General features: G+C 45.8%; 3 protein-coding genes and 2 long non-coding RNA genes across 9 annotated transcripts; all 5 read left to right on the forward strand.

Moving 5' to 3' along the window:
* Positions 1-8,599: 8,599 nt before the first annotated feature.
* LOC112899224 (DNA-binding protein SMUBP-2-like) lies at positions 8,600-18,177 on the forward strand. 4 transcript variants are annotated; one of them, XM_025967606.1, is made up of 8 exons: positions 8,602-8,756; positions 8,857-9,308; positions 9,457-10,469; positions 11,523-11,806; positions 13,200-14,243; positions 15,163-15,331; positions 17,442-17,599; positions 17,702-18,177. In XM_025967606.1, exons 3-8 carry the CDS (start codon positions 9,851-9,853, stop codon positions 17,948-17,950), a joined length of 2,523 nt encoding a protein of 840 aa, XP_025823391.1. In that variant the 5' UTR covers positions 8,602-8,756; positions 8,857-9,308; positions 9,457-9,850; the 3' UTR covers positions 17,951-18,177. The 4 variants fall into 4 exon arrangements, with proteins under 4 accessions (XP_025823389.1, XP_025823390.1, XP_025823388.1 ...); XM_025967603.1 differs by having other exon boundaries at positions 8,601-8,756; positions 8,857-10,469; XM_025967604.1 differs by lacking the exon at positions 17,702-18,177 and having other exon boundaries at positions 8,600-8,756; positions 8,857-10,469; positions 17,413-17,599.
* Positions 18,178-21,109: 2,932 nt separating this feature from the next.
* On the forward strand, positions 21,110-21,813 carry LOC112900399 (pathogenesis-related protein 1A-like). The gene is made up of 2 exons (XM_025969233.1): positions 21,110-21,706; positions 21,739-21,813. The coding sequence occupies exon 1, from the start codon at positions 21,165-21,167 to the stop codon at positions 21,684-21,686; it is 522 nt and encodes a 173-aa protein (XP_025825018.1). The 5' UTR covers positions 21,110-21,164; the 3' UTR covers positions 21,687-21,706; positions 21,739-21,813.
* A 5,792-nt stretch (positions 21,814-27,605) lies between these two features.
* LOC112901656 lies at positions 27,606-28,949 on the forward strand. Of its 2 annotated transcripts, XM_025970615.1 has the most exons (5): positions 27,606-28,147; positions 28,226-28,313; positions 28,413-28,586; positions 28,679-28,732; positions 28,817-28,949. In XM_025970615.1, the coding sequence occupies exons 2-5, from the start codon at positions 28,247-28,249 to the stop codon at positions 28,915-28,917; spliced, it is 396 nt and encodes a 131-aa protein (XP_025826400.1). In that variant the 5' UTR covers positions 27,606-28,147; positions 28,226-28,246; the 3' UTR covers positions 28,918-28,949. The 2 variants fall into 2 exon arrangements, with proteins under 2 accessions (XP_025826400.1, XP_025826399.1); XM_025970614.1 differs by having other exon boundaries at positions 27,606-28,313.
* A 3,477-nt stretch (positions 28,950-32,426) lies between these two features.
* Positions 32,427-33,967, forward strand: LOC112901533. The gene is made up of 5 exons (XR_003230316.1): positions 32,427-32,570; positions 32,675-32,787; positions 32,890-33,042; positions 33,123-33,203; positions 33,427-33,967. It is a non-coding gene; the product is annotated as an uncharacterized LOC112901533 (long non-coding RNA).
* Positions 33,968-34,336: 369 nt separating this feature from the next.
* Positions 34,337-34,838, forward strand: LOC112901534. The gene is made up of 3 exons (XR_003230317.1): positions 34,337-34,432; positions 34,516-34,584; positions 34,675-34,838. It is a non-coding gene; the product is annotated as an uncharacterized LOC112901534 (long non-coding RNA).
* Positions 34,839-71,313: the final 36,475 nt, after the last annotated feature.

Here is a 71,313-nt window from a genome sequence, read left to right on the forward strand (position 1 = left end):
CCAGACTATAGTAAAAATTTCATCCTTAAATATGTATAGATACTTCTGAAATTAAATTGTCAAGCTTTTACTAACTTATAACAAAAGTAACCAATTACTCTAGCTAGAGAGCTGATCTAGGCCTCAAAAATTTATACAGAGCTACTTACATTACCTACAACACATGCTCCAAAAACTAACAGCAACAAGGCTATGGATCACAAGATTTAATTAATGCATCCTTTTACTAGTATTTAAAATACAGAACAAACTTTGCACTTTCATGGTATGGTTATAAAATAAAAGTTGTAGAGCTCCTCATAAGGTTTCTAACCCAACTAATTTCGTATTTTTCTGATTTTTCTACGAATTCTTACGCAATTTAGAACTTCACTGGTTGGAAATAGCGAAAAGGAGTGAAACTTTGCATAAAGGACCCTAAAGGGATTTAAGGGTTTGCAATGTAGCCCTTGGCCGGAGTCAGAGCGGGGAGCACAGGTTTGACCATCGATTCCGGCGAGGTTGGTCGCCGGCGGCGGGGAAAGAAGAGGGGAATAGCACGAGTGGAACGAGGGCAACCTTCGGGCGGTGACGGATGGGGTCGAGGAGGTCGGTGTAGGCCTGCCCACGGTGAGGCCGAGGCGGCGGCAAAGGAAGGACGGCGCGGCGGCGCTCCGGTGACCGAGCAAGGAAAAGAGTTGGCCGGACAGTTGCGCGAGGGTGCGGTGGAGCTAACGGTGAGGTGGTTGCAAGCGGAGCAGCTGCAGAGAAGCGGGACGACGGTGAGCTTGTGCTCGCCGGCGTTCGGGCGGCGACGGCTACGGCGTTCCGGTGGCTAGGGGCGAGGAGCTGGCGATTGGATGGTTAGAATAGGTCGAGGAGCTCCCAGTGGTGCTGATGCGCTCGCAACATAGGAGTTGGGCGCTCGGTTTGGAGCTCGCCACGGCGGCAGCTCGGTGGCGGCCGCACGGCGACGGCGTGCGCGTGGCAAGCGCGGAAGAGGCCAGGGGAAAAGGGGAGCTGAGGTGGGAGAGGTAGAGGGCGACGCGTGGGAGAGAAATGCAACAAGAGGTGGCGCTCGGGAAGCCGTGCCGACGGTGGGGCGGCGGCGACAGACGCAGAGCAGAGGAGGAAGCGGCGTGGTCAGAGGTAGACGAAGCAGAGAGGTGTCAGGGGATCTATTCGCAATTCTCAAAAAGTTCAGGGACCCCACTGTAATCTAAAATTTTCCTACTGCTACAAAGGTCAAATGGAAAAATGCTCAACATGAAAGTTGTAGAGTTTTTCAAACTCTACAACTTTGCTTTAAGGCTTGGGTTTGAAATCTTAAAGGGTACGGTTTTATTTTGAGAATTTGAACACAATTCAAAATTTAACCTTTATGTGTTAATTAAAACAAAATGCCCTAATGTTTGGGGTCCTTTTTGTAATTCTTTCTGCAGTAATCATGACTAGCTCTTCTTACACTTTAGTCCTTAGGTAAAACTAAGTTTTACTTTTATCTTTTTACCATTTCACATGTAAGTCCTTATATGTTTGTATTAATTACATAAAGGTCCTTAATTTCATATAAAGCCTATTTCCCTTTGTGTTTATTTAACCTTTGCTCTTTTCTTTTCTATAACCTTCTGAAATTTGACATTTAAGAACATTTTCACACATTTGCACATGAGAATTTACAAACTTATAATTTACAAATATACCCTTATGCTTTGTACAACTTGTATACATTATTCTACTTACATATAATATACCCAAACTTAGTATCTAGTTGTCTAACTACCTGGATATCACACGTGATTGATGAAGTCAACAGTGATGATGAAGTCGATGAAGATGGTGTCAATGATGATGTGGAAGTCGATGAGGATGGTCCCACCGGGCGTGCCAGAATGTGTTGTCGGCCAAAACCCGCCGGCGGGCAGTGACTGGCAACACGAGGAGTCGGGAGGCTTCCGGGACGGCTGGTGGGCCCCGGTCCCTCGGTCAACGGCCCAGCGATCCGGCGCGCACCCTGGCTTGAAGTCGCTAGGCGTGCCACCTGATCCTACACCTGATCAGGAAGGTGTGACGTGTCAAACTCCTGCGTGCACAGACATATGTAAAGATTAGTCCGAGCCGTGATCGGCTCATCACCTCCTCCCCGGTATCGGCTATAGAGAGCCGATTGCATCAATACCGGATCGGATCTTTGGAACAGGCAACATACGGATATATATATTTAAATAAATCTTGCTTCATAAATATCAATCTAATCCAACCCATGATAACTAAGCCCTCACTGCACGATCAGAACATCCTACACGTGATTGAGCCTAACAGATACACAAAAGCATCGGAACAAACAACCTAAACAGAGATCATAGAAACAACCGAAAAGCCGATTCCTAGAACAACCTCTATTCAAGCTACAAGCCGATACAAAAACATACTGCCGGAACATTCAACTCGTTTGCAAGGCCTAATCATGCATATATCGAACTAAGCCTCTAAATAAACAGAAACTAGCCATAACAGATTGGATCTACTGATAAAGACAAAACAAGATACAACCATCGCATCCGTGATCGAACACGATGATTAAGCGCATGAGAGCAACAAATAAAGCATGATTAAGATGCAAAAAAGGATAACATTACTCTATGTGTTGTAACACCCTAATGTAATTTTCCCTAATTTTAATGAAATTATTTGGGCTCAAATAAAATTTCCAGAGTTTTCCCTAATTTATCTCGCATTTAAAGTAATTTTATAATGCAAGTAATTAAAATTTATTATAAGTCAACTTGCTTGTGCATTCATGCTGGTGCATGGTTTTATTTGTGTGAATTCAAATTTATTTGAATTCAAATGGAATGGTTTGAATGGTTTGAGTGTGGAAAGGAAAAAGGAAAAGAACAGGGAAAAGAAGCAGCCCAACCCTCTTTCAGCCCGGCCCACTTCCCTCCCTTCCTTTTCCCCCTCGGGCCCTTTTCCCCCTCTCTTCCGCATGGGCTGCGCGCCGGCCCACTTCCCTTTCCCCAGCCCGAGAGCCCGCTCCTCTCTTTTCTCTCTCTGCCAGGCCGGCCCCGCGCGTCACCTCCTTCTTCCCCTTTCTCCCTCTCTCCCCGGCGCGCAACGGTTCCCCCCGAAACCGCCGGCGAGCTGCTCTCCCCGGGCCCGCACGCCAGGGTAGCCTCGCCGCCCTACAAAGGGAATCTCCTGAGCCCAGAGTCCTAACCCTAGCCCTGCGTCGCCCCGAGGACCCTCAGCTCCGCCGCGTCTCCCTCTCTGCCTCACCGTCGGGCCACTGCTCCGGAGCGCCACCGACCCCGACAACCCCCGCGCTCGCCTCACCTCACCACTGGGAGACTTCCCGAGCCCAGCACTCGAGCCCCGAACCTCTGCATCACCGGGATTTCGCGAAGAAACCGCCGCCGGTGAGCTGTGCCGCCACCCCAATTTCCTCGGTGCCGACCGGTCTTGGGCTACCCTTAACCACTGGTTACCTCCGCAGAGACGTCCCCGACCGATCCGCGCGTCCAAGGGACCTCGAGCCCCTCTGCTGCAGCTTGCCCGCGAGCGCCGTCGTTCTCCCGCCGCCGGCCGTCGTCGACGGGTATCCTACACGGCAGCTTCGGCCACCACAAGCCCCTGGTAAGCATCACGTTCCCTCCCCGATGCTTAAGCGTCCGTTGTCGTGGCTTTTGGTTGGCCGTAGCATCCGGAACGCGTGCACGCCGGCGATGTCTGCCGCCCCGAGCCACCCTCACCGTCGTTCTACCTTAGCTGTGCCTAAATCCGCCACCACAACTGCCCAGATGGATTACACATGCCGCCAGCATCCTCTAGGGCTTGATCTCGTCCAAAACCGAGCCCGGGGCACCAAGTTAGGCCTGCCCCGGCAAAGCGCCGCCACGGGAAGAAGCTCCGTCGACCTCCTCCGCCGTACTGTGCGTCCTTTCATCCCTGGCCGTGAGATCCGGGACGGGTGGATGAGATTAGATCGCGCACGCTTAGATCTGAACCGCGAGATCGAGATCCAAGGGATCTAAATCGCGCGTACCGGTTCGGGGTAGGGATGAATCGGAGCTGTCAGATCTGGAATAGGTGGTCTAGATTAGATCCATCTAAGTATAGGTCCGGATCGTTCGATTTAGATCGGATGGCCGTGGTTAGCGCGTACCCCTTCGCTGCTAGGATCTAATATGAGCCGTAGATGCTAGATCCGGCAGCCCAGATTAAAACGTACCGCTTCAGCCAGCCTTTTTGTTAAAGAGCCTCTGCGTTTTCCAAGAATAAACCCGCAGTCCACCCGTAGTTCAAAAGTAATTATGGTTAAGTCCTGTTTTATGCTTTTAGACCCCTGAGCTTCCGGGATTTAGTGCCCGCCGTCCAGCCTAAGGTTTTTAATGAGTTAGCCCCTGAGTCTATGCTTTAATTACGTTTAGGTCCCCAGTTTTCGCACAAAACCCCCTGGAGGTCCTGTTTTCTTACAGAAAAGCCCCTGGATCTTGTTTCAAGCGTAGTTTTTGCGTTTTAGCTCCGTTTTAGGTGTTCTTTATATCCACGCTATCGTGGTAACGCGTAGAATAGTTCTAGGCCAGTTTTGTGTGCTGTTCTATTGTATTGGTGTACTGTTTTCTTATAGTTTGCTTTTGTTATGCATGTGTATATGTGTGGACTATGCTTGATGATCGTGAGTAGATGCGGAGCCTTTGGACGAGCACCAGGAGCAGCCATCTTCCGAGCAGTTCGAGCAGCAGCCAGGAGAGTACGAGGAAGGCAAGTATAACATGAACCTCCTATCACTTTTTAATACAATTTCATACTGCATTTTAATTCTGTATGCCTATAAGGATTTCCTAGCCACCTTTATATCCTTTATATATATCCTTTGGGTTGCATTCTTGGTTAGTTGTGCTAGGTTGCTGCGCTATAACATATCTGGGTCCTTTTAATTAATTTGATTAATGGTCTTATGCAACTTAATTCTGGAGCCGACCCTCTGTGCTGTGTGCTTGAGTGGTTTGTGCGTCCTTAAAAGATGTTTTTGTTAGAAACATGGTTTAGGGGGCCAGCACGGTGCTTAGTGCTTGGTTGGCCACTCTCCATAAGGACCGGTTCATAGAGCGACACCCTGGGACAACCGCGCAACCACAAGACTGGAATGGGACGGTCTTGACTTGCTAATTAGGTCGTGTTGGTTCGGGAGTAACTTACCTGCGTGGGCAAGAGGGGTGGTAGGCTTCAATGGTCCCTGCTCCTCCGGCTTGGTCTGTGCTGTGTGCTTGTACCCCCGGAGGTGGGCCCCATCGTTGCTGATCCAGAATCCTTAGCGGTTACACCTTACCAACGTGCCCTTTGTAACGGTCTCGTAGTGTGCTTGCTAGCCATCTCACTAAGGAAGTGTGATGAACAACTAGCGTAGCTCACGACTTGTGGGTAAAGTTGTGCAACCTCTCGAGAGTGTAAAACTGATATATCAGCTGTGCTCACAGTCATGAGCGGCCCAGATCCTCCGTCTGATTAGTGGGGTTATCAACCTTTGATTAGGGAGATTCCCCGGGTGGTTTTGGTTTGGATGGTTCTCAGTAGTTCTTAATTAATATTGATTAATTCTTATGCAATTTGGGTTTATGGTAATTCATCCACTTGTAGTAATTAGCTTTAATAAAATTTTGCCAAGATTAAAAGCTAATGCAGTTGAGTCAGCTAACCTTAGAGCCTCATACTCGTGTTATACTTGTTGAGTACGAGCTTGTACTCACACTTGCCTCTCTACTCTTCTGTTCTATTTCGGATATCTTCGACTGCTGCTCAGTACCCGGCAACGTGAAGGACTACGTCAGCGGCTTCGACGACTTCTAGGCGTTTGTCTCCCAGTCGACGTCTCTGTGGCGCCCAGCTCTTCATGTATCCCTTTTACGCTTCCGCAACTCTTGAACCGATTCTTGATTCGGTTGTAATAAAATAATTCATTTATGATTCATATACGATTATATTAATGTTATTCGTGATATGTGTTGTGATATCTTGATGATTCTGTTGTATATATGCGTGACTTGATCCTGGCGCATATATGATTGCTCGATTTATGTCCTTTATAAATCGGGTGTGACATGCGTGCTACGATAACCAATGCTACTCGCCATCTACAAGGCTTCAGAATGAGCAACATATGAACAAACGAGCAAGGGTGATGCTACCCCGATCACGCAGAGCGTGATCGGGGCCACATGGCACTTACCCGATGAAAACCCTAAAACAGGGGAGGCGATGCGCAGAGAGTTGTTGACGAATGATTCTGTCTTTCTTGTTTATTCATGGTACATATTTATAGTCCGTAGATTTATCCTCTTTAACTAACCCTAATCAAACACGACATGAATCTTAACTGCCTATATCTAAATTACACGGCCTTTCTGGCCCCGATCACCTGCACAGGGTCCGATTCGCAAGCTTATCGTGACTATCTTCTAGGCCCATCTTGCTCCATGGCCCACTTCTAGCCCGGTCAGATTATGGCGATAACATGAATATAAGTAAAGTAAAGTTTAAGGACTGGAATGTAAAATTGCTAAATTAAAATGATTAAAATAAATGGGAAATGATAACTTGGCAGCGGGGTGAGACAACCTCTGTTTCGGCCCACCGCTGCTTTCAACCCGACGAGCGGGGGGGGGGGTTGGCATGCGGCCGGTCCGAGTTCGGCCGCCGTGTCAGCCTGCCGCAGCCCGTGTAGCAGAGCGGGTAGGCGCGCACCTAGCCAGCCTAGCTCAACCTCAGCATGTCCGCTCGGCATAAAAGGCCGATGGGTGAGCAGTTACGGTTAGAAGACCCTAACCACTTCACCCCCCTACTCGCCCAGCCGTAGCTGCCACTATACCACCGCCACTACTCCGCCCAGATCCGGTCATGGCGTGGCCGGATCTCCCCCCTCCGCCCCCTCTCCTGTTGTTCCCGGCTACCTAGGCCTCCCCCTCACGGGAGCAGGGGCGAGGCCCGGGTACGCTTGAGGGGTTCCCAGCAGGGACATACCTAGTTCGGGTCACACTGCGCAAGACGGGGCAGTGGTTGGCCGCCGCCGTAGCATTGGGGCGCGTTAGAGAATGGACCTGAGGTGGGGCGGTGGAGCGAGCTCAGAGAAGATAAAGGGGGGTTGCTGCGCTGGAGGTTGTTGAAGAGCAGCGGGCTCCACGGCGCGCTTCCATGGTGCCCCGGAGCTCAAAGCCCGGTGGCTCCACCGTCTTCGCGTCCTTCGGCCGGACTTTGCGTGTTCGGGGGTGTAGTCGGTGAGTACGATGGTGAGGAGGAGCGGATCCGCGAGTATGTCGGTGACGAAGGAGACCGAATGCAGCGAGGCGAGACCGAAGGCATGTGGTGCTGCCCCTGAAGGCCCACCCTCGTTGTGGATGTTGTTCGTCCAACCGAGGGTGGGGTAGTACGACGTGACCATTGGCTGCGCCGGTGGTCCGTCGCGCTCCACCCGCACCATTATCGTCCAACCATGAGACAAGCAGTGGTGCAGGGAGCTCACCAAGATGCAGCCGAGCGCGGTGCACGTGTCCAGCGACACTGGTGGTCCCTGGCGAGCAACAAGGTCGTCGACAGCGGCATCCTCCAAGCCTTCCTCAAACGCGCATGGTGAGTGAAGAAGGGCGAGGACGGCAGCCGGCGGGATCTACTATCCTGTACCAACGAAGACGGCGTGCCGGAGCCTGGCAAGTTGCCTGGTGGCTGAGGAAGCACGAAGACAGCGAGCCTGCTGCTGGCATGGAAGGTGCAGAACAGATCTGATGATCTCGAGGAAGGACGGTGAGATCGGCATCTTATCGAGCTCACTGGCGTTCTCCCCTTCTGCTTCTTTTCAGTTGGCTAGAGCTGTGCTGATAACGTGTTGTAATTGGAATGTAAAAGGAGAGCAAGAACAGTAAAAGGGGTGAATCTTTATTGAAGCTCAAGTAGGTATTTATAGATTACAGCAGTAGATCGTGATTAAGGGCATGCATAGGCAGGAGGTTTTCTCTGCCGCGCGACGTGCGCGGTTCATGTGCGACGTGCGTGGTGACCCCATCCTGGTGGCCGTGCGAGTGCGGGACTTTTCCCGCGTCAGAGTTTGGATGAGGCCATCCAAAATATTCATAACAGAGGGTACACAGTGCGTGTTCAGTGTTGGACACATCTTCATATCAACGGACATGTCCTGCTATTCGCTAGCAGCGAGCGGGGTTGTTTCTCCGCACACTAGCTGCTTAATGAAAATGCATGCATCCGCACTCAATCTACGTTGCTGCACCTGGAATGGCTTTCCTGGCCTGTCAGGTATTTGAAATTTCAGAAGTTTTCCTTTAAGGGAACAGGAGGGGTGGTGAGCCTCTACTGGTTATATATTAAAAGACAAAAAAAGGGTACTGTTTGTACACAAAGTTTTCAGGAAACAAAGACAGAAACAAAGAATTTCAAAAGTTGATATATCTGCAGCTATTGTCAAATGAATAGGTCAACATCACTATTGGGGATAAGTTAACATGTGGTAAGTAGTGTTGTTTGACACGTGGGCAATAAGACACCATATGAGGTCAGAGCATCTAGGAACTTCAACATCACACTTCTGCTGCCAGATTGGGCACAAGAGGAAGTTGTGGAACCTGGAAGTGACAAGTAGGCCATTGAGGTGTCCAGGTTGTGGATGTAGAAGCATATGTATGGTCTTGGTGCAACTTAGCATCATCGTCTCCACCGCTTCACAAGCCAATCCACTTGGATAGCCATGAAAGCTGCAGAATATCATTGAGGTTAGGTTCCACATCTGACCTAGCAGATACTTGTTTTGTTTCTGTGCTTGTTTAAATTTGCATGGTAATATATCACTATCTCTGGTTCTTGCCATACAAGAGCTTGGTGAGCTGTGGAGAAACTTAGCATGGGCATCAAGTTGCTGCTGTATACCACTAAGGTTCTGAAAAGCGTGCTTGACTTATGATGATTATGCCGAAGAAGGCGTTGGTTACCTGCTATTGCTGTGGTACTATGAGACATGAGTTTGGATTTGCAAAATGTGATTCCTGAATTAACATGTATAAGAAGATAAGCAGGGTATTGTAACATGTGGCTCTGGTCGCTCCGTTTGAGTGGAGGAGAAAAAGTGAGAAAACATCATGGGCAAGGAAAGTCTCTCGTCAAATTGAACTATGAGGAACTTCAGAAATCGATGAAGCAATATTTGCAATTTTGCATGTGTCTAGAGGTGGTATGCACCAGAGCAGAGTGAAGATATGGAATTATTGGCATCTATCGATACAGATATAACGTAGGAGTATCTTGACCACGAAAAATACAAAATATCAGTGAGCAATCCTGATTCCAAACCTTGCGTATTCTGTACTTGTAGCTCTAGATGTTATTACTTGCATTCTTAGTTTGTTCCCTTGGGCACCTCTCTTGCTTCCATTTCTAGCTTGGTCTGAGCATGTCTCCTCATCTTCGACCCTTTAGGTCCTTGTTTTCTTCATATGCTACTGTGCGACCTCAAAGGAGAGAACCGAAGCTGCTTCCATTGCCTGATTTCTCCTCCTGCACTAGTACTGCTCATATCTTTTCTTATCAGCAAAGTCATCGGCGACTAGTTCCATCTGCAGTCCGCTGCGAACAAACACTATTAGCAGCTGATTGCCGTTCGTCTTCCCATCATGGTTGTGATGATAATGGTATCAGAAAAAAGGAGAGGAGGAGAAGGTGGAGGAAGAGGAAGCAAACATCCAAAGAAGAAGGTACGTGTGTGCCATCAGAGGAGGAACTGTCGCTTAGGAAGGTAAAGCTCTACCAGATTGGTGACCCCCTTGGGCGAAAAGAGTTGGGCCTACATGTGGTGCAATGGATAAAGCAGGGCATGCACTTAATGGCCTCCAAATTTGCTTTCTCAGAGATGCAAGATGATGGGGCAGCATTATTGTCATTGGATGGGGAATTATCAGATGGGCATATGGGTTTTGTGATGCAGGCACAGCCATACCTTTCTGCAACTCCCATGCCCAAGGGACAGGAGTCTCTTTGCTTGAAAGCCTCAACACACTACCCCACACTCTTTGACAACTTTCAGAGAGAACTTCGTGATGTTCTGTTGCAACAGCAGAATGAGGGCCTTATCACTGACTGGCGCTCCACACAATCTTGGATGCTTCTGAAAGAACTGGCTAAATCAGCTGAGCATCGCGCAGCTGCACGCAGATCTGGGAATCCTGTTATGCACGTTACCCTTGGCATAAGCTTGGACAAGACAAGGCTGATGCAGACGAAGATAGATGAGTTTGTTAAGAAGATGACAGACCTTCTACAACTTGAACGAGATGCAGAACTGGAATTCACTCAGGCAGAGTTGAATACCACTTCAATGATGCTTGCAAAGTCAGAAAAGCCGGCCCGGCCAGTTGAGTACTTGGTAACTCATGGTCAAGCCCAAGAGCAGTGTGACACTCTTTGCAATTTGAAAGTTATCAGCAGTTCAACTGGTATGTTTTTCTTTATTAACTTTAATTATGATATTACTAGTTTACTTGCACTATGGCACTAATTATGTGCGGTTTGAAGTGATTGCTGTTTGACCGAAAGGGTAATATCTGTTTTCTAATGTTTAATGAGAGTGCAAGTTTTTTGAGTTCTATATGTATTGAACCACACGAACAATTAATTTAGAGATTGTTTTCCTTTCTTCTTTCTTTTTCATTCTTGGAAAGACGGCATTTTCTCTGTTTTTTGTTGATGTGTATTTAACCCATTATTGACTAGCCTTGCATCGGGGGATAATGTTCTGAAAAAGGGTAGGCGCTATCGGGGTCACCAATGGGCAGGGTAGGCTGTTTTATACGGGCTAAGCAATGATTAAATGCTTTGAGGACACCTATATTTGTGTTATGGGGCTGTCTTTTAAACCATCTTTTGGGAGCTACAAGTTTGCACTGACATGCATACACAGGTAATTAAGGTACCATTCATTCTTCTGGCTTGTGTTTTTACAACATCAGCAACAAGCAAGTTGGGGTAGGCTAGAGATGAAGGCCAACATGAGCCACCAAGAAAAAAACAGAAAAGGAAGAAACTTATATGCAATTACAAAAGACATAAATAAGAGTTATACTATTTGGGGATCTATAGTTCTATTCACGGTTCAAGCACATCGATAGCTGGTTTCCATGCGCTTCTATCCCAGGAAAATTCTTTCGTATATTCCACACTTTCACGTCCCTTGTTAATGCCTCTTCCCATGTCAGGTTTTGCCAACTCTTCTTGTTACCTTATTGTTGCACCTTAGAATTCTGCTATGTACCGGTGTCTCTAGTGGTCTTTCTTGGATCTTTCCTAACCATCTCAACTGGTCTTGGACTAGCTTTTCTTCAATTGATGATACCCCTAGCCTATCACATATAATGTTATTCTGAAGTTGGTCCTTTTTAGCTTGTTGTTTTAGATGACGTAAATATGGGCGTGCTCATTATTAGTCCAATTATACATGGTTAATAGTCCTACTGGATATTTGACCTTGCTTCATATTTTCTTTGGTGCAGGGTTATCAGGATTACATTTGGTCTTATTTAGAGTCGAGGAAAGCCACAAACTTCCTCCAACTAGGCTCTCTCCAGGAGACATGGTTTGTGTAAGAACATGCAATAGCCGGGGTGAGGTTGCCACTTCTTGCATGCAAGGCTTTATCCATGCTCTCGGTGAGGATAACTGCAGCATTACAGTGGCATTGAATTCACGCCATGGTGATCCTACATTCTCCAAGCTTTTCGGGAGAAGCGTGCGGATTGATCGCATACAAGCATTGGCAGATTCAGTCACATATGAGGTAAGGCAATTTTAGACATGCTTATGAGCTGCCTTTGTTGAGCTGCCTTTGTTGGGTAACATGTTCCTTGGAACAGTTAATTAACATATAATATTTGTCCGTTTCACCACGAGTTTATATGACTGAGGTATCAAATTAATCATTTATTTTCAAGTCAGCCTTCCCCATATTGAGTTATATGAATATTTATTGGATAATAAATATCAACGTGGGTGTACTTCCTCACCTACCATCTAGGTTCGAGTCCTCTATGACTTAATATGGGTGCCTATTCAAAGCCACTTCCTCCTAGGTTGGTCAAGTTGTTTATAATATTGTTGAAACTAAGTAATGCTTGCCTTTTGGACAAATTTCATGATGTTAATGTAGGATCGAAAACTCAATGCAGGAACGATTCTTCTGGAATTAATATACCTTAGTATTGCTGCAGTTTTACTGGTAGTAGCAAATTAGTGCGCCCTTTGGTGTTCAGCATGAGCAGTATCTCTGCGTGAGCTGCTCCTGTGGGCGCTTTGTATGGAAAACCAGCCTTATCTCTGGGAGTATGTTGGTCGCTGCCTTCTATTTTGTGGCGAGTCCGTGATAGTCTCTAGTACAGGATGCGCCTGTGGGGTCAGTCTACAGTAGGGTCCTCCATTGTCCAGCCCTTGGTACCTTCATTCTTCTCCTTAATAAAATGTGCGCAGTTCTCCTGCGTGTTAGAGAAAAATATACATTAATGATGTTAAACATATTTCAATTCAGGTAGAAATGGCATTATGGTGAAAATTTCTAAACCTTTCATACTTTAACATGTCAAAAATGGTATTTTTATAGAAAAAATTATAAATTATAACCATGTATAATGTTCCTGTTTCAGTGTCATGTATATTGCTAAAATAAAGGTGACAATTGTCTCTGTCTTGTGTTTTTCCAGTCTTCATTGTTTTTTTTGTAGTTTCTAGTATTCTCATTGATCCAACATAGAGCTTGTTCCATCTGTCATTTGGCTATTTCTGTGTCACTATTGTCTTGGATAGTTTTATGGTATTATCTATATGATGCTCTGCGAGTACCCATCTTTTCAAAATGAGTGTAAGATTGTGCAAGGACGTACAACATAATGCTCAAGGCTTTCTAGAATTGTCTTTCGACATATCTAACTGTGCTTTGTGGTAATCTCTTTATATTGCTGTACCTGGAATATTACTTAATTCAGGAAATTTGTCTCTGTGGTAAATTATACGAAGAAACCTATTTGTCATATGATCTTAATTCTGAAACATTGTTACCTTTTGTTTGCATCAGAATAGTATGAAATGGACGAATTTGTTGCCATAGTGCTATGTGAAATTTAGTTAATGCCTTATTAAATGCTTGAGATGCTTGGCTAATTTATTTAAATGCTCTGCAGCGCAATTGTGAAGCATTGATGCTTCTTCAGAAGAGAGGTTTACAGAAAAGAAACGCATCTATTGGGGTAGTAGCCTCTCTGTTCGGAGACAAGGAAGATGCGATGAAGTTGGAGCAAAATAATCTGATTGATTGGGGTGGATCAGAAGTACATGATGAAGCTTTGTTGAAGAGGCACAACTACAACTTTGATACCTCTCAGTCAAAGGCTCTTGCACTGGCCTTGAACAAGAAGAGGCCAGTCCTAGTCATCCAAGGGCCTCCAGGGACAGGCAAGACTTGTTTGCTTAGCTATCTTATTACATGTGTCGTCCGCCAGGGTGAACGTGTTCTTGTGACAGCTCCAAGCAATGCAGCGATTGATAACATAGTGGAGAAGTTATCAAGTACTGAACTGAACATCCTACGAGTTGGAAACCCTTCCAGGATGTCTCCATCTGTGGCTTCAAGGTCCTTGGGAGAGATTGTTACAAGGAGGCTTGAGAAGTTCACTGAAGAGTTTGAGAGGAAAAAATCTGACTTGAGAAATGACTTAAAGCACTGCATACAGGATGATTCTTTAGCTTCAGGTATTCGCCAACTATTGAAAAAACTTGGGAAGGAGTATAAGAAGATGGAGAAGGAAACAACCATGGAGGTTCTGTCAAATGCTGAGGTGGTCCTATCAACTAATATAGGGGCAGCCGACCCACTTATCAGGGGAATGGGTTCCTTTGACCTTGTAATTATAGATGAAGCTGCGCAAGCAATTGAGCCCTCATGCTGGATCCCAATATTACAGGGAAAGCGATGCATACTTGCTGGTGATCACCGTCAGCTTGCACCTGTAGTATTATCAAGAGAGGCTATGGAAGGTGGGCTTGGAATGTCTTTATTAGAAAGGGCTTCATCGCTGCATGATGAACTACTCACTACAATGTTAACAGTGCAATACAGAATGCATGATTCAATAGCTAGATGGGCATCAAATGAGATGTATGATGGGTTGCTCAAATCCTCCCCATCTGTTGCTTCTGGACTTCTTGTTGATTATCCATTTATCAAGGTACCCTGGTCCTATAAATTATGCTATAAATCTAAAATAATTTAGTTGTGTACCTTTCAGCTGATAGAGACCTGAAATCAGCATCTTTCTCCTATGAAGGCTATAAATGTTACTGTATATTTTATAAACAACAACCGCCACACACACACACACACATTACATGTCAGTGCTACTTGCCACCTCAATAAGAAATAGTGCAGCTTGTTTTCTGAGTTTCTTACTTTCTTTTGAATGTCGCCTTTGAAAATAGGTGATGTAGAATTGTATAATATCTCTTTTCACATAAACATAGTTGCAGGATTAAGTGTTGTTTGCAATCCTGCATGGTAAGTTCTCAATATATTTTACTACCTCCATTCCTTAATGTTTGATGTTGGTTAATTCAAAATTGAACTGCAGTTTTATTTTGAAAAACGATTGTCTACTAACTATTTTATTGGGATTTTTTAAAGTTAATAAATTCACATCCTGTCAAAAGTAGACTGTCTTATTAAGCAGATCAAAGAAAGGTCCATTGTGCTAGTAGTGTGCTGAATGTTGCTCATTTCATGCCAATTTTATTGAGGTTCACACTACTAGATTGCCTCATCAAAATTCTCTCACAGATTTTGATTTATTGCATATACCATTTGGGTTTCTAGTCTTTACATCGAAACAATGAAACACATTTCTTGCCAGAAAAAAAAAGATAAATAATGAACTCTGTTTTGAGACCTCTGTTGGTTTTGAATTTGGGTGGCCCGAGATATGGAGCCTTCCTAGTTGCTACTTGGTTTTCATTGGAAATGTTAATATCAGTTACTTACTGTTTTATTGAAGCATTGATGGCTCTATGTATAGTTTTCCAGATACAGTCCCTTAAATTCTTGAACAAAATTTACGTTCCATGTGTTGATAAGTTATTTTCTCCTTGTCTCAGGCAAATTGGATGACTCAGTGTGCCTTGCTTTTACTTGATACTCGAATGCCATATGGAAGTCTAAATATTGACTGTGAGGAGAGTTTAGACCCAGCCGGTACAGGTTCATTTTATAATAATGGCGAGGCAGAAATAGTTGCACAACATGTTCTCAGTCTTGTACGCTGCGGTAGGTGCCTGCTTTACTTATTTGGATAAGACTGCTATGTTTTTATTTGCTCAACTTGTCTGCATCCTTTTCTTTCGTCTTTCTTTTTTACATGCACTGCACCGCCAAAAGTTTAGGTAACTTCTTTGAACTGGTTGAACCTCAAATGACGCAAAAAACATAGTATTAGATGAGCCTGTTGGGTTTAATCTTGTTTTTAAGCAAGTCTTAGCATATATATATATATAGAAAGTAATAATTTTAGTATAGGCAAGTATTAGTAACATCCATGAGTCATGCACACGTACATGTGTTTGAGTCCTATACAGAACCGGTCGTTTGTGTGGACTTGTGATGTATGCACGTAGGAAACATAGCTAGTTTTTGGTTGGTCAGGTGCCATATAAGAGAGCGTATAGGAGGAGGTCTATGACTATGAGCTTGCAGAAAGTGGCAGCTAATCATATTTTGGACTGCTCATGAGCTATTCGATTGGCTCATTAGGCTTGATATATATGATAATATCCAATTTATTTTTTTAGTAATAAGTATGTACCCACGTGCTATTCTACCTACACCCAACTAATTAACGAACAATTTTTCAGTAATGACTACTGCGCGTGATTACTGACACCATTTTACCGAACATGATTCAGTAATACGGTAGTTCGGTTCAGTAATTTCGGGTCAGTATGTTCAGTAATTTAACTGATAGATATAGAATAAATTGCTACACATAGAGTATTAATGTTGAACAATGCTTGGCTCGTGAGCCAAACAAGCCGGCTCGAGCTGTTCAAATAAACCGAGCCAAACTCGCTTTTCAGCTCGTTAACCTTAACGAGCCGAGCCGAGCTAGCCCCCCTAATATCAATGTACCAAGGTGCACTACATATCAAGGATGCTCGTATCCAAACCCTCATAGAAGAGTTAGATGGATTGCGGATGAAGAGCATAGATTCAGTTGATGACTTCACGATTTAAGTGAACTCGATCATCAGCACGATTCATAGGTTGGGTGACAAGATAGAGGACTCATATGTTGGAAGGAAAATCCTCAGAGCCACTACAAACAAGTTCTTACAAATTGTCGTATCAATTGAGAAATTCAGAGACTTAGCGATAATGACTATTGAAGAAGTTTTTGGGAGACTCCGGGCATATGAGGAAAGGCTGCGTTGCATGACGGCGAGCATTTGTTGCTGACCAAGGTGAAGTGGAAGGCTATAGAAAAGAAGGATGAATAGCATTTGTTGCTCACCGGAACACAATATTAATGGAGGGCTAGAGAGCAAAATGAAGCTACTGATGGTTCCTCTAGCAATGGAAGAGGCGGCAAGAACCTGAAATTCGACAAGGCTAAAGTGAGATGCTACAAGTGCAACTATTATGGCCACTTTCAGTGGGAATGTGACGAGTCAAGGACTAGAAGGTGCTGTTTGTGGCTGCAGATCATGACAACCCAGGGCTGCTTTCAAGGCAAAAAGATTAAGGGGGTGAATAATGTTGGGTTTAATCTAATTTTAAGAAAGTTTTAGCGTATATAGAACCATGATGTGCATGAGTCATGCACACGTACATGTGTTTGAGTCCTATACAGGAGTACAGGACCGGTCATGCATGTACATGTGTAGAGTTGTGATGCATGCACATAGGAAGCATAGCTAGTTTTTGGTTGGTCAGGTGCCATACACGAGAGCGTATAGGAGGAGGTCTACGAGCTTGTGGAAAGTGGCAGCCGACCATATTTGAGTTGGAGCCTTTGTTGTATGTTTATTTGGTAAGTACACGTGTACGAGCACGGTATCCAGATACGAGTCGGTAGCTCATAGGTCTGGCTGGTCATGTACTTAGGACTATATAAGCAAGAGCATGGAATAGAATTTTGTATCGTGATTAATAGAGAAGAAGAAGAAAAGGCTAAGCTAATGTGGCCTTGAAAATCTTTGTGTTCCTGTGTTTCTCATGTTCGTGTGTGCTGATCGTGGTGAAAAGCCAACAAAGCCTCCTTCCCTCCCTTTTTTGATTCTCTTTACATGAGCGGTGTGGACTTCTTTCATCTTCGGAAACATTATACTCTATTGTTTTTTTCAATGTTGAAGTTAATGACAGATTAAATTAATTTATCAAGGGGTGCTTCCAACTTCGATTGCTGTTCAGTCCCCTTACATTGCACAAGTACAAATGTTACGGGACAGATTGGAAGAATATCCATTAGCTTCTGGAGTTGAGGTTTCAACCATAGACAGCTTCCAGGGTAGGGAAGCAGATGCAGTTGTCATATCCATGGTAAGATTTGTTTCTGGTTTCTTTCAGTTTTTTAAAGTGACAAGCAGAAAATGGATCACATCTTAAAAGACTGAAAAATGTTTTTTCCCTCATTCTTGTTAGGTTCGGTCAAACTCCATGGGAGCAGTAGGATTCCTTGGTGACAGCAGGCGCATGAATGTCGCCATTACAAGGGCAAGGTCACATGTTGCAGTTGTATGCGATAGTTCTACCATTCGTAACAATGCTTTCCTGGCTAGGCTCCTTCGCCATATTCAGCAGCACGGGCAGGTCAGACATGTGGAACCTGGTTCCCTGGACGGGGACTCTGATCTTGGCTTTAATCCACCGGCATTACCGTCTCTAGGTTAGTGATGACTTAGCTTGCCACGAAATCTGGCGTACTAAATGTTGAGTTACATGGAGACGAATTCTGTAACACGCAAAGGCCAAGTGGGTTTTCTGTCATTGTTTAAGTGTTTTGTGCTGACTATTCAGTTGTAAAGCTGTACAGCAAACTGGAACTTCGCATCTGATAGTGGGTCTTTAAATTTCAGACGTCCATGTGGAAAAATTGATCATGTACCTCTCTTCTTTCACCCTGCAAGACATGAACTGGGTGTCGTTGTGGATGAAAGACAAAAAATATATTCTATTTTGCCTTTTATTTTGAATTTCCACATATCTGTACTGGATCAGCAATGATCAGTGCCTATGGGACTATGGTTGATCCATGGAGCACAGTTGCGTTGTTGCAAACCTGGGCCTATTTGGCTCACCATGCTAGTTTGATCTAGAAAAAGAGCTCACCGTCGGTTGTCACCAGAGGCAGAAAGCTAGGATTAGACAACTACTTAGGCAGAGTAAGTATTTTAGAACAGGCTGAGTTGTCAGTGTATCTCATAGGCTTGGCGACATAATAACTTTGCATTATGCTAACCGTACAACCGTATAATTTTAGAACAGGCTGAGTTGCATACTTGCATTCTTGGGAACTACTGGCACTCTGCAACCTCACAGTAACAATGGCCACCTTCAGCTGTGAGCATAATATTGCAACCAACATGAACTTGTAGAAACTACCATGTTTTGATCATTTCTAGCACAGAATTTGACAGATATGAATGCTGAAAGTTGACGTCTCACAGGATCCTGGTGGTAACAAAATTACTCATCCCCGCGAGTTGAACAAGTGTGACACATACTGATATTCTGCTGTAACATCCATAGCACATTGATAGGAACATTTTTATGGCAAAACACCTCCTTATTTTTCCAAGTATTCCAAAACTGAAGTACTATAGCAAGAAACTGCAAGTTCTAAACAAAGATGCCCCAGCAGTTTCCACAATTTTGTGGGATGATGGAGATGGAAACCAGATTCTATTCATATAATCGCCCCTCTTTCAGAAAAGGTGATTTTCCTATGGATACGGCTAATTTAGGGCCGGCTATAAATTAGACCGACTGCACGGCCATCCCGTTTTGAGTGCATGCAATGGGTATGTGCATGCACATGAGGGGCAAGGAGTAAGCGCATGCATGCACATAATTTTAAAATTAAAAGATTGTAGTTTCAAAATCGAGCATTGAAATTAAAATCCGATCACACGGTTGTATTTGTTTTAATAAAAGCTTCAAAACAAGATCCCACGTCACTATGTTTCAATAATATATTTTTATTGAGAGAAAATATTTTTTAGTGTATTCTAATTTGCTTATGATATTTGCAAAATTGTTTATGGCTTTAGAAAATGTTGCTTCACATGCCTGAGTTCAGTTTAGTAGATATTGGTGTTCATGTTGTGAAGATAGATTGTTTGGTGTTATTAGTGGATAAGGGTAAACAATTTCGTTGGGTAGGTGAATGTGCAGCCTACGTAACCAAATGATGACCTACGCAACCAAACGAGGTGGACAAAATAGGGCGAAGGCAGGCACGGAAGCAGGAACTCCCCACAGGAGGTAGACCACCACCACCAAGGGGGTGCGGAGTTTGGCAACAATTCGATCAGCAACTAGTAGAGCTTCCAAGACGACGCCTCAGAGGCGGGAGCGTCGTCATCTGACCAACGTGGTCAAAGTTTTCACCTGGAGAGCACACCTGAAGGATGGAAGTGGGGGAAAATGACACTTTCAAGAAGGCAAACGGGCCATCATTGGCCCACGAGCAGGCCCTAGGCTTTCGCCTTCGCCCCACTTCCACCCAAGAGCACAAGAATCCACAGGGCCTTCGCCTTCGCCCCACTTCCACCCTAGAGCACAAGAATCCACAGGGCATGACCGCCATGACCGTCGGGAGCATATTCTGATGCCACCATCCCACCAAGCGGCGGAAAGGGGAGAGGGACCACTGGAGGAGGCGCGGCCTGCACATCTAGATGCGCAGAACCGGCCGCCAGGGAGGCGGTGGCACACCCAAGCCACACCCCGAACCCATCAGCAAGGGTGTGGCAGGATGCCCCTGGCCCCAGGGGGGTTAGTTCCAGCCGAGGGGGGCGGGGGGCGGAACCAAGCACCGCAAGAAGCTGGGGCGCAAGGACCACGGTAGCGGCGGCGGCCGAGCTCCACGAGCAGCCACCCAGGGCCGAGGAGGAGCAGCGCCCGCCGAGGACGGCCGGGGTGCGAGGGCCACAACGGCGGCGGTGGCCGAGCACCGCGAGCACGTACTCCGACGCGAGGAGGAACGGCGCACCGCCTCCCACTGGAGCACGCCGAGACGGCCTGGGCGCGAGGGCCGCAACAGCGGCGACGGCTGAGCTCCTCGAGCAGCCGCCCCAGCACGAGGAGTAGCGATGCAGCGCCCCCCACCAGCGCTCGCTGAGGGCGGCCGGGGCACGAGGACCACAGCAGCGGCGGCGGACGAGCACCGTGAGCAACGGCCGGTGCGGCCGGAGCGGCACAACACCGCACGGTGGCGCCCGACGAGGATGGCCTGCGATAGCCAGATCCAGCCCGAGGGGCACCTGATCCGGCGGTGAGCGACAGATGATGGTTAGGATTGGAAGCCGGAGAAGGGAGGCGGTGAGAAGAGAGAGGGGAGAGGAGGGGGAGCGACGAGATGAGCCGGCTTCAGCTCAGCCGTGGGCCCAGCGGCGGCCACTGTAGTCAGACTGGAGGGGGGAGTTGGCGGCAGTGATGGTCGCCCCCTGAGTCGCCTTGGAGAGCAAACGGGGGGGGGGGGGGGGGGGGGGGGTGTTCTAAACACAGATAGAACTTCCTTTAATTTAGCAGCTCTAATTTTATCACAGGTAACCTATGTCCCACTTTCTGGTCTTGCGCTCTGCAGCTGAAGAATTGTACTTCATTATTTCAATGAACCTAAAAGAAAAACAAAGATCCGCTTCATTTTAATTTGTATAACTGCAATATGTTTAGTAATCTATAAGTAGAAACCGCAAAAGCATATTTATGATAAAATGAAGTGTCCACATAACTCCCTACCACAGTACGGTTACAAAAAACTTATCAAGTACGTTACTGCTCAAGAGTACCGTACATTAAGATGCCAAAAGTTCTCTCTCACTCTATATAAGGTCTGCAGAAACAAGCAAGAAAACGGAGCACGATCACAGACTCGACAACCATGTCTTTCTTAACCTACATCACCATCCTCTCACTGCTGGCTCTGGCAGACACGCTGCCCTCGGACGCCGCCTCCACTGCCGTGGCGCCACCTCCACTCCGCGCCCCTCGCGGCCCGGCCACCGTCGCGCAGTTCCTGTCCGCGATCAACGCCGCGCGCGCCGACGCCGGGGTGCTGCCACTGTCGTGGAACACGACCGTGGCGCAGCGCGCCAAGCTGCAATTGAGCTGGCTCCGTGCCTCGGCTGGGTGCGACCTGAGCAAGAAGGACGGGTACCCGACACGATTGCATGAGGCCATGACCTTCTTCCGCGGCCCCAACAGCCGCCCGACGCCCGCGGACGCGGTGGCGACGTGGGTGTCCGAGCGGCAGTGGTACGACCGGGGTACCGACGCGTGCGCGCCCGGCCAGGAGTGCGGTAGCTACAAGCTGGTGGTGGCCCTGGAGTGGCGGCAGCTCGGGTGCGCCCTGGTGGCGTGCCCGTCCGGCGGCGCGGTGGCGGCGTGCGCGTACCTACCGTAGGGGGGCACCGGGCCAAGGGCCCAAATCACGGGACCTACTGTATTGAATTGATCGATACGGTTCGGTGACTTGTTGGAGCAATAAAAATGTCGGGCTTCGTTTTCCTTCTGAATTTTCTCACTATATATATATATATATATACTAATAAAAACAGTGAACCATCCTGTTCAGAATGCAGACTGAAATCCGTTACAGCGTGCAGTGGCATTGCCATTACTTCGATGTTGTTCAATGTTATGTGACCAGACGAACTTCTTCCAGACGTTATTGTAACGAACCACTATCTAACTCCAGGTCACTCATGTTGACAAAAAAATATCGACTGTAAGGAATTTTTGACTATCCGGTTAGGACAATCCTTAATTATTTTTAACTCGAAAATATATAAAATATGAGGCTAGCTCTTTTAAATCCGATCCTGAAAATTTATAAGCTAAACTTTTAAACCATTTACCAACTCTAGGTTGGAATTGGGATCCTATATTTTTATAGAGATGGGTCCTGTATTAGGAGTAGCACTCAACAAATGGTGGTAAAGGCAGCTGGTGAGTGGCGTCAGCGGTAGGGGACCGACGGTGGGGGAATGTTATTACAGATTGTTTAGTGAAGGATGTTGAGAGACGAAATTTCAAATTAAATTTAGAGAAGATAATAGTGAAGGATGTTGAGAGATGAACTTTCAAATTGAATTTAGAGGCAATAATAATATAATGACTCCATTGAGGATATATATTTTGGAGTGGAGTTGTTATTCTTATTCAGTACACATTTACTGTCCATAGTGTGACAAACCGTCTTTCACTCATCGCCATTAAACCAAAATAAGTTTTAGGAAAAAAATAATAATATGGCAACTTCACCTGAGGACATATATTTCACCTTTACTACTACTAGTAACAATGCTTGCGAATATAAAAAATCAATAACCTTGGATTCCAAGAAACATGAAACGAAATGAAAACATAAATGTTTCCATAGAAAAATTAAATGGAGTCATGGAAACAAACTTAGGGTACTACTAAAAATTAATATGCATTAAAGATTGTAAGTTGTAGCTGGCAACCTAATAAGGGAGAATTTGAGTAACGAGTACAAATCACAAAGTAAAATAACATACAAACAGGTTACAAGTTATATCTTCAAATATAACCATTAACTGCTCCTACTGTTTTAAATAGGACTTGAAATATGCCTCTATGATGGTGTCAGGTTTAACAAGCAGCTTGAGAGAGACATGTTCCTTCGCATCGTTCCTCTCTTCATCCTTTGGATTCAGTTATAGGTACCTACCTGCAAATGCAAATGAGTCAGGACAGAGCACTAAGGGACTATGAGATGGATATCTACAAATGAGTTATAGGTACCTACCATCAAATGAAATGAAATGAGTTTCAGGTACCTACCTGCAAATGAGTTTTAGGTACCTACTTGCAAATGATCTGTACATGGGGTGGATGGAGGGGATCTAAGCAGAGAACAAAACCAAAGTGGCCCTTAACATTAATAATCCTTTCTCTAGGAAGAACAAATCGAAGCATCACTATCATCGGGATAAATCAGAAAGTTGCATACCACAGTCAACCTCTAGGTGGATAAAAGACAGCTATGGTCTACATGTACATCTTGTTGCTTATCACAAGACATGAAAGCATGTAGCCATAAAACATGGTGAATACACTATAATCACAAAATTTATCCATCACGAGTAACCCTTCTTGATGATAGTTTTCTACTTAACCCTCCCTCCATCAGAACCTTATAAAAGGCATCATAATAAAAGATGGTATGTTTGTCTGAATTAATAATGTTCAGCATTTCATACCTGCAATTCACTAATAGTTAGAGAATGTGGAGTCCGACTATGATTGCCGGTCTTTTTTCCAATTATGCATGGCAATAAAGCCAAACCAAACAACAACACTATATAAAATTAAAAGTGGCAATATTCTAGTATTTGAAAATCTAATCATATCACAAAAGCATATCTACATATCCAGATGGGTAAATTAACAGAAGAAATGATCGATGTCTTCATATATGTCTTTACATATCCAGATGGGTAAATCTAATCATATCACAAAAGCATATCTACATATCCATAATGTGTAAACTACATGGTATAAGTTGCCTACCTCTGTTACCAGAAGAGCCTTCACTAACTCAGATGCTGCTGCGAATGGAATGAACATATTCAAATACGGTGAGTTAGTTGGAGGAAAACAGTATACAAGCACTGCAAGGGCCAATATGTTGCTTAGATTGATTGACACCAAATCTGGGTATACCTTTGGTTGGAGAGCCATTCAGAAAAGTACCTTTTCCATGAATCGCAAAGCATGAGTCCTTGTGGCTCCCTCCATGCCGCCAGGGTACTTAGAAATACTTGAAATTAGTCTTTGCGATAATTGATGCATCATTATGATCTTTGGGCTTAATTCAAACCTTTTAGAGAAAAATAACACCACAATTAGTTTGATTTCAATAAAATTAATAATAGCATAAAATGAAGCTTCAATGTAGCAACTCTGTACTTTAAGAGAAATATTGTAGTTCACGTGATTCTTTTCAGCCAAGTAAGGCAAAGGCTCAGGTTCCTGCAATGCAAAAGAAAATTAGTTCTCCCAGGATTGAAGTACTACAAAATGCTGATAAGAAATATAACTAATTGGATTGGTGCTAGCTTAACCTTATTCTTAGGGTTAATCTTAAATACACTACTTCCTCACCTTCTTAGGAGCCTCACAAGTGAAAGGCTATAAAGCATCCAAGTGACATTCCATGGTGATATTATGGTGCCTAGAGAAATTGTAAACGTAAGACCACAATAAAGTTTCAGACCGAACCCAAAACCAAAAATGGAAGCACATTTCTTAAGAGAGATATGTGCAGGACTCCCAGTTTTTTGCAAGGCATGGCTTAAATTCCCCCCCCCCCTCAAAAAAATTCCTAGATTTCAAGGGTTTCAGATGCCTTATTGAAGCTTTTCAGGAAAGGTCCAAGAGGTATAGTCTCCCAAGCCTGGATATCTCTAGCTGGTATATTACATGCGGTTTAGTATAATCACATCATGTAACATTAGCTATAACAAATGAAAATAGAGAAGAATGCAATACCACTCCAATCATTCATCAAAGCTAGGCTAAAAATATGGTCTTCAACATTATTAATATTGATAGGTTTTCCCAATTCATTCCCTGGACCAACAATGGCAGCCTGAAAGCAACAAGTATTGTGATATAATATAGGGAATTAAGGAAAATTATTACCGATTACGCACAGTTTATCTACACACAGTGTTCTCTAATAATTCTATACCAAAATAACTGAAACTCTCAAAGTGGCTTGACAGCTTAGGAAGGTACATTGATTACGGCCACAGTAACAAGTAAATATAAGATTTATAAGAAGCTAACCATCTCAAGTTCAAAATCAAGCTTCCGAGATGGACCAAAATAAGGACTGGAGTTTCCTGTTGGATGTCCTTATCCTCTAAAAACAGAGAAATAATCAATCGAAAGAGCAAAAGATGGCACACAAAATAGAAATTTGAAACTGAAAACAGCATATAGAACTCTTTTAGCAAGTATATGGTAATGCATACCTGGGTCGAATGCATCTGTTCCAGACACCTGGGAGCGGCGGCGCTTGCAGCCCCCCTCCCCCGGTGGAAGACCCCGAAGGGCAGGTTCTAGATGGGGAAGTGTGTTCCTTGTCAACTCACCAGGGTCAATGAAGAATGCGGCGGCCCCGATGCGCGCGTCCATCTACGCGATCCCATCCCCGATCCACCTCGAGCCGAGCCTGATGCACGCCTCCATCTCCATGCTCCCGTTGCTATCCCGCTTCGAGCCCAGCTTGGCGTGCGCGTCCCCGGCCGCGGAGCTCCCATCCCCGACATGCGCCAAGCTCAACTTCCTCACCACGGCGTCGACCCCCGCGAAGGTGCTGGCTGAGAAGGAGAACCTCCTCCCCGCGGAGGCAGGGATGCAGGGCGGAGGAGGAGAGAGCATGGGAAGGGCATCACGATGCGGACCATTGGATGGTAGGGCGGCACAATGTGGGTGGGGAAGGGAGGAGCGATGGGGACGGGCTGAATTAGCGGGATCAAAAGTTTCGTGCGGGCGTGCAGAGGTGTGATCGCGTAGGGTGGGTGCAGCGGGCGGGTAAGCCACCGCCCGTGGTGCCAAAAAGTTTTCAATTTTGATGGAATTATTTTAGAACTGCTGATTTTCATCGGTCTGCACCCGAGCGTAGTGCAGACTCTCTCCGTTCTTGGTTATTTTAGTAAATCTAGATATATAGTTTTTCTATATATCTAAACATAATATATGTATATCTAGCTGTATAGTAAAATCTATAAATCTAGAAAAATCAAAATAAACTATAATTTAAAAAGGGGGCAATACATGGCAAGCATAATCAATAAAATCACCTCAACCAAAATCGCTGCTGCTCCTGCACTTCACGGCACTGACCGCACACACGAGCAAAAACAATGAAACACTAGCGATCCAGAGTGAATAGTGGCACGTAAACCTCGCTCACGCCAAAAGAAAAAAAATCACATGGATCCCGGTAAAAAAACGTTGAGACCTGGGAAAGCAAAACCGGGAGTGAAAAATCACACCGATGCACATGGAATCTAGCTAGATCTCTCTCTCTCACTACTAAAAATCACACCGATGCACATGCGATCGTTGCGCCGCGCCTCCCCATCGGTCTGCCGCCCGTGATTTTGCGCCGTCCATCGCTCGGTTAACTTGCTAAACAAGATTAGGAACCGTCCATCGCAAGCCGGTCAACCCACGCGACGGAATTACCTCGCGCTATGCCAATCGGTCTGCCATCTGCGATTTCGAATCGTCCGCGAGTGATCGGGCGCCGTCGATTGTGTTAGGTCAAATCCGAACATAACGCCGCATCCCCTACTCGCGTATTCCCCGGCGGTTGCCGAAATCCGGCACCAGACCTGCGCAAAACAGAACGCACAAGCACGCCGAAGAAGACGGCCGCCACAGCCCCTTCGGCCACCGAATTCGACCGCTACGACATCTGCCTGCTCAAGACGGTGGCACCACGACGATCCCCTCGACGAGACAACACCGTTTTGCCGCTCCCCGTCGCCTGCCGTCCGCCGGAGCGCCTGAGCTGGACTCCTGGACCAGCCTGAGCTTCGGTCGTCATGGGCTCATGGCCAGGAAAGCTTCAAGCTTTTCCAGGATCAGTGCTTTTTTTTTCAGCTGAACCCGAGTTTTGTATCTCCTGTTTCTCCAAATTCTACGTGTCAACTTCGAAATCATCCAACAGAAAAGTTGTAGAAGACACGTTCCTCTATAATTTTGCTACATACACTTTTTCTAATTCAGCATGTATCATACTCAAATATTGTTCTGAACCTTTCTGCATAACTCGGTTTCAGTCTGAATCTTTCTGAAGCCGAACTTTGCAGTCCATTTATCTCCAAACTTTACTGCTGAACATGGAAATCAGTCAAAAGATAAATTGTAGCCCCAACATTCCTATACAATTTATGTTCCAGGTACATCCTCACATTTAGCCCTTAACATGGTCAAAATTTGTTCTGAATATGTCGGGTTCTGCCTGGAACTGGGACTTTTCAGTTAACTTACGTAAACCTGCCAACTTACATTCAATTTATCTCGAAAATTCATTACTAAACTTCAAAATCTGTGAACACCAAACTTGTAGAAGTAAAATTCCTACACACTTTTCATGTTGGGCATTGTCTCTAATTCTTCCTCTATCATTCTCAAAAATATCCCTGAACATTAGGGTTTTGACTGACATTAAATGTTTCAGCCGTCTGCCCAAACCTGCCATATTTGAATACAATTATCTCCAAATTTTTTTGCTGAGCATCAAAATTGGCCAAAATAAAAATTGTAGATATGACATTAATCTACAGTTCTTCTAATATACACTTCCTCTAATTCAGCCTCTAACCTGGTCAAAAACAGCCCTAAACCTAGCTGTTAAAACCGCCGAGTTATCTGTGCACTAATATGGGATTATCTCCAAACTTTACTGCTGAACTTTGAAATCTGTCAAAAGATAAATTTGTTCCCGAACATTCCTCTACAATTTATGTTTGAGTTACATCCTCATATTTAGCCCTTAACATGGTCAAAATTTGCTCTGAATATGTCGGATTCTGCCTGGAACTGGGACTTTTCAGTTACTTACGTAAACCTGCCAACTTGCATTTAATTATCTCCAAATTACATTACTAAACTTCAAAATATGTAAAAACAAAAATTGTAGAAGGAACATTCCTCCATACTTTTCATGTTGGTTACTGTCTCTAATTCTTCCTCTATCATTCTCAAAAGTATCCTGAACATTAGGGTGACGGTGATGTGCAGCGTGCGCCGGTGACGGAGTACTTAATGTCCATCGGCGAGGAGTGTAGTCATTGTGTTTGCGGCGACAGATAGACCGAAGTATGCCTTATCGTGCATGCGCTCATCGAGTATCAGACGATGTCGTTTGTCATGTAAACTTCTCTGTGTATGTATCAGAAAACCGGACGGATCACGCTCATGGATCCAGGCCAGGAGAAAGGCAGTAGTCCTCCATTTGCTATTTTGACAAATGTGCCACGAACGGGTGGGTAAATTAGAATTTAATCTCTGTTACGCTAGAGTTTGCTGTACTTTGGAGGCATCTGTGAGGTACACCGACGTTGATTGTGATGATGTTTGCTAGATGAGGAAACAAAGGAGATTAAGAGGCAGCGGGAGCGAGCACATTTTGCTTCATTATCTGCCGAGCAGAGGAATGAGCGTAACAAGAGGAAACGTGAGTCATACAGGAGGAAGAAGGAGATGTGTATGAATATAGAAAATGAAAATACGATGCCGGACGAACCACATCAACAAGGTATTACAGATCTTCTCGAGTCTGCACTCTGTTTCAAATCGCATATGTTTTCCTTTTGCTAATCCAATAGCTCATGGATACATATGATCCAGAAGAGAACAACTTAGGGTCCGGCAATGAAGTCGTAAAGATCAGGGCTACATTCGGTAATACCCCATGTCCATTGGCCTTTTGTTTTGAAGTGGCAGTGTTGACTCATGTTTTACTTACTAAATGGTTTGGCATTTTAGATACTCCCGACGTTGGATGCAAACAGGGGTTAGTTGAAGCTCATGATATCATTGAGCAGGATGTCACGACCCAAACTTATGAAAACATGATTAAAAGCTAATACCACGTCATCATGAGCATCACCCCATCATACTCAAGCATCATGTGCATTTTTTATCTAAGTATTTATTTCTTTCTTGCTTTTTGTGAGTGATGTTGTGAAACAAGTTCAAATTTTGCTATGTGGCTATGCCCCCAAATATTTTATTCAAATACTAGATTTCAAATGGTGATTTGTAAGTATTTTTCCTCAATTTATTGATGCTTATTCCGAGCCATAAAATTCTTGGAAATTTTGAAAACTGCAAGATTTTTAGAATTTTTGTGAGCAATCTTTAATAGCTTTTTGAGTGTTTGTTGTTGCATTGTGTTCTTGGTAGTGTGATCTTCCAGTAAAAATTTGGGAAATTTTGGAGCCCGGGAAATGGCAGTTTTGGAATTTGGAAACTAGAGCTTTATTTTTCAGGTGATTTTTCCATGCCGGCCCCACTTGTCAGCCGCCCTTCAGCCCCTCCCCGCGCCCCCAGGCCTGCGCGTCAGCCCCTCCCTCCGTCTTCCCCGTGCGCCCGCGCCCGCCCGTTGGCCGGCCGCACGGCGGCGTCGCTTCGACGCCCGCAGGTTGGCCAAAGCGGCCTCGGGCGGGATTTATCCCGCGCCCGCCCACTCACCTCCTCTTCTCTCTCTCCATTTCAAACGCCGCCCATTCTCCTTCCCCCGGTCGTACCCTAACTCCTCCTCTTCCTCTCCCCTCCGCTCCGCCGGCCGCCGCAATCCGCTGCTGTCGGTGAGCCGCCGCGCGTGCACCGCCCCCTCCACTCCCTCGCTCGATTCGAGCTCTCACCGACCCATCTCCCCTTCCGCAGGTGCTCCCCGGTGACGCCGCCCGCCCGCCGCCGCCTTTCCTCGTTGTGCTGTCGCTCGCCGCCCCGCTCCGCTCGCCCGTGATGCGGGTGAGCACCCCTGCCTCGTCGTGCTGCCCGTGCGCGCGCTACCCCTGCCCCGTTCGCGCCCCCGCCGCGTCGCCGCCGCGCGCGCGCTCGCGCGCGAGCTGCATCGTGGGCGCGCCCCGGCCGTGCCCGTGGCGAGTCAAGGCCTGCACCCCGGCCTTGATTCGCCCGGCCCGGGGCTGGCAGCCTGGGCCCGCCTGTCGGCGCCTAGGAGCGCTAGATCTGGGTGGATCTAGCGTTTTCTGCCTGGTTCCTTCCATTATTTCATGCTGTGAACTTATAAAATGCATAGAAAATATTCTAGGTCTCCAAAAATTATGAAACTAGATTTGTTTGATTCCTCTGCAATAGATCTACGTAAGAAAATTAAGTTTGAGCATGTTAAAGCTCTGTACAATTAGTTAAATTTTGTCCTTTCCAAATATAGTTAAATGCTTAACTATATGTGTGATGCTCTAAAAATGTTAAATTAAACCTTGTTAGAATCCCTGCTAAAAATACTAGTTGTTGGTGCAGATTGTACAATTGTTTCCAGGTTTTTTGTTAGAGTTTTAGCGTGTTTTTGTATCTCCTGCCTGCAAGCTTGTTTACCCTATAACTTTTGTTTGAAAAATGGTAAAATGGCAAAACCACCTTTGTTAACCTAGTTATCATGTCTTTTGTCTCTGGTAATTCTCTAAGGATTTGTGAAAATACTTTGAATACCTTTTAAGATTTAACTTGATTCTAGTAGCCGAAAATTGTAAATAACATAAGTAATTCCACAAAAGTAATTTGGCTGCAAATTCAACTCTCATGATTTCCTTTTGAGATCCCCTGTGTGCAGAAATAAAATCATGATTATGCTTGCTAAGTTGTTGTGTGAGCAAGGTCGCCTCCGGGCTTAGAATTAAAAGTTAGTAATCGAGCTTTGTTGTGCCATTGTTTGCATTGATTCCTTGTGTTGAGCGACACTCTATTTCCATTTCATATCATGCCATCTCATTTTCATATTATTGGCATCATTCTAATGCACACATCTCATTCATGCATTATAGTGACCAAAACGCCGGAGGACGAACCCGTTGAGCCCGCCGGGACTGTCGAAGCCGAACCGGGAGCCGAGTTTGTCGTTGAACAAGAAGAAAACCAAGGCAAGCAGCTAAGCATGATTCCTTTACCCACTTAGCTTGTTTAGAATTAGTTATCTCACTTGGGTATATATGTTTATGCTATATGTTTATCTATTGCATCGTCGATCCTAATTTCATGCTATGACTTCCCTTGCTTTTACTTTCATGTCCTTGGCGCGTGTAGTTAACAACTAATTGATTAAGCAAATGCTTAGCCTTGCTTAGAATTGGTCTTTAGTTTGCAAGAAACATTGGAATAGGGTCACCTTGCTCACTGCGCCACTTTTAGCTATTTCTGCGCTTGTTCGGTTTAAATATTGAAAGTTCGGAAGGGTTTAGTTGGGAAGTTATTCATGATTTGAGCGGAAGGTAGGGCCTAGAGAAAGGAGTCTCGGAGGCATAGTCCGCTTGAATTGGTTAAGGACCATCCGTGGATGACCTCGGTATTGAGCACTTATCGTACTACCACATATCCATTCATGGGGTGGATAAACCGATTACCCTCTAGTTCTAATCTTTGATGCACGGTCCTAGATGCGTGGCCATAGGGCTTTGTAGAGAGGCTTAGGGGTGTTCCCGGTGGACCTAGGTAACTCTCCGCGCAAGTTAGGCGTGATGTTCAACGGTTGAAACTTGTTGGGAAAGGTTGATGCGAGTACCCCCTTGCTCAATGTGATCGGTTGAGTGAGTCGCATGGTTCTTGTGTCGTGTGGGTAAAGAAGTACACCCTTGCAAGGTTAACCAATCAATTCGAATTGCCGCGCTCTCGGTCATGAGCAAGCTCTTTATCTTATGAATTCTTCGTAGAACTATCGGTTTTGTTAGATGGATACATGTTATCACTTTTATGATGCATAGTGGTTGGTTGATTCAATTAACTAATACTTGAGGTGGGTTGGGCAAGTTAATTAAAATGCTAGGAAGCTAGGTGCTGGAGTTAGAGAGCTCGTGCTTATCTAATATTACTTAACCCTAAAGTCTATTTTGTGAGCATATGCATAATTCTTGGTTGTTATTTAATCGCGTAAGTCTTGCGAGTACCTTTGTGCTCATGTTGCTTTATTAACTAAGATGCAGGTGAGCCGGAAGTGGTGTTTGGCCATTTCTACCCCGCCGATTCCGGCGCGGTTGAGGAGTAGGCCGATGCGGTTATAATGGTGTCCTTGAGCAAGACGCCATTGATCTATCTCGTTATGTTTTCCGCTGCGCAATCGTTTCGTATTTGGGGATATCATGTTGAACATTAAACTTTATGGTTTATGCCCCTCTCTAATGTTAACTGTGATCCCAAGGCTTGTATCTCGTATTTGAACCTTTAAATTTCAGATTTGGAACCTTCCTCTATATTACTCTCGTAATGATTATTTGTTTAGCTTTGTATTAAAACTTGTTCTTTGTGCATCATCGGTGATGTATGGGCTTGTGACGGTATGTGTATATGCATGATCTTGGACCTATGGTGGAGCACATACCGGGACTACCAGATTTGATATCATTTTTGGCGAATGGTGGGTTGGTCCTTTATAATTTAGATGTGGGTTAACCCGTGGCACGCTATTAGTGTGAGTGTGTGTTAGTCCTTATCTTCATGGTAAGGACCGACGGTTCGCTTAAAATGATGTTAAATTGGACGGTTCTCGCATAGGATATCCAAGGTAATAGATATGTCGTCGGTGATTTTTACTCCGTTTGTAAATGTATGCGTTGCTTTTTTGAACTAAACGTCACTCATCATTTATTACGTGTTTTTCCGTTTCAGGGTTATTCACGCTATCGTCTATGAATAATAGTGCTGGGTTGCATGCTACACCAATGTGGAACGTAGTCATTCTATAGGTGGAGCTCAAGAGATCCATGGTCAGGGTATTACAGGTGATATAATTGGTCCAGGTGTTTTATTCTGTTCCAGATGGTTTGCGTTCAAGTAACTCCCGACGTGACAATATGGTTTGGTTGTTTATTTCGTGATAATAGGGCTGTTCACGCCTGGGTCTTTGGGCATCGCCAATGTTGAAGCATGTTGTGGGTTCCTGGATAATGGTGCTGAGTTGTTTGCGACTCCGATCGTTGAACGCAACCAGGATTTAATATGTGATACACATGAGGTAAATGGAGAGGATATTCCAGGTAATATAATTGACTCTGATTTGAGTTCAATTAACGTTCAAACGACTCAATTAAGAACATTGTTTCTTTCATAATAACAGGGTTGTTTACGTCTGCGTCTTTGCACAACATCAATATTGAAGACGAGCCCATTATAGTCAATTCTGGAGTATTGGGAACAGGTATGTAGTTACCGAATGTATCATGATAAACGTAATGTGGGGCAACTATTCCATGCTAATGTTTTTTTCGTGTTAGATTTGTTCCGCTTGATTACCTGTTCGATGTATTCTATATTTTACCTTGGGCCTATTCATGCTATTTTTGCGTGTGATCTCTGTATGTGTGTCTAAGTTCCGGTGTGAGATATGTAAATATGGATGTATATTATATCCCTTTTATTAGGTGCATGTGAATCACCGGCACACGGTGAACCACAAATCATTGACCCGAAGCAACGACGGAGGAAGAGGGACAGAGCACGGAGGGCGTCAATGTCAGCAGAAGAGAGGGCGCTAATTAATCAACGTCGCCGACAATCATACCACGCAAAGAAGTCGCAGAGGTCGGAAGAAATAATTGAATGCGAAAAGATACGGAACAGACTTCCTGCACGGAAGCAGGGGAAGTGCGAATACAAGCGTAGAATGAAAGAATATAAAGCGAATAACTTACACCCTGATTCCATTGCTATGGCAAACCCTCAATTTGTTCCCAGACTTATATTCCTAAGCCCTGTAGAGCCCGTGAAAAGTGCGAGTGAATGGGTTGTTCAGGAATCCAGTGGAGCACCTGTTTATATACAACCGTCAGTTGAACAGTAACAGGATGAGCAAGACATGGAGTGTGGAGGTGGACATAGTCCGGTTAGGCGTCGTGTACCTACTGGTAAGAGAATTTCACTCCGAAATCGAAGAAATGTGGAGTTCCATGCTACCGTTGCGAAACCCGATAGGCTTATTACGGGTAATCACCATATATTAATAAATATGAATTTCAGAAGAAAGATTGTTGTTGCTGAAAACATATTTATTTTTATTTATGCTTAGGTCTGTACCAGAAGCGCATCAGGATGAAAATTGCACCGAGGCGGATATGACTCAAGGACAGGATGAAATTGATATTGGTAAGCGGAAAACTTTAATGTAACCTATTGTTGCACACTCTAATTCTTTTAACCAATCAAACTAAGGTTTTTCCCGGGTGGCTCTGCTCCTAAGGTCAGTAGTTTGATGGCATCACAGTAAAAACCACCACGTGCTAATACAGACAGTAATAAAATTAATTCAATTTTTGGAAAAACCAGACTCATACGTGATTAGCCTGATTATTGTCTTATTAAATTAAATAATTGTCTGTCACTGAAGTGCCAATTGATGCGCAGCGGACTCAAGCTTCTATGTCGAGGATGGTATTTGCCCTCTTTTTTATTAATAGTTTTAAAAATCAAATTACCTTAGAAAATATAACTAATGAGCCTATTATTGAAAATAGATGGGGATGAGGATGTTATATTCGAGGAGGATGATGAAGAAGATGAGGGTTATCTCTTTACAGGGCAAGGTATTAGGCAAAACCTATATTATGCCATTAGAAAAAAATTGTGCAAACACCTTAGATAATGGAATCCTATCTATCCTAACATATATACAGATGGTGAATCCGACGACGATGTCGATGTTTCTTTGGTTGAAGATGATGCCGATGTGCCGGATGTAAACGATCTCTTTGGCAAGGTGTATGACAATGTACCATCCGAAACACATATGCTTGAGCCGGTTGAGAACTGTGAACATTGCAATGCAAAGAAGTTTAAGTTTGAGCCAGCTGAATTCTATTGCCGCAATGGAAAAATGCATTTATCAACCCCTGACATACCACCGGAGCTCATGAGGCTATGATCATGTTCTGATGCTGATGCTAGGCACTTCCGTGCAAACATCCGATTCTTTAATGGTTATTTTTCATTCACATCCCTGTACTGCCACCTGGATCGTATGACGACCAACATGCGCAATGGCGGTGTTTATACATTCCGAGCACATGGTCAGATTTATCATAATGTTCTTTCTTTTGGTAAGGAAGATGACACCGAGCCTAGGCATCTGGAATTATACTTCTATGATGATGATCCTTCTCTTGACCACCGATATTGTAGGTGTCGTGAAGAATGCTTCAGAAAGGATAAGGAGGTTATAGATGTGTTAGTTGGGATACTTCGGGGCAACCCGTACTCCGAACATCTGAGGAGTATGGGTCATGTTGAAAAAGTTGAGGATTACCACATTGTGTTGAACCTAGATCAACAGTTGGATCAGAGGATATATAACGTGCCTAGCACATCAGAGGTTGCTGCCGTTTGGATTGATGGGAGTGAATGTTATGGTCAATTCCAGCATAGTGTTCTTCTACAAGGAAAGAATCGGTCTATCCACAGAATTTGGTCATACCATGCATGTTATGGTGCTCTATCATACCCACTTTTCTTACCTAGAGGCGAGCTCGGTTGGCATAATTGCATTTCAAAGGTTGGTGTGACTATGCAACAAGTTGAAGATGCTCGTGCAATGCGACAGGCTCATGCTGGAGGCGATGGTGGCGATGATGAAGATATAGTTGATAAATAATCATAGTTTCTAGTATACATATTTCCTTATACTATCTTTCATACTAATATTAGCACTCTAATGTGTTTAGGTGGGGCTGAAAATTTATGTGTGTCAATACGCGACTATTATTGGTACAGACTCCAGATGCGTCCTAGGATATTTAATCCAATATTTGCTGTGGACGCATACATAAAGCTAGAAAGTTCAAGTTTAGATTACATCAAGAACAACCAGCAAGAGTTGAGGGCTGATTTATACCAAGGTCTCATCGATAGCTTGCATGCAAGTGAGTGTCGAGCAGTGCTGTTGTGAAATGGACAGTACTGTCTCCGTCATTCATCAGAGGCCTTGAAGACATGAGACGTCGTTACATGGATGCCCTGGCTTTGGTGTGGAAGTATGGTAAACCGGATATCTTCCTCACAATGACTTGCAACCCAAATTGGGCTGAGATCAAGCAGGTACTTTTGCCTAGCCAAACGGCATAGGATCGTCCTGATCTCATAACTAGGGTTTTTGGGAAAAACTTGAGGCGATGAAGAAAAAGTTGATGGAGAATGACATCCTCGGTAAGGTTCGGGCCTACGTATATGTTGTGGAGTTTCAGAAGAGGGGGTTACCACATGCACACTTTTTTCTGATCATGAAACGAAAGTGGAAGCTTACGTGCCAGAGCAGTACGATGTTCTTATTTCAGCAGAACTTCCAAACAACAAAAAGTTCCCTGAGTTGTATAAAATGGTCACCAAACACATGATGCATGGCTTGTGTGGGGTGCTAAACCCGTTTTGCCCTTGCACTAAGGGTCGCACCTTGCTTTCTGTGGGTCCACATCGCAGGGAAAGGACTCATACCCCATTTATAGGTGACGCAGCGATGGGTGTAAGGAAATGGTTAGAGGCCATGAGCTGGACAATCATTGGGTAGTCCTGTACAACCCTTATTTGCTGTGCACATTCAATTGCCACATTAATGTTGAAGCTTGTGGGAGCAATAAATCTGTTAAGTACTTATTCAAATACATTTACAAGGGCCATGACCGAGCATCTGTTGCTATCAGAGAAGGTGATAATGCTGATAGCAATGATAATGTTGACGAGATAAGGCAGTTTAGGGACGCTCGGTGGGTGACGCCTCCAGAAGCTATGTGGAGGATATATGGTTTCGACCTAAGCAAAAACCACCCACCCGTGCAACAATTGTAGCTTCATCTACCGGATTCGCATATGGTTTCATTCCATAAGCGTTCTGATTTACAAAACATAGTAAATCATCCTGGTGTGGAAGAGTAGATGCTTACAGCATATTTTGCTCAAAATAAGGCGGATGACTTTGCACGTGGGATACTTTACCATGATTTTTTGAAGTTCTATACTTGGCACCCCAATGGTAAATTTTTGAAACGAAGGGTGTATGAGGGACGTAAGCAAGTTGGTAGAATTGTCTCCGCTCACCTGGCCGAGGGGGAACGCTATTATCTTCGTGTTCTACTCAACCATGTCGTTGGAGCTACCTCTTTTGAGCATCTTAAGATGGTTGATGGTGTCGTTCAACCTTCATTCCGTGAGGCAGCCGAAAAGAGGGGTCTTATTGAAGAAGATAATACATTAGATGAGTGTCTCACGGAAGCTACTATGATCCAAATGCCTTCTTCACTTCGAAGACTATTTGCAACCATTCTAGTGTTTTGCGAACTAAGCAATGTGTTCGGACTTTGGCAGAAACACTTGGATGCAATATCTGAGGAATATCGATGAAATAGTCCATCACCCAAGCTAGCCACACAAATGGTACTTATTGACCTTAGAAATATGCTGCAGTCAATGGGGAAGGACGTTAAGACATTTCCTCTTGCCAATATTGATGAGATGTATGATGATGCTAATAGTATTCCTTGTGAAATATTTGAGGAGGCAAGCGTCGAGGTGGATATCGATGATGTGTCATTGGTCGAATCCCTTAACCCAGAGCAGATGGACGCCTATGAGGAGATCATGTCTACTATTGATTCCGATCAAGGTGGACGCTTTTCTATGGATGGTCCTGGCGGCACCGAAAAGACATTCTTATACAGATCTCTGCTAGCAACACTACAAAGTCCGAACAAGCTTGCTATGGCGACAGCTACATCCGGTATTGCAGCATCGATAATGCCTGGTGGGAGAACAGCCCGCTCACATTTTAAGATACCCCTTAAATTGAAAATGGAAGTGTTTGTAATTTCATGAAACAGAGTGGTACTGCGAAGCTCCTACATCAAGCGCCTCTTATAATTTGGGACGAGACTTCCATGACAAACAAGCAAGCTGTGGAAGCACTAGACAACAGTCTACGCGATATAATGGATCGGCCCGAGCATCCGTTTGGGGGTAAGACAGTTGTGTTTGGTGGAGACTTTTGGCAGGTACTTCCAGTTGTTCGAAGGGGGTCGAGGGCTCAAACCGTTGATGCTTCGCTACGGAGGTCGTATCTATGGGGTTCCATGCAGCATCTTAAGTTGGTTCGCAGCATGAGGGCACAAAGTGATCCTTGGTTTGCAGAATATTTATTGCGCATTGGTGGTGGAACAGAGGAGGTTAATTCCAACGGTGAGGTGAAACTACCGGATGAGATTTGCGTACCGTATACTGGGAAGGCAAGTGATCTTGATACATTAATTAATTGCATATTTCCAAATATCAATGAGAACATGTTAAAGAAAGACTTCATCATATCAAGAGCTATATTATCTACCAGGAATGATTGGGTCGATAAGATTAATATGAAGAAGATAGGCACTTTCCAAGATGATGAGATGGAGTACCATAGTTTTGATGCTGCAGTAGATGATCCTTGTAATTATTATCCAGCGGAGTTTCTTAATACTATGACCCCAAATGAGCTCCCCCCTCACGTGCTAAAACTCAAGGCTGGCTGTCTTGTCATATTGCTCAGGAATATAGATCCTGCTAACGGACTGTGTAACGGTATAAGACTGGTTGTACGAGGTTTCCAAAGAAATACAATTGACATAGAAATTGTGTTACATCAGCATGCTGGAAAATGGGTTTTGCTCCCTCGGATACCCTTAAGCCCATCTGACGATGAGATGTTCCCCTTCCAATTTAAAAGGAAGCAGTTCCTAATCAGATTGAGTTTTGCCATGACAGTCAACAATTCACAAGGTCAAACAATCCCCAATATTGGTCAGTACTTTTCTGAGCCGGTATTTTCTCATGGCTAGTTGTATGTTGCGATGTCTAGAGCCACTTCGAGGAAAAATATTAAGATTCTCGTGAAACCACCTGATGCTATTGAGGAAAACGATCACACCAACAAAAGCGAGAAGAAGAAGGGTAAAAAGAATGCGAAGGCGAAAACAAAAAAGAATGAGAAGAAATATATCCCAAATGGGAATGGTACATTCATGAAAAATATTGTGTATAAGGAGGTTCTTACACCATAGATGCGAGGTAATGATAGTTCTATTTTTTTGTTTCCTGTTCTAATATTTTTGTGTATGTTTAATGTCTGTACCAGAATAAATAAATGTGAATAATATAAAATGGAAGATAGCATTACTATTTATGTTTCTAATTTATCTCTGAGCTAAACATATCATATATCCATAACATTTGTCTAAACCATCATATCATCTTGATATAGATATAATTGCAGCTAACACCTTGCTTCTTAATTGTGATAGGTATCCATAACTTTTTTGTTGATTGATGCCTGGATATGCTGGTTCTCGTGAATGTCGTATGGAATATTAGAAGCTACTTCCTGCAAATATAAAACACTATCTTGGGTTATCATAGGGAAAGACATAAAGTAGGATTGTGATTTGATTTCTTTATTCAGTTTTTATGAACAAACATTCTTGTATTAGCAACTTCTTAAATTTTTATGAAGATTGCCACTCTATTTTGATATATTTCTTGTTTAGTACTTTTTTTTTCTGGCTTTAGCAATGCATAGGCACTCACCTAGTAATGATAGAAAAACCATGAAAAAAAGCAAGTACCTAAGCATATCATCTATCTCTTTCAAGCATAAAACTCATGCATAGTTGATAGTTGCACTAGATAGTACTTGCTCCGTTCAAAATTACAGGACGTTTGAGCTTTTCAAGATACATAGTTTTTGCTATGTATCTAGATATATGGTATATCAAGATGCATAGTGACGGGTCCAGGGACCCGGGGTCCCCAGCGGGCTCACTTCTCCTTGACCGGCCCAAGGCCGCGCCTGGAACAAGTGCCCGTCTGCATGAGGTGACAACTTCATCCGGGCTGCCTCGGCCCCCAACTCCAACTGATAGCAAGGTCGGGATGACCAAGGCTTATGTCCCCAACTGTACCAAGGCTCCGACTGGGCTCCGCCTTGCACGTGAACACCTCCCTGACCGGCATGCTGGTCGGGAGGCCAGGCCCAGTGTACCAGCGGGCCCCAGGAGTAGGTGCAGAGGATAAGGATGAGCCTCGGGGTCAACTTGTCGTACACAACCAACCACTCCCTCCATGGGGGTCACAGTTGTGATAGTTCGTGTACTTGTAATGCTAGACATATATTTTGTTAGTGTGAAATATGTGTTTGTTGGTATAATGCTCATGTGTGTTTATGTGAAGCTCTTGAAAATTTAAAGTGTAAGTAAAAAAAGGGTATTTTTGTAATTACAGAAAAACTTAGGGTTGTTTTTGCAAAATGTATTTGGATTAGGGTAATTTCAAAATAAGTGAAAGGTGGTTTTGTAAACATGTTTTCCTTATTTTGTCCCTTGTAAAAAATATATATTTATCCAAAAGTTTCATTTGAAATGTGTGTGTTGAAGTGTGTAAAAATTTTTGGATAAAGTGGTGAAAATAAGGGTATTTATGTAATTTTATAAAAGTACAAGTCCTTTTATGCAAGTATTTGATTTACAAAAGTAACTTTCAAAGTTACTCAGGGCTAAAATGTAAAAGGTGCAAGTCATCATGACATGTCTATCCAATCGTTATGACGAGTCTATCCCGTCATCATGATATGTCATAAATGCTTGCATTTAGTCCCTGAATGTTATAAAATTTTACTCTTTAGGACAAAAGTAATTCAAATCTAACTTTTGTTCAAAATTTTTCACTTGTAAAGATATAAGTTTTGAGTTTTTGAACTTGAGCCCTAAAGCAATGTTGTAGAGTTCGAAAAACTCTCCAACTTTCGTTTTGGGCATTTCTTCATTAGGGTTTTAAATCAATGGGAAATTTTGCTTTACAAATAGGTCCCTGTAGTTCTCTAATTTTACGTATAAGCCCTTGGAAAATTCCATCTGTCCTTCTTCTCTCCTCTTCCTTATCCTGGCTCTCCCTTCTTTTTCTTGCCCCCCACCGGCAGCAGCTCTAGCAAAATCCCTCTTTTCCCCTCCCTCTCTCTTCCCTCCATTGGTACAGGGCGCTCGGGCCGGCTCCTGGCAGCAGCGCAAGCGGGGGAGGAGGCGTGCGATGGCGCGCGCGGGGTCTGGGCGATGCGGGCTGGGCTCGTGCGGCAGCGCGGCGGCTCGTGCGAAGTGGCGCCGAACGACGGCACAGGCGAGCGGCAGTGGCGCGGTGTGACACTCAGGTAAATAGCATGGTCAAACCCTAGAACTTTGGTATGCTTTTATGTGCAAAGTATGGCAAAGGTGTGTTAATATGTACAATGTTAAGGAGAAAGTGTGGCTTATATAATTATATTTAATTAGAGGTCCTTTTGTGCTAAATGCATGGATATGGAGGGAAAAGTTCAAAAGCATGAGGGTTGTTTTGCAAAAGATAGTAACTTGTGGTTAAATTGCGAAAAACATGAGAAACTACCCTTGGATATATGTGTAAAATAATTTTTCCTAAAGGATTTACATAAAGTTTGAAAATATTACTAAGTTTATGGTATCTTCAAAATTGTTGCTCAACTGCAGATGAACTTTAAAGAAAAGTTGTAGAGTTTGAAAAACTATGCACTTTTGCTTTTTGGACCATCTCCATTTGAGCACTGATTTAAAAGTTATAAGTGTTTTACAGTGGAGTCCCTGTGTTTCTCTGATTTTGCATTTCAGTCCCTTTCTTCAACCTCTCTCTCTTCCTCCTCTGTCTTCTCCTCTGCTGCACGCCGCCGCCTGCGCCCGGCTTTGAAGCGCCGCCCTGCGGCTCTGCGCCCTCCTGCGCCCCGCTCCACGTGTCGCGCTGCTCTTCCTCCCACCGCTTGCAGTGCCCGCGTTGGCCATCTCTCCTCCCTCCACGTCGGGCAGAAGCCCCGAGCGGCCGCCACACCGCTCTGGCAGGCACATCGGCGCCGCCTCCCCATTCTGTGCCTGGCCGTGTGCTCTTCCCTTCGGCCTTATCCTTCTTCCAGTAGAGCCGTGCTTGCCCTATATAACCCAGTCGTGCTACGTTCTGCTGCTGATTCCCTTTTCCTCCTCCCGGCGATCTCCAGCACCGTAGCGCCGCCACACACCGGCCGCTAGAAATTTTCCCCAACCACGCCACCCCACTCCGATTCCGCCGGCCCAGAGCTTCCTCGTCTCCTCCCCTTGCTCCACAGCCTGATCCGGTCCACCCCTGACCATCCTCCTCGCCGGATTTGCCACATCCCGAGCCGCCCCTCACCGGCACCGCCCGTGATCGACCTCGTCATCGACAGCCCACATCGTCACCCCCCGCGTCCGAACCATGTACGGAAATCGACTCCCCACACCTCGCTGGTGCTCGTGCACGCACTGGTTCCCCGCGTTCGCCGGCTCTTCGCCGGGAACGACGGCGCGCCGCCACGGCCGCCGCCCCTCCTCGCCGTTAGCAGGGTTTCCCCTCTGCCAGTTGAGCCCCACCTTGTCTAAAATGTCCCTCACCTCCTGCTGGTCATGCTTGGCCGGTTCTTCCCCGCCGGCGACCTCGCCGCCGGTGGGAACACACCGGAGGCCGAGCGTCCGGCCATGTCGAGACCAGGCAGGGGCCTATTCGTGAGAAGAAAGCTTCTTTCAGGGACCCGAGTGCATAATATCCAGTCCCCCCCCCTCTCTTGGTTTTGTTATTTCATGTGTGTGTGTGTCCTGTCTTGCAAAATTCATAGAAAATCATAGAAAAATACAAAAATGGCAAAATTAGTTCTGTTGGAAACTAGATTTCAAACCCTAAAACTTTTGTTAATGAAGTTTAGTTTGAAACAAAATACTTTTACCTCTATTTTAAACCTAAGGTTAAGGAGTAGTTTATATTCAACTTCTACATTTCTTGCTTTGTTGCTTATGAATTTTTGACATGTAATTTCTATGAGTTATGTGTGACCATTGGATTAAATTTTCAAACCTACACTTGCTTGGTGGCTTGATCTCTTTAATGCATTTCAAATTTGAAATGTTAAGTTAAACATATTGTGTAAACCTTTTTAATTAAGATCTCTTGTCTTTCTCTAATGTGTTAATGTTTAGAGTATCATTAAATTTCCAAAGGTTTATGATCTTTTTTTTACTCAAGGCTTTGAAATTAAATTTGGGTTCAAATTCAAATTCAAATTTAAATATTTTAGTTCTTGTTGTAACAAATTCAGCAATATTCTTATGACTCCTTTATAAATAGTGTTTCAAACCTAAACTCTCTTTATTTTATGAGTTCTTATGTGTTAACTTGATGGGTTGTAACGTTTGAAATATAAGATCTTAAGTTTAAATCTTACCTTACTTAATTTATTGCATCTCATATAAAATCAACGACGCTCGACGACGGAGACTACGAGTTGGTCTTAGGACAAGACCAAGGATTTCCAGAAGACCCAACGCAAGTCGTTGAGGGACTAACCGAAGCCCCGAACCCAAGTTCGGAAGCCTCTGACACTCCTGCCCCTAACTCCACTCAAGAAGGGAAGCCCCGGATATATCCTTTTACTTTATTTACAACTGCAATCTAAGTCTATTTATCTATACTTACGCATTAAGTCCAGGAGTTGTAATGAAACCCTAGATGTATAAACATTAGGAATCCAATGTAATGCTCTTGAGTCCTTATCGCTTAGATGCTCTGCTAAATAGGACCGGTAGAAGTCGGGTGATTTCCTATCACTCGCGCGATATAGGAGTTGTATGTTTATATTTGTGCAACCACTATAAGGATGACGGACAGGGTCATGTGTTGTATCATGACCTGAGGTTTTACCCTGTCTGTTTTGATAAAAGCTGATAAGGTCGAAAAGTGTGGTAGTGGTGGCTAAGCGTTTGAACAGTACTAGCCACATGCCGCGAAATATGGTAAAGTGGTAAGCCTAGTAACCAATCGGCCCGGTAAGTGGACATACTTCCCACCACTCGATCCTTATGTTATGTTCACACGCACCGACCTGTGGGAGTACGTTCTGCATGGCAGACAGGAATACGGGTTTTGTAGTCGTGCTACAGACGTATGTCCTACATGAGTGATGTGCGTACAGTCCTACAAGTCGCTTGTGGTGGCCTGTCCACGAATCGGAATGAAAGGCAAACGGTTGCTTTGGAATGATCTTTGGATGTTCCAAGCGTGTGTGTTAGGTTTATCTTGCAAGGTTGAATCTCGATTCAGGAATCGTCCGCCTCTCACGATGCATGAGACTGCTTATCCCTTCTGCCACATCGAGTAAAAAGTGTAATTATTGATGGAACAATTTGATGAATATTAATCTCTATCTTGCTTGTTAGTGTAGGTGCTTACCTAGAATGGATAATCAAGCTAGAATCTGAAAGCTAAAACTTGAAAGTAGGTTATACTCTTAGTCGCTTTTCAGCTGAAAATAAACCCAGAGCCCCTTATAATGCTTTCATGAGTCTAGTTATGGGTTAAAGTATACCCAAACTCGGGTAAGCCTTGCTGAGTATTAGAATACTCAGCCTTGCCAATATCTATTTCAGGTATGACCTTCGAAAATCCCACGGACAACCTTGTGTGGCCAACGTCCGTTCCTTGTGGCTGGTCCGTGGAGTGGGACCCGTCCCCGACCGGCAGTGACCCTCCGGAGTGACACCAGGCCCAGGGCTAAGCTTGGTGTCTGCCTTCGCGACGTGTGTAGTCACGTGAACTTTTCTTTCCGCTGTGAGTTTGGACAAGCTGTTACGCTTGTCAGTTTGAACACTGTTTGTATAAGTTTACTTATTTTTTAACTCAGTTTGTAATAATGTATGTATGGCTGTAAATTAAAAGTGGATGAGCTCTTCCGTGATTGTAAACTCGCCTTCGTGCGAGGTAAACCTGCTTCGATCCTGTTGAACCGTGGTTGTATCGGGCGGAGACCCGATAGACCAAAGGATTGTTCCGGTTGAAGTGCGTTAAGCTGATTACAGTTGTACGGTGATCTTTAGCGCTCTTGAGCTGGAATAATTCAGGCGGTTCTGCCACAGCTGGTATCAGAGCCGTAGGTTTACTTTCACATCTGGAAAGGCTCTTAAATCGTGTTTCAGTATAAAAGTTTGCCAATAAATAAGTTTACAAGTATGTTGGATTCGTTAAGGTTGATGTTTAGAACGTAAAGCCCTAGAGATTTATATGGGGAAGGTATCAGGTGGCAATTAGTATCTATATATATAGATAGCTCTGACTTACAGCACTAGTTTCTGTCAAAATTTAAATTCTTGTATAATTCAACCTTACTCTTCGTATCGACACCTACGATCGTGAGGTAAGAAGGTAAGGATCCTCAGCCAACTGAGGGAGCTTGGCCTTCCTGTCGGTGATGCGAACCGAACGCTGTTTCTCAAGTAGTGGCCTACTTGAGATGCTGCCAATATACCAACTTAGGTTGATTATATTGGGAGTATATGGTTCGGCGCAGGGTATGGCGATCGCTGTTCATACCCCCGCATTTTGCGGTACCCCCCGTGAATACGTTGTTTCGATAACGTATGCTAACGTTATCTGTACGGCGGTAATTGTACAGATACTGTTTTTATAGTGAACAGTACTGTTTGGGGACGCTTTCATGTTGTGCTGCCATGAAAGGTTCATGATATACATATATGTGCTCGTCTGCAGGTACACTAACCATGATTACGAAATTAGGACAGATAGGACTTATCGACTAGTTATTAAGGAGAGACGTATATGTTATGCCACCGAATCTAACTGCGTAAGTCCGAAAGTATTCGGCAGTTGTTTTCAGTCAAGAGGACGAGTAGTACTGTCACACCCGATTTATAAAGAATATAAATCGAGCAATCATATATGCGCCAGGATCAAGTCACGCATATATACAACAGAATCATCAGGATATCATAACACATATCACGTATAACAATAATATAGATCATAAATGAATCATAAATAAATTATTTTATTACAACCGAATCAAGAATCGGTTCAAGAGTTGCGGAAGCGTAAAAGAGATACATGAAGAGCTGGGCGCCACAGGGACATCGACTGGGAGACAAACGCCTAGAAGTCGTCGAAGCCGCTGACGTAGTCCTCCACATTGCCGGGCACTGAGCAGCAGTCGAAGATATCCGAAATAGAATAGAAGAGTAGAGAGGCAAGTGTGAGTACAACTAGTACTCAACAAGTAAAACACAAAGTATGAGGCTCTAGGTTGGCTGACTCAACTGCATTAGCTTTTAGTCTTGGCAAAGTTTTATTAAAACTAATTACTACAAGTGGATGAATTACCATAAACCCAAATTGCATAAGAATTAATCAATATTAATTAAGAACTACTGAGAACCATCCAAACTAAAACCACCCGGGGAATCTCCCTAATCAAAGGTTGATAACCCCACTAATCAGACGGAGGATCTGGGCCGCTCATGACTGTGAGCACAGCTGATATATCAGTTTTACACTCTCGAGAGGTTGCACAACTTTACCCACAAGTCGTGAGCTACGCTAGTTGTTCATCACACTTCCTTAGGTGAGATGGCTAGCAAGCGCACTACGAGACCGTTACAGAGGACACGTTGGTAAGGTGTAACCGCAAAGGTTTCTGGATCAGCAACGATGGGGCCCACCTCCGGGGGTACAAGCACACAGCACAGACCAAGCCGGAGGAGCAGGGACCATTGAAGCCTACCACCCCTCTTGCCCATGCAGGTAAGTTACTCCCGAACCAACACGACCTAATTAGTAAGTCAAGACCGTCCCATTCCAGTCTTGTGGTTGCGCGGTTGTCCCAGGTTGTCACTCTATGAACCGGTCCTTATGGAGAGTGGCCAACCAAGCACTAAGCACCGTGCTGGCCCCCTAAACCATATTTCTATCAAAAACATCTTTTAAGGAGACGTGAGCCACTCAAGCACACAGCACAGAGGGCCACTCTCAGAATTAAGTTGCATAAGACCATTAATCAAATTAATTAGAAAGGACCAAGATATGTTATAGCGCAGCAACCTAGCACAACTAACCAAAAATGCAACCCAAAGGATATATATAAGGATATAAAGTTGCTAGGAAATCCTTATAGGCATACAGAATTAAAATGCAGAATGAAATTGTATTTAAAAGTGCTAGGATGTTCATGTTATACTTGCCTTCCTCGAAACTCTCTTGCTGCTGCTCAAATTGCTCAGAAGATGGCTGCTCCTGGTACTGGTCCAAAGGCTCCGCGTCTACTCACGATCATCAAACATGGTCCAGACATACACACATGCACAAACAATAGCAACTATAAGAAACAGTACAACATTACATAGAAATAGCACACAAAACTATGCTAGAACTATTCTACGCGTTACAACGATCGCGTGGATATAAAGAACACCTAAAACAGAGCTAAGACGCGAAAACTACGCTTGAAACAAGATCCAGGGACCTATTTGTGAGAAAAACAGAACTTCCAGGGGGTTCTGTGCGAAAACTGGGGACCTAAACGTAATTAAAGCATAGACTCAGGGTCTAACGCGCTAAAACTCATGGCATGGACGGCGGGTTCAAAAACTGGAAAGCTCAGGGTCTAAACGAGTAAAACAGGGCCTGATTGTAAATATCTTTGAACTGCACAGGAGCGCGGGTTGATTCCCGGAAAACCCGAGGACTCTTTAGCAAAACGGCAAGGCTGAACCGGATCAAAGACTAACGGCCCAGATCTAATCCTTATCGCGAAGCGGTACGCGCACCTCTCACCCGTCGGATCCAGATCCGACGCTCACGACCTATACTTAAACGGATCTAATCCAGATCGCCAGTTCTACATCTGACGGCCCTGCCTCTCCCTCAACCCGAACTGGTATCGCTTGACCCGAACCACCGGATCTCGATCGCACGGTCCCGACCAAACGGCCCTAGATCTAATCCTAGGCGTCCATCTCCGATCAAGCGGCACAGGGCAAAAGGGAAAGAGGGGGGCGGCGCTGCGACGCCGGCGGCCAAAACCCACGGCGGCGCGGCTCGGGACTCGCCGGAGCTCGGCGTTCCCGCCGCTCCGGGGGCCAAAGCTTCACGACTTCAGGCCCTGGAGCACCACCGAGGCACGGGGAAGCGATCTAGGGCTACGGCTGGGCCTAGAGGGGCTCGGGCTTCGCGCTCGACGGTGAGGGGCGGTGGACATCGCCGGCGAGCGACGTTCCAGGGGCTACGGCCTGCCAAAGACCACGGGGTCCGACGCAAAAGAACTAGGGAGAGGAGGGGAGGCTCACCAAGGCTCGGAATGGCCGGAGCTGCCGCGGAAGGTGGCCGGCGGCGAGGTCCTGCGGCGGAGATGGTTTGGTGCTCGCGGGGAGGGGTGTTGCCGGGGCTCTCCGGGCTCCTGGTCACCTGGGATCGATGCGTGGAGGTCCTGTGAAGGGGATGGAGAGGTCAGCACGCATGAGGGGCACTGGTGGTGGACAATCGCGCAGATGAGGCACACCGGCGGCGACGGCTCGGGTTCAAGCAGAGGCAAGGCGGCGGCCGCGATTAGGGCTTTGGGGCGGCGCTGTTGGGATGAGATGGGTCCGAGGGGTGGCGTAGGGGATAAGAAGGGCAGGGCTAGGGATCTTGGGGATGGTTGTGGCGGAGGAGATCCGGAGCTCACGGCCGTGCAGCGGCGCGGCCGTTGCGGGAAGGGGTTGCGGAAGGAGGGGGATAACAGGTGGGGCCGGCCTGGCAGAGGGAGAAGGGAGGAGAGGGCACTCGGGCGGGGAGCAGGGGGGAATGGGCTGGGCTGCGGAGGGAAAGAGAGAGGGAGAAAAAGGGGTGGGCCGGCGTGGCCGATGCGGGAGTGAGGAGGGGAAAGGGGCCCGAGAGAGAGAGAGAGAGAGAGAGAGAGAGAGAGAGAGAGAGAGAGAGAGGGAGAGGGGAGTGGGCCGGGCTGAGAGGGTTTGGGCTGGTTTCTTTCCCTCTTCTTTTCCTTTTTCCTTTTCCACACTCAAACCATTCAAACCATTCCATTTGAATTCAAATTTATTTGAATTCAAACCCAACACAAATAAAACAATCCACCAGCATGAATGCACAAGCAAGTTGACCCTATAATAGATTTTTATTTCCTTGCATTATAAAATTACTTTAAATGCGAGATAAATTAGAGAAAACCCTGGAAAATTTATTTAAGCCCAAATAAATTCATTAAAATTTGGAAAAAAAAATACATTAGGGTGTTACAAGTACGTGCATGCATAATCTTCTGATAAACAAAAGAATGTACTGTATGTTTTAGTTAGATAAAGATGAGTAGTATAGTGTTGTCTTTAATAAGGGTTAATGGGGTTCTTGTGGTAGTATTGATTAAAAATCTTAAGTTTATATCCAGGTTATAGGTCCTACGGTTGGTAATGCCAATCGTTTCTTCCATTTACCTTGTGACTATCTAACGAGGTAAGCACATCTCACCATTTGCATTCTTGTTGCAGATGGCAGCCCCTCTTAATGTCTTTTGGGATCCGGTAGGGCACCTCCACACAGATGCCTTGCATTGGGAAGGCTTTCCTCGTTTGCTATGGGAATCCTTAAGGACATTTGATTATACGGAACCTCCACAGTATGATGCAGTTGAATATTTAGAGGAAGGAGTTCACCGAGCGCGAGTCCGAATGGTTATCCCTCAACATCCTTTCCGTTCCCAGTGGTAGCCCATTGAGGTTATTGTGATGGGCTATCGCATTGTGGACACTGTTGAAGGAGCCGCACTCGAGGTTATCTATCTTTTCTGCAGTCAACATCGGCTGGACAGCCGATTGGTTTGTTCTATAACACAGATCCCGAAGAGTCAGAATGGAATCTCAGGGTAATGCTGAGAGTCACAGATTAGAAGGTCCAACCGAAGAAGCACTTCCGGGCATGATGCGGTTTGTGAATGTGCAGTACCACTATCAAATGTTACTACGTCGCCAAATGGGCCAGTTAGTTCATGCCGCGCGAAGTCATTTTAGGGAGGTTGACAGACTCATCACCCAAGTTGACCAACTTCGAGCTTTGGCAGTTGAGAAGGATGGGATCATTGCTGCTCGGAACGAGACTGTTCAGCACCGGGAAGACCAGATCAATGAAAGTGATGCGATAATTACCCAACGCAACATGATCATTGAGTTTCTTCAAGAACAGATTCAAGATCTTATCCTCGAAGTTGATGATGCCAATGCGCACATAAATGAACTTCAACAGCAGCCTGCACCTCCTATAGTACCAGCACCCGCAGAGGAAGAAGAGGAAGATCCGGAAGAAATCGAAGGAGTCTCCGAAATTGACTCTGAGCATGGAGACCCTGTTATCAGTTCCCATCATTCTTCTTCTGGTAGCTAGTCATCAGTGGGTAACTTGGATGACTTTTAGGTTGGGTAGATGCCAGCCTAGTTGTACTTAGTGTAGTAAAGTGTAAAATAGGTAGTGTATAGTTTGCCTAGAACTGGGGCCACTTGTTGTAAATGGTGGCACGTGTAGTTAAGTGATGGTTTGTAGTGGTCCGGGGGTGTTCATGTAAGATATAAGGATCACCAGTGTTGATATAGTAATCCAAATCCTGTGTTTTATTATCTTCCTTTATCTTCTTGCGTCTGTTATAAGTGGGTTGAATGGAGTGTATGGATTACATTCTCATTTAGTTTTTGGCATATCGTCTGAAATTGGAGTAAGAATATGGTTAATAATGGATATCTCTTTTATTACAGATGGTTGGAGCTACTCGCGGAACTCCGGAAGGATTCCGGACAGATCAGGCTAGTGGTTCTCAGCAACCACCACCCCCACCTCCAAATCTGGCTGAAGTCATGGCCCGACAAACAGAGCTTCTTAATCAGCTTGTGCAAACACAGATGGGCCATTTCCGTCAACAATTCCAAGGCCGCGATGAACCTCCAGCGGCCAATTATCAAGACTTACTTAGTACGCAGCCTCCGTTATTCCATAAAGCGGATGAACCCTTGGACGCAGATGCTTGGCTTCGAACCATCGAGTCCAAGTTCGCCTTATTACCAGCTCCATGTTCAGATGAGAATAAGGTGCTCTTTGTAGCTCAGCAACTCCGAGGCACTGCTCGTCTTTGGTGGGACCAGTTTTATGCTATGCAACCTGCCGATCACGTTGTCACCTGGGATGAGTTTCAAACTGCATTTCGAGCACATCACATACCAGCGGGACTCATTGAGCAGAAGCTCAATGAATTTTTGAGTTTGACCCAGGGTACCCGCACTGTTACGCAGTATGCACAGGTTTACAATCACCTGTGCCAGTATGCGGGATCTCATGCGGACACTGATGCCCGCAAATGTGATCGCTTTCGCCGAGGCCTAAGCACCAAACTTAAAGAATGGTTAAACCTGGTGAAGACCGATAATTTTAATGAGCTGGTCAACATGGCCATTACCCAGGAGGACTGCATTTCAGCCCACAGGGCGGAAAAGAAAAGGAAGACCCCAATAGGGTCTACAACTTCGCAACCCTCAAGGTATCGGTTGGTCCCAAGTACTGCTCCTCAAGCCCCACCTCGAAATAATGTGCCTGGAAGATGGGTAGCTAAACCACCCCAACAGGCACGATTTAACCGACCACCGACACCTCAACCTCAGCAGCAGCAACAGCAAGGTCCGCGGCCAAGCTTTCCACCAGCTAATCAAGGAAACAGCAACTATCGTTGTTTCAATTGTGGAAGCCCGTCCCACTTCATCAAGGATTGCCCTCAACCTAGGAAATCTTTCCAAGGGCAAACATCTAATCCAACCAATAAGGGCAAGGGCAAGATACAGGTGGTCCAGGTTCGCCAAGGCAGGGTGAACCTCACCACACTCTCCGAACTCCCTGAAGGGGCACCGATAATGACGGGTACATTTTCTATCAACCATCATCCCGTTATTATTCTTTTCGATACTGGTGCCACCCAAAGTTTTATTAGTATGGATTGTGATACTAAAGTGGGCTTGGATATCTGTTATATAAATGAAGCCTATAGGATCGTAACTCCTGGTGGTAAGATTTTGTCCAATCAAATCTGTAGAATGGTACCAATTCAGCTGGGTAGTCATCTAATCAAAACAGATCTGCTAGTATTAGACCTAAAGGGAATGGATGTCCTTTTGGGTATGAACTGGATGACCCAGCATCATGTATCCTTAGATATCCCTTCTCGAATTGTGGGAATAGATTCACCTGAGTATGAGTCAACCATTCTCTATCTCCCACAACAGCAACACCTTAACCCTTGTACTTATGCTACCACTAGGGTTAAGTTAAAAGGTATCCCTATCGTCTGTGAGTATCCTGATGTCTTTCCAGACGATTTGCCTGGAATGCCACCAGATAGAGATATCGAGTTTATCATAGAACTCCAACCTGGCACAGCCCCTATTTCTAAGAAATCTTATCGTATGCCTCCTAATGAGTTGGTTGAATTGAAAATCCAACTCCAAGATCTCTTAGATAAAGGTTTCATTCGTCCGAGTGCATCACCATGGGGTTGTCCAGCCTTGTTTGTGAAAAAGAAAGATAATAGCTTAAGGCTATGTGTGGATTATCGTCCTCTCAATGCGGTGACTATCAAAAATAAGTATCCCCTACCCCGCATTGATATTCTCTTCGATCAGTTAGCCAGAGCCAAGGTATTTTCTAAAATAGATCTTCATTCCGGCTATCATCAAATTAAGATTTGGCCCAGCGATATTCCCAAAACAGCTTTCTCCACCAGGTATGGTCTATATGAGTATCTGGTTATGTCGTTTGGTCTCACCAATGCTCCAGCCTATTTCATGTACCTCATGAACTCTATCTTCATGCAAGAACTCGACAAATTTGTCGTAGTTTTTATTGATGACATCTTGATCTACTCTAAAAACTCAGAAGATCATGCCCAACATCTTCATGTCATCCTTCAGCGGTTAAGAGACCATCGCCTGTATGCCAAATTCTCCAAGTGCGAGTTTTGGTTGGATACAGTAAAATTTCTGGGCCATACTATTTCCGGTGATGGAATATCCGTTGATCCCAGTAAGGTACAAGAAGTGATGGATTGGCAACCTCCAACGTCAGTCCCTCAGATTCGTAGTTTTCTCGGTCTAGCTGGCTATTATCGTCGCTTCATTCCAGACTTTTCCAGAATAGCCAAACCTATGACCGAACTATTAAAGAAAGTTGTAAAATTCTTGTGGGATCAAAAATGCAAAGATGCATTTCATATTCTCAGAGATCGCCTTACGACTGGTCCAGTCTTAGCTCAACCAGATGTATCAAAACCTTTTGACATCTACTGTGATGCTTTAGGAACTGGACTTGGTTGTGTGCTTATGCAAGACAACCGAGTAATTGCATATGCATCACGAGCACTTAGGGTTCATGAACAGAACTACCCTACTCATGATCTCAAACTTGCAGCTGTTATTCATGCCCTAAAGATCTGGAGACACCATCTAATGGGTACAAAGTGCCATATCTACACTGACCATAAAAGCCTCAAGTATATCTTTACCCAGGCAGATCTGAATATGAGGCAAAGGCGCTGGCTAGAACTTATCAAAGATTATGATTTAGAAGTGCATTATCACCCAGGCAAGGCCAATGTCGTTGCGGATGCCCTTAGTCGCAAAGCGCATTGTTCTTGCCTATCCGTCAAAGCGTTCAACGAGACTCTCTGTTGGGAAATGAGAAAGCTCAACCTAGAGATCATTTCCCAAGGTGATTTAAACCATCTTTCGGTTGAAGCCACACTTAGAGATAGTATTGTTCTAGCGCAATAGCGTAATAAAGGGGTCAGAATCATTAAACAGAAGATAATGCAAGGAGAAGGGAAGTATAAATGCTTCCAAGTAGATCCTAAAGGAGTTTTATGGTTCAACGAACGTATTGTTGTACCCAAGAACCATAGGCTCCGTAAGCAAATAATGGACGAGGCCCACCTGTCCAAATTCTGTATGCATCCTGGCAGTACGAAGATGTATCAGGATCTAAAATAGAACTTTTGGTGGACTCATATGAGACGAGAGATTGCCAAGTATGTGTCAGAATGTGATATCTGCCAAAGAGTCAAAGCCAGTCATCTGAAGACTGCTGGTATCCTTCAACCTCTACCCATTCCCTCGTGGAAGTGGGAGGATATCAGTATGGACTTTATTGTTGGCCTGCCCAACACTTCTCTAAGGCATGATTCTATTTGGGTAATCGTTGATCGATTAACCAAGACTGCACATTTCCTTCCCGTGCATACTACCTATAATGCCAAGAGGTATGCCGAGATTTATCTGGATCAAATTGTTCGTCTTCATGGAGTACCTAAGACGATCATTTCTGATCGGGGAGCACAGTTCATTGCCCGATTCTGGGAGCAGCTTCAAGATGCTCTTGGGACTAGGTTAATTCGAAGCTCTGTATATCATCCTCAAACAGATGGACAGACTGAAAGGATAAACCAGATTCTGGAAGATATGCTTAGAGCTTGTGTACTTCAATTTGACAAAAACTGGGATAAATACTTGTCACTAGCAGAATTCTCTTACAATAACAGCTATCAGACAAGTATTAAGATGGCCCCATTTGAAGCGCTATACGGTCGCCGATGCCGAACTCCTTTGAGTTGGTCACAAACCGGCGAGCGTAAAATTTTTGGGCCCGACCTAGTTATGGAAGCCGAGGATAAAGTAAGGCTTATCCAGAACAATCTAAAGGCCGCCCAATCTCGATAGAATAGTTATGCGGATATATGAAGAAGACCATTATAGTTTCAAATCGGAGACTTCGTATATCTTCGAGTATCTCCTACCCGAGGTGTTCAAAGATTCGGTGTTAAAGGAAAGCTTGCTCCTCGATACATCGGACCCTTTGAAATCCTTGAAATCTGTGGACTCGTAGCTTACCGTCTCCAACTTCCTCCTCAATTAGCGACCATCCATAACATCTTCCATGTATCCCAACTCAAGAAGTGTGTCAAAATTTCTATCGAAATCATCGATTCTCAAGCTATCGAAATCGAACCTGATCTGACCTATACAGAGCATCCAATCAGAATACTCGACACTAAAGAAAGAAGCACTAGAAGAAAAAGCATCAGAATGTATAAGATTCAGTGGAACCATCATACAGAAGAAGAAGCAACATTGGAAACCGAATCCTATCTTCAGCATAACTTTCCCGACTTCTTCCAGGCCAACCTCCGAGCTTGATTATTCCATTCCTTTCTATTCCGGAATCTTGGGACGAGATTCTTTTTAGGGGGGAAGGCTGTGATACTTAGTAAATAGCATGGTCAAACCCTAGAACTTTGGTATGCTTTTATGTGCAAAGTATGGCAAAGGTGTGTTAATATGTACAATGTTAAGGAGAAAGTGTGGCTTATATAATTATATTTAATTAGAGGTCCTTTTGTGCTAAATGCATGGATATGGAGGGAAAAGTTCAAAAGCATGAGGGTTGTTTTGCAAAAGATAGTAACTTGTGGTTAAATTGCGAAAAACATGAGAAACTACCCTTGGATACATGTGTAGAATAATTTTTCCAAAAGGATTTACATAAAGTTTGAAAATATTACTAAGTTTATGGTATCTTCAAAATTGTTGCTCAACTGCAGATGAACTTTAAAGAAAAGTTGTAGAGTTTGAAAAACTATGCACTTTTGCTTTTTGGACCATCTCCATTTGAGCATTGATTTAAAAGTTATAAGTGTTTTACAGTGGAGTCCCTATGTTTCTCTGATTTTGCATTTCAGTCCCTTTCTTCTACCTCTCTCTCTTCCTCCTCTGTCTTCTCCTCTGCGGCACGCCGCCGCCTGCGCTCGGCTTTGAAGCACCACCCTGAGGCTCTGCGCCCTCCTGCGCCCCGCTCCACGCGTCGCGCTGCTCTTCCTCCCACCGCTTGCAGTGCCCGCGTTGGCCATCTCTCCTCCATCCACGTCGGGCAGAAGCCCCGAGCGGCCACCACACCGCTCTGGCAGGCACGCCGGCGCTGCCTCCTCGTTCTGTGCCTGGCCGTGTGCTCCTCCCTTCGGCCTTATCCTTCTTCCAGTAGAGCCGTGCTTGCCCTATATAACCCAGTCGTGCTACGTTCTGCTGCTGATTCCCTTTTCCTCCTCCCGGCGATCTCCAGCACCGTAGCGCCGCCACACACCGGCCGCTAGAAATTTTCCCCAACCACGCCACCCCACTCCAATTCCGCTGGCCCAGAGCTTCCTCGTCTCCTCCCCTTGCTCCACAGCCTGATCCGGTCCACCCCTGACCATCCTCCTCGCCGGATTTGCCACATCCCGAGCCGCCCCTCACCGGCACCGCCTGTGATCGACCCCGTCGTCGACAGCCCACATCGTCACCCCCCCCGTCCGAACCATGTACGGAAATCGACTCCCCACACCTCGCTGGTGCTCATGCGCGCACTGGTTCCCCGCGTTCGCCGGCTCTTCGCCAGGAACGACGGCGCGCCGCCACGGCCGCCGCCCCTCCTCGCCATCGGCAGGGTTTCCCCTCTGCCAGTCGAGCCCCACCTTGTCTAAAATGTCCCTCACCTCCTGCTGGTCATGCTTGGCCGGTCCTTCCCCGCCGGCGACCTCGTCGCCGGTGGGAACACACCGGAGGCAGAGCGTCCGGCCATGTCGAGACTAGGCAGGGGCCTATTCGTGAGAAGAAAGCTTCTTTCAGGGACCCGAGTGCATAATATCCAGTTCCCCCCCCCCCCCTCTCTTGGTTTTGTTATTTCGTGTGTGTGTGTGTCCTATCTTGCAAAATTCATAGAAAATCATAGAAAAATCCAAAAATGGCAAAATTAGTTTTGTTGGAAACTAGATTTCAAACCCTAAAACTTTTGTTAATGAAGTTTAGTTTGAAACAAAATACTTTTACCTCTATTTTAAACCTAAGATTATGGAGTAGTTTATATTCAACTTCTACATTTCTTGCTTTGTTGCTTATGAATTTTTGACATGTAATTTCTATGAGTTATGTGTGACAATTGGATTAAATTTTCAAACCTACACTTGCTTGGTGGCTTGATCTCTTTAATGCATTTCAAATTTGAAATGTTAAGTTAAACATATTGTGTAAACCTTTTTAATTAAGATCTCTTGTCTTTCTCTAATGTGTTAATGTTTAGAGTATCATTAAATTTCCAAAGCTTTATGATCTTTTTTTTACTCAAGGCTTTGAAATTAAATTTGGGTTCAAATTCAATTTCAAATTTAAATATTTTAGTTCTTGTTGTAACAAATTCAGCAATATTCTTATGACTCCTTTATAAATAGTGTTTCAAACCTAAACTCTCTTTATTTTATGAGTTCTTATGTGTTAACTTGATGGGTTGTAACGTTTGAAATATAAGATCTTAAGTTTAAATCTTACCTTACTTAATTTATTGCATCTCATATAAAATCAACGACGCTCGACGACGGAGACTACGAGTTGGTTTTAGGACAAGACCAAGGATTTCCAGAAGACCCAACGCAAGTCGTCGAGGGACTAACCGAAACCCCGAACCCAAGTTCGGAAGCCTCTGACACTCCTGCCCCTAACTCCACTCAAGAAGGCAAGCCCCGGACATATCCCATTACTTTATTTACAACTGCAATCTAAGTCTATTTATCTATACTTACGCATTAAGTCTAGGAGTTGTAATGAAACCCTAGATGCATAAATATTAGGAATCCAATGTAATGCTCCTGAGTCCTTATCGCTTAGATGCTCTGCTAAATAGGATGACGGACAGGGTCATGTGTTGTATCATGACCTGAGGTTTTACCCTGTCTGTTTTGATAAAAGCTGATAAGGTCGAAAAGTGTGGTAGTGGTGGCTAAGCGTTTGAACAGTACTAGCCACATGCCGCGAAATATGGTAAAGCGGTAAGCCTAGTAACCAATTGGCCAGGTAAGTGGACATACTTCCCACCACTCGATCCTTATGTTATGTTCACACGCACCGACCTGTGGGAGTACGTTCTGCATGGCAGACAGGAATACGGGTTTTGTAGTCGCGCTACAGACGTATGTCCTGCACGAGTGATGTGCGTACAGTCCTACAAGTCGCTTGTGGTGGCCTGTCCATGAATCGGAATGAAAGGCAAACGGTTGCTTTGGAACGATCTTTGGATGTTCCAAGCGTGTGTGTTAGGTTTACCTTGCAAGGTTGAATCTCGATTCAGGAATCGTCCGCCTCTCATGATGCATGAGACTGCTTATCCCTTCTGCCACATCGAGTAAAAAGTGTAATTATTGATGGAACAATTTGATGAATATTAATCTCTATCTTGCTTGTTAGTGTAGGTGCTTACCTAGAATGGCTAATCAAGCTAGAATCTGAAAGCTAAAACTTGAAAGTAGGTTATACTCTTAGTCGCTTTTCAGCTGAAAATAAACCCAGAGCCCCTTATAATGCCTTCATGAGTCTAGTTATGGGTTAAAGTATACCCAAACTCGGGTAAGCCTTGCTGAGTATTAGAATACTCAGCCTTGCTAATATCTGTTTCAGGTATGACCTTCGAAAATCCCACGGACAACCTTGTGTGGCCAACGTCCGTTCCTTGTGGCTGGTCCGTGGAGTGGGACCCGTCCCTGGCCGGCAGTGACCCTCCGGAGTGACACCAGGCCCAGGGCTAAGCTTGGTGTCCGCCTTCGCGACTTGTGTAGTCGCGTGAACATTTTTCTTTTCGCTGTGAGTTTGGACAAGCTGTTACGCTTGTCAGTTTGAACACTGTTTGTATAAGTTTACTTATTTTTGAACTCGGTTTGTAATAATGTATGTATGGCTGTAAATTAAAAGTGGATGAGCTCTTCCATGATTGTAAACTCGCCTTCATGCGAGGTAAACCTTCTTCGATCCTGTTGAACCGTGGTTGTATCGAGCGGAGACCCGACAGACCAAAGGATTGTTCCGGTTGAAGTGCGTTAAGCTGATTACAGTTGTACGGTGATCTTTAGCGCTCTTGAGCCAGAATAATTCAGGCGGTTCTGCCACACGCGGGCGCTGCACGGCGTGAGCAGGCGAACAGCGCGCAGCGCGGCTGGCGGCGGGAGCCAGCGCAGGCGTGGTGGCTCGGCATAGGAGCGCTGGGCGACCGGAGCTGAGGCGCGCGGCATGGGCGCTAGCGCGGGCTGGTGCGTGGTGCAGGCGGACCGAGCGCTGGGGTGGAGCAGTCTCGGCGTGCGCAGGTGGCGCGCTGGCGCGCAGGAGGTGGACGCGGCTCGGCTGGTGGGGGCTGGGCGCAGACGACAGCGGGTCCGGGCAAATAGCGCTGGCGCAGACAGCAGGCAAGCGGCGGCTGGGCGAGCGGCAGGCGCGGTGCGGGCGCCCAGGACCAGTGGCGCAGAGCAAGCGCGCTGGGGCAGCTGTGGCTCACGGCTGATGGCGTGCGTGAGCCGAGCAGAAGTGGGAGCAGGCGCGTGAGCGCAGGCGCTGGGCTGGTGGCAGGCACAGGTGCACGCAGGGTGGAACGGAGTGCTTGCAGCTCCAGGCGGCACGCGTGAGCGGGCAAGCGCAGGACTGGAGCGGTCGCAGCCGGAACAGAGCGGGCCCATGGGCACGAGCAGGCAGAGCTAGAGTGCGACGTGCCGAGCAACGGCACGCGCAGTAGGAGTTGCGGTGGAAAGCTGTTGTGCAAGATGCGGGAACGCGATGGCCGTATCGAGAACGCAGCTTAGGTGTTTGACGAAATGCCGATGCGCACGGTGCTGAAGAACGTGAGGGTCCTGCTGCTGGGCGTGGGGTCAAGGGTGCAGGACGCCGTCGGGTGGATGTTGCGATGGTGTGCAGAGCAACGGTGCGCAGGTGCAGCACGACAAGGTCGAGGTGAATGCGGGTCCAGCAGATGAGGAGGAAGGGGAGTAGCGAGGAGCGAACGTGCGTACGGCAGAAGCACACGCCAGGGAGCAGAGGAACAACAGAGGCGGGTTCGGCAACAACTTGCCTGCAAACAGCATGGCGTCCAGGGTTTCCTTCCAGGGTTCGACCACGTCGAGTGCTCGGCATGGGGCGGCGGAGGCCACAGATAGTGATGCGGCTACGCTTTTGGCGAGGCGAGCCAGAAGGAGAAGCAGCAAAGCGAAGGCGGCGGTTATAGCGCGGCGAATTCGGAAGGAGCAGCTGCGCGGGTGTGCCGGCCGTGTTTCAGTGGCACACGTGCATGAGCAGAGGAAATTCAAACCGTAAGCAGGAAAACCCTGAGGTTCGTGGAGGAATCGGCATAGCGAACCAAGCCGGTTTTATCATCTCGTCCCAGGAGTCCACAACATCCAGCAGCTCTTACCTCTCGCCGATCGATCAAGCAAGATCACAACACCTCGAGGAAACTCCTGGATCTCCTCCTCGAGTCTCTTCGATCCCTGAATACCGGAACATCATCACCGTGGCAACACCGGCTATTGTCGCCATGGATCACCGTGAGGAATACCTCTCCGGTTAATCTTCACCCACTGCAACCCTTCCCGGCAAACTTCTTCATCACCCATGGAATCTCGTCACCGTCGAGCTCTTCTTATCGCCGATCTTGTTCGCCACGGGAATTCGCTTTCTACCCCTTCTCCTTTACAACCAAGGCTACCCCAAGGTTTGCCCTGATTCACTAAATCTTCCTAATGCCGGCGACTCCTTTGCCGGAATATCGTCGTTATCTTTCTGTTTTCTGTTTTCCCCGACCAGGGACTTGATTGCTTTGATTTAGAAAGTTCTAGGGTGTTCTTTGTAAAATTTCCAAAGCTTTCTTTATTTCAAATCAGTGAACTTCTACATTTAATAGATTTTCGTAAGAAGTTCATAAAAGTACAAAATCAGTTTTGTTTGAAACCCTAGGTCAAAAATCTACAAGTTTTATGTTATGATCTTGAATTGAAATCTTTGATTTGTGATCTAGGTTGAATACTAGGAAATGAATGCTTTATTTGTACCTTGAATTGTATGCATGTGTTGTAGCTAAAGGGTTAATCATAGGATATATGTCTTAAGTAGAAATGTTTAATATCTAGTTAATCTTTTTATACGAGTGCTCATGTCCCTGCCATCAAGACTTTGTCCTTGTCTTGATTGCAATCTTCTTAAGGTCTTTTCCGTATAAGGATCCTCATTAGTTCGTGTGTGTCTGTTGCTTAGCCAAAACATCTTTGCAGCTATGCTTCTGTATCGGCTATCAGCTCAGTCGCTAAGCATCCGTTCCTTTGAATCTAAGGTGTTTCTGTGTAACAGCTGTCAGCCGATGCACTTCTTTTAATATGCTTCTATCATTGGCTAGTTAGCTGATCCGGTTGTTACCCTTCCAATATCGGCTACTGCCGATATAATTCTTTTGTTCTGTCCTACATCGGCTGCACATAGTCGATGTATCAAAGGTGTACACACAATCTTAGAGTTCTTGCTATCAACCGATCCAAGCCGATTCTAGTTGTTTTCCCATATCGGTTATGGCCGATCAAGCCTTAGTTTTCCCATCTTCATCCACCCACTTCTATCAGCCGATTTATCAACCGAGAGATCGGCTATATATCTATTGGTCACATACCCTCAATCACACTTCAATCGGCTGTATGTCACTCAATTGTTGTGCTGACGTAATCAAGCCGATACAACCACACCTAGTTACCTAGGATAACCCTTAAGCACATCTCAGTTAAGACACAGCTGCTTTAGGAATCACCTCTCTGCTAAAGTAATCGATGCTTTCATCGATCAATTAGGAAACCCTATCAATCGGCTACCCAGACCAAAGTACACAATCCTAGATCAGTAAGCTAACACAGTAGACATGCCTCTGTTAGACATGATCAAAGCACATCAATCGGCTAAACCCCTGTTGTTCCAATCGGCTCTGTTGTAATCTCCAACAAGTAGCCGATTCTAATTAGTTATCCACCTAAAGCTCTATCTAAGTTAGTTTAGATCTTTCTGATTGTTATGTGAGTAGTATGAAAGTTGAATTGCAACTTTATTGTGAGGTAAAATAGCTTTATGTGCACACTTTGAATGTAATGTTGCATTGCATGTAGATACGACTACTTCTGCAAGCAGTACCTACAAGATCTCCCAGGAGTCTGCAGAGGATGCTCCTGAAGACCAAGTGAATGTCACCAAGGATTTATCGAAAGCCCCGAACCAAAGTTCGGAAGATCTTAACTTTACTGACTTCAGCCTCACCAATAAAGGCAAGCCCCGGACATAACCCACTATTCTATTTATACTGCAACCTATATCTATTTACATATTTCTATGCATTAAGTTCTTAGGAATTGCTTGAAACCCTAGTTGCATTTTCCTAGGAACCAATGTATTGAATATTAGCACTTGAGTCCGACTAGCTGCTATGCTAATAGGACCGGTAGAAGTCGGGTGATTTCCTGTCACTCGCGCGATATAGGAATTGTAATGTTTACATTCCTGTTATCACTATAAGGATGACAGACGGGAGTTATGTGAGGTATCATGGTTGAGATGATACCCTGTCTGTGTTGTTGAACTTGATAAGGTCGCAGTGTGTGGTAGTACGGGTTAAGCGTTTGAAAGTACTAACCACATGCCGCAAAATATGGTAAGCGGTAAGCCTAGTAGCCAATCGGCCCGAGGAGTGGACATACCTCCCACCACTCGTCTTGCCTCTTCTGGTTACTTAAGTTCGACGTGTGGGAATACGTGTTGCAAGGGCAACCAGGAATACGGGTTTTGTAGTCACGCTACAGACGTATGTCCTGCACTTTGGAAGTGCGTATGGTCCTGCAGTCGCTTGTGGTGGACCTGTCCACAAGTCGGAATGAAAGGCAAATGGTTGCTTCGGAACGACCCTTTGGTGTTCCAAGCGTGTGAGTTAGGTTTACCCTTGCAAGGTTGAATTCGATTCAGAATTGTCCGCCTCTCACGCAGATTGAGACTGCTTGATCCCTTTACCACATTGAGTAATAAGAGCAATCATATGATTATCAAAGATGATGTTTGGTTAAAGATTTTACCATGCTTGAGTAGTTACAGGTGCTTACCTAGAATGAATAATCACATAGAACTTGAAAGCTAAAAGTTGACATTAAGGATCTACTCTTTGATGCTTTTCAGCTGAAAACTCTACCCAGAGCTAAAAGCCTTCATAAGTCTAGTTACATGGCTAAGTATACCATAACCGGGTAAGCCTTGCTGAGTATTAGTATACTCAGTCTTGCTAGTTATATGTGTTTCAGGTAAAATCTTTGAAGATCCTACTCCTTCCCTTGTCTTGGCCCGGAGCTCTTCCAGATGGTTGGCCCTTGGAATAGGATCCGTCCCCGACCAACACTAACGATACTGAGAGATGTCACGCTCGGGCTTAGCATGACATCCGTCTTGACGACGTGCTGTGACAGTTTGTAATGTCTTTTCGAAATTTAGAACTTCGTACTACTTTTGGAAACTCTTGTAATGCAATCCCTGTGATGTAAAATATGATGGTGACTGTATCTCTGGACTCACCTTCGTGTGAGGTAACCTTACTTGATCCTGTGTATCGGTGGTTTATCGGGACGTTACCCGACAGGCCAAGGGATTATACCGTTTGAAGCACATTGGAGCCCTCAGGATTGGACTCACATACTTGAGCCGGTATAATTCAAATTGGTTCTGCCACAACAGTCCCCCCATTGTGGCAACAGGCCGCCACTATTCTACCTTCCCATCCTCATGAAGGGATGGGGCGCAACATTATCATGACACGGCGGACATGCCTCCATCATGATGGAGTGACAAGGCATAGCGCTAGGGAAGGGGCGTGACTGTCGTGCCATACCTATCAATACAGGCTCGCCCCTCGACCGATGGAGTATGGCACACAAGGACGAGATGGGACAGCCACTCCATGATGCAGGATTTAGACGGTGGACGATGTAGAACTCCGACTGACAGAGTTGGCGGACCCGACTGACAGAGTTCCCGACCCCGACTGATGGGGCTAGGAACTCTTTCTCCACCAACCTTTTTCTACCCATAGTTCCCCTGTAAAAGCTGACCCCCTTGGGTTATAAAAGGGAGGGTCAGCCGCCTAAGCAAAGGACATCTTCTTCAACTGTAGACAACAAAACACATCTACCTTTCGAAAGCTTGTAACTCCCCAACTCTCATGAGCACCTGGGCCCAAGCAATACATCCGACTGGCTCCCGACAGGATGTAGGGCATGATTGCCTGAACCACTATAAATCTTGAGTCATTGCATGCTAGGTCACATCCGATCACGATGTACGATACACACTTCGAGCAGGTTTAGCTGCGGCCAATTCTGGAATCGACAGTTTTGGCGCTATCCGTGGGGAGGACGTCGTGCGTGCACTGTCTTGGAGATCGGATGGCCTTCATCTCCAGCACCTCCGGCCTCGTGAGCTTGGGCGATGCGATTTGCTTTGGCTCGTTGGAGTTCCCCATGGCCCTGCGCGCTGGGCTATGGGCACCTCCCGTCTTCGTGCCCTTCTCGGCCTTCCACTTTGGAAGCCTGAACTTTGTTGTCGATCATGTCAGCACGCTTCGCCTCCGGGAGGAGCCCACTGATTTGACATCGAGCGAGGGAGACACTCCCTCGAGTGGGCCGCTAGCTGACCTCAACACTGAGATACTGGCGCGGTGCATCAAGCTTATGCTCAGTGACGACCCCTCAGCAGTGACGTGAACCTAGTCCTATTCTCGCTGCACAACTTCTTCCGCCAGCTCTCGAGGGGAGCCCGCTGTCCCCACCACGCTCATCGCGTGGCCAGTTCTTGTTCGGCCTCATGAACGCCGCTGGCGTATATTCCAGGGAGCTCCCGAGAGCCATGCCGCTATCTAGCTCACAACCAAGTTCATGGGCATGACGGGGTACGGCCCCGCCTTGTTCCACGATCTCTCTGTGATGATGACCTCCTTAGTGAAGGTTCCAGCATCGGGGATGTGTCGTCCCTCAGCTGTTCCGCACTGTGGGAATGCGCCATGGTGGACGTACAAAGGCGAAAGCCGGTCCCGGTGGAGATTGAGGACATGGACACCCTGCCAGACCCGCGTGCGTAGGCTTGGCTAATGCCTAGGCGCACAGCGAGGACCTACGCCAACGGTGGTAGCACCAGCCGCCGCCCGCGTCGGTGCAGCCCCGGCACAACTCTGAGCCGAATGCTCATAATGTTGCAGGCAGCGTGCAGGCACACGCTCGTCAAGTCTAGCAAGCCATCATCACAGACACCAACAGCCCCCCGCAATTTGCGCGGGCCGGGCAGAACATCGCCGCCGCAGCGATGCTCCTACGCAACTTGCCCGAGCATGCAGACCCTCAGCAGCAGGAGCTCCACTGCAACATCCGGATGTTGGTGGAGCACGCTGCCCTACAGCAGGTGGAAAGCTCCGCGTCACGCCACCAGTACGTGGCCTCCTGCCCAGTCGGAGGGGCAGGCTTGCTGTAGCAAAACCCCTCAGTCCACCAGCGGCAAGGGCTTCCACCGAAAGTATGTGGGTCACGACACCGCGGCTGCAACGCGCCCTGATCCGGCGCCCGCCGCATGGCGCCCCCCGGTGCGTGGCCAGCTCGGGCACAACTACGGTGCGTGCAGCGTCATCCACTCACGGCAACTGGCCCGCCGCGGTGGTGATGTTGACCGAGCCGCCGTGGATGCGGCTGAGGCCCACTAGCTCGAGGGGGAGCACGAGGAGGCAGTCCACAAGCGTGCACGGCTGACCATGCGATGGTGATGGTGACTGGAGCCTCAGTCCTGATGGATTGGGTCCACGGGCCTTCGGACGTCGCATTCAGAAAGCGCTATTCCCACCGCGCTTCCGACTGCCCACCAACATCACCAAGTACACCGGGGAGATGAACCCCGCTGTATGGTTGGAAGATTTTTGGCTCGTCTGTCAAGCCGGAGGGGCAGATGATGAATACTTGACCATCTAGTACCTCTCCATCTCTGTCGGGGAGCATGTTCATGCATGGCTCAAATTCCTGCCGCCCAACAACATTCATAGTTGGGCGGAGCTCAAGCGAGTCTTTGTTGGGAACTTCCAGAGGACGTACGTGCGCCCCAGAAACTCCTGGGACCTCAAGAGCTGCAAGCAGGAACCTAGCGAGTCCCTGCAGGATTACATTCGTAGGTTCTCCAGGCAGTGCAATTCTCTACTTGAAGTCATCAATGCAGATGTTGTCATCGCGTTCCTCACTGGAACTACCTGCAAGTCCCTCGTTCACAAGCTCGGCTGTCGAAAGCCGCGCACCACCCATGAGCTCCTGTACATTGCCACGAACCACGCCTCCGGCGAAGAGACGGTCGGAGCGGTCTTTACCGATGGCTGGACTGTAACATTTAGGTAATTAGAAACATAGACACTAGGGTTAGTGTGAAATATGTATGCTTGCTATGGTATATGTGAGTAGTACAAAAGACTAGGGGTGTAATTGTAATTTCTATAAAATATAGATCCTTGAGTGTTAATTGGGCGAACTGGGAGATAGCATTAAAATCTAGGATAAATATAATACTAGGTGTCAAATTTATATTACCATAGGAAAGAAAGTGTAAAAGATAGGTTAAATTTTAAGGAAAATAAGCCTTTAAGTAAAAACAGGGACCCATGTGTAATTAAAACAAAAATCATAGGGCCTTTTATGTAAAATAGTTGAAGTGTAAAAGTAACTTTCATGTTTACTTAAGGGCTAACATGTAAAAATACAAGTCATCATGACATCCCATGAAAACTTGTAAACATATCCAAAATTTCATCAAATCCACTTTGGTAAGGACAAAAGAATTCAAATTCTACCTTTACTCAAAAATTTAAGTTGGAAAGCTGTAAACTTTGAGTTTTTGAACTTGAGCCCTAAAGCAATGTTGTAGGGTTTGAAAAACTCTACAACTTTCATTTTGGGCATTTTCTCATTAGACCTCTACATCAGCGGGAAATTTTGGTTTACTGAGAGGCCCCTGAAGTTCTTGAAATTTCCAAACCAGTCCCTCGGACCCCTTTCCCCTCTTCTTCTTCCCTGAGCACGTGCTCTGCTCTGCCCTCCCCTGCCGCCAGCGTAGAGCTTCGCCTCTGGCCGCCGCTCCGTCACCGCCGCCGCGCCACCTCCTGCTAGGAGGAGCTCCACACGTCATCCTCTCCCTTCTCCAGCCCTATTCCTCTCCCCTGCTGCCCTCCCGCGTGCGCACCACGCATCCCCGAGCTGCCGCCGGTCGCCACGATCTCGCCGCCGTTGACAGCACTTGCTTGCATTGTAGCCTCGCTTTCGGCCTTAAGACGCACTCCACGACCACTCTGTGACCTTGTTTACCCGTTGCCGCACTTCATTTCCCTAGCGTTTCCTTTTCCGAGCTCAATTGCCTCGCCGGACCTCCGCCACCCCACCGTCCACCGTCGACAGCCGCCACTGCCATTGCTCCGCCCTAATCCAGTGCTGATAGAGCACCGCCGTGACCCCCTGGTGCTCTCCAGCCCGATCAATTTCACCTTCTTGCACCCAAGCTCCATCTTCCATAGCTCCGGTTAGCTTGAGTTCCGCCGCCGCCTTCGATTCACCGTGGGCAGCTCACTCCGGACTCTCCCGCGCCACCAGAACCCCTCAGCTGGCACCACCTTGACCCCGTGAAGCTCTACGACCCCTCCATTGGCTCCCTAGTGCAGCACATCGACTCCACGACGCTCGCCGGCGTCTGCCTCCGCCGCCATCAGCACTGCCTCCGCCGGTCGCCCCTAATCCGAGGCATATGCTCCAAATTGACGGCACCAATACCTTCCCCATGACTCACTGATGCTTGCGCGTAGGTTCTTCGCCGGTGTTGGCCACCGGAGCACCGCTGTCGTTGTTGACCCCTCTGCCGCCGCTTCGGGCTCTCGTCGAAATCCCCTTTCCCAACCACCACAACCCTCGACACGTGGTGCAATCGAACCGCCGTGAGCCCCTAAGACTTTCCCTTCCCTCGGACCTCGCCGCCGGTGACCCCCTTCGCCGGAACATGGCCGTCCAACCCCTGCTCCCCGTTCATCTCTGGCCAAGGACCTCGGGTTTAGAAGGATTGAAAACCCAGGGGGCTTTCTGCAACGCTTAAGACACATATGAATAGTGCTAGAAGGGCCCCCCGATCTTAATTGTGCTGTCCACTTTGAAATTCCATATCAAATCAAGGGAAAATCATAAAAATGCAAACTAAAATTTGTTAGAATCCTCAATTTAAGATCTACAACTTTCCTTATATGACGAATTTCAGTTTCTGAATAGTTTATGCTTTAATTTAAATACTAAGATTAAGTAGTTGTAAGATAAGAGAATGCATACTAAATGCTAGAAAAATTATAAAAATGTGAAACCAATTGCATTAATCCTGTTTTGATATATATTACTTAGGAAAAATAATAAACCTACTGTTTATATAATGTGTTCTTAATATGTGGATGTAATTATGAATAATGCATAGTTAACCTTGTATAATTAATATCTGTGGATTTAGATGTTCAAAAATCATGAAAATAATTTGAAGTACTGTTCTAGAGTAGTATAGCCTATCCCTAAATTTCCAACCTAGAGTCAAGTGCAATCAACCCAAAACAATTAGAACATACTATGAAAAGTCCATAGTTTAATAATAACCTAGAGCTAGTATAAATAATTAGCAAAACAAATAAGTAAAGCTATTCAAAATAATTATTTTGGTATTTAAAACCAACTCAACATGTTACCCCATGCCATTAGTTAAATAATTAGGGTAACCAACCCTGTTGCTTAATGTAACTAGGTAAAATAGTTAATACCCGATAAATGACTGCCCAGTAAAGAGATAAATGATATAGGTAAGAAGTAAATCATACTTTCATTGGATTGCAACTTTATCGTGAAATAAAATAAAAGAACATGCATCTCTTAACTAATAACTTTGCATATCATGTAGACTCAACTACTCTCACCGATGGAGATTACGAGCTGATCCCGGATCTGGAAGTGGAAGTTTCTGAAGACCCCGGGAACACTGTCGGAGATCTAACTGAAGCTCCAAACCAAAGTTCGGAAAACTTTGATCCTACTGCCCCCAACCCTACACAAGAAGGCAAGCTCCGGACATAACCCACTACTTTATTTACACTGCAATCTATATCTATTTATATATTTCTATGCATTAAGTTCTTAGGAATTACTTGGAACCCTAGTTGCATAATTCCAGGAACCGATGTACTGAACACTAGAACTTGAGTCCGAATAGCTGCGATGCTGATACGACCGGTAGAAGTCGAGTGATTGCCTGTCACTCGCGAGCTTTATAGGAGTTGTAATGTTTATGTGACACTCAGGTAAATAGTATGGTCACACCCTAGATTTTTAGTATGTGGTTATGTATAAAATGTAGCAAAAGTATGTTTAAAAATGTTAATGATAAGCAAAGGTGATTGTATATATAATTATATTTAAATCAGGGTCCTTTTGTGCTAAATGGGTGAGCATTGGGGGTAGATTTCAAAAGTATGAGGGTTGCTTTGCAAAAGTTCCAAATTTGTGTTTAAATCGCAAAAGTAGGTGAAACTACCTTTCGGATATATGTGTAGTGTAGTTTTATCTATAGGATTTACATAAAGTTTGGAAATTTAGTTAAGTTTCTTTTAATTTCAAAACTATTGCTCTTCTGTGGATGAACCTTAAAGCAAAGTTGTGCATTTTGAAAAACTACACACTTTTGCTTTTGGGCCATCCCCATTTGAGCACTGGTTGGAAAGTCATCTATGCTTTACAGTAGAGTCCCTGTGTTTCTCTGTTTTTGCAATCATGTCCCCCTTCATCTACCTCCTTCTCTCCCTCCTCTGTTCCCCTCTGCCGCACGCCGCCACCGCAGTCCGGCCATGTGCGCTGTTACTGCCGGCTCTGCGCCGCTCAGGACTATGCCACGTGCCGTCCTAGCCTCTGCCCCGCCGCTTCCCACCCCCGCGCTGGCGTCTCCTCGCTCGGCCACGTTGTGCGCCTCCTGCCCGAGCCGATCCCCGCCGCCGCTCGCCGTCGCAGCGTCTGCCGCGCCACCTCTTGCCTTCCGACGTCCCATGTGTCATGCCTCAGCTGCACCGCCGCCTTTCCGGTCTTGAGCTGGCCTGCCCGTGTGCCTCCACGTCACGGAGCTCTTGCGCGAGCGCCGCCGCCACCGCCACGCACGCCGCCGATGCGCCAGCTCCTGCCATCGCTCGGTCATGTTTTGTTCCTAAACCCGAGCATGTCCTGGAGTCTCTAACACACTCGATCGCGTGTTGCATACACACTTTCTCCCTCTGTTCCTTTGCTCCGACCGCCACCTCCCACCAGACCTCCGCCGTGCCTCTGGATCACCATCGACTGGCGCCCACACCCCTCCTGAACCCCAATCCAGTGTAGCTTTAGCTCCGCCGTGATCTGCTGGTGCTCTTCGGCCTTTGCAATTTAGTTTTCTTCCACTCCAGCATTCTTTCCCACAGCTCCGGTGAGCTTCCAGCGCCACTGCCGCTCGGCCTTTCGCCGGCCCACCGCTACGGGACCTCCCCGCTCTAATCAACTTCAGCATCAGCACTACATCACCCTCCTGAAGATATCCAGCCGGCCTCCACGCTCCGTCACCAGAACTCGCGGATCATCGATCGCCATTACCGCCGGTGAGAATCGAGCTCCACCCCGCCGTCGAGAACCCTTCTCCGGTCGGTCTCTGTCCAATCTAAGTTGGGGAAAAGCATCCCCACACCTCCCCGGAGCTCGTGCGCACCGTGTCTTCCCGTGTTCACCGGCCCCTCGCCGGGAACGATGATGCCCTGATGCGGCCGCCGCCGATGCTCGGCGCCGGCCGTGCTCCGCTATCACTCCTCGGGCACATCACCCTCCGTCATGTTCAGTAGCCCCTGTAGGTTATGTTGCACTGATCCTTTCCCACCCCGGGCCTCGCCGCCGGCGAGAACGCCGGAGACAGGAGCGCCGGACGCCATCACGTGCTGGCAAGGGCACATCTATAAAAATAGTTGTGTTTCTAAGGGTCTGAGTGCTAAAACCTAGGGACCCCAGTGCAAAACGCTTTTGTTATTTTATGTGATTGATGTTGCTGTCTTGTAAAATTCATAGGAAACCATAGAAAAATCAAAAAATTGCAAAATTAGTTTTGTTGGAAACTAGATTCCAAATCCTACAACTTTTGTTTATGAAGTTTGATATGAAACTAAATATTTTTGCATCTATTTTAAATCTAAGGTTAAAGGGTGTTTGATTCATAACTTCTACATTTTTGCTTTGTTGCTTATGAATTTTAACATATAATTTCTATAAGCTATGTGTAACCTTGTATTAAAATTCCAAACCTAGCTTTGTTGGGTAGCTTAACCTCTTTTGATTTGAGCATTTCAAATTTGAAATGTTAGCTAAGCATGTTCTGTAAACCTATTTAGTTAAAATCTTTTGTCTTTCTCTCATGTGTTAATGTTTAGTGTATAGTTAAATC

This window comes from Panicum hallii, chromosome 7 (genome assembly GCF_002211085.1).
Source record: "Panicum hallii strain FIL2 chromosome 7, PHallii_v3.1, whole genome shotgun sequence".
Classification (NCBI taxonomy): domain Eukaryota; kingdom Viridiplantae; phylum Streptophyta; class Magnoliopsida; order Poales; family Poaceae; genus Panicum; species Panicum hallii.

Coding starts and splice junctions, on each gene's coding strand:
- LOC112899224 (XM_025967603.1), top strand. CDS start 9,431: ATGTCTCCTCATCTTCGACCCTTTAGGTCCTTGTTTTCTTCATATGCT. Junction 11,807..13,199: donor CAGATTCAGTCACATATGAG/GTAAGGCAATTT, acceptor AATGCTCTGCAG/CGCAATTGTGAAGCATTGAT. Junction 14,244..15,162: donor TTGATTATCCATTTATCAAG/GTACCCTGGTCC, acceptor TCCTTGTCTCAG/GCAAATTGGATGACTCAGTG.
- LOC112900399 (XM_025969233.1), top strand. CDS start 21,165: ATGTCTTTCTTAACCTACATCACCATCCTCTCACTGCTGGCTCTGGCA.
- LOC112901656 (XM_025970614.1), top strand. CDS start 28,217: ATGTATCAGAAAACCGGACGGATCACGCTCATGGATCCAGGCCAGGAG. Junction 28,314..28,412: donor GACAAATGTGCCACGAACGG/GTGGGTAAATTA, acceptor GATGTTTGCTAG/ATGAGGAAACAAAGGAGATT. Junction 28,733..28,816: donor AAAGATCAGGGCTACATTCG/GTAATACCCCAT, acceptor TTGGCATTTTAG/ATACTCCCGACGTTGGATGC.